General features: G+C 45.6%; 1 protein-coding gene across 4 annotated transcripts; it reads left to right on the top strand.

Annotated features, from left to right (window-relative positions):
* The first annotated feature begins 12,322 nt into the window (after positions 1-12,322).
* TP53BP2 (tumor protein p53 binding protein 2) lies at positions 12,323-71,593 on the top strand. 4 transcript variants are annotated; one of them, XM_073671851.1, is made up of 19 exons: positions 12,323-12,473; positions 15,239-15,329; positions 28,743-28,890; positions 33,716-33,829; positions 35,045-35,124; positions 35,286-35,387; positions 36,212-36,386; positions 36,494-36,675; positions 40,246-40,410; positions 42,168-42,399; positions 42,670-42,780; positions 43,204-43,352; positions 43,882-44,293; positions 47,536-48,323; positions 48,839-48,976; positions 49,618-49,751; positions 50,039-50,205; positions 70,784-70,983; positions 71,069-71,593. In XM_073671851.1, the coding sequence occupies exons 2-19, from the start codon at positions 15,303-15,305 to the stop codon at positions 71,108-71,110; spliced, it is 3,366 nt and encodes a 1,121-aa protein (XP_073527952.1). In that variant the 5' UTR covers positions 12,323-12,473; positions 15,239-15,302; the 3' UTR covers positions 71,111-71,593. The 4 variants fall into 4 exon arrangements, with proteins under 4 accessions (XP_073527952.1, XP_073527953.1, XP_073527951.1 ...); XM_073671852.1 differs by lacking the exon at positions 12,323-12,473 and adding an exon at positions 12,483-12,629 and having other exon boundaries at positions 42,195-42,399; XM_073671850.1 differs by lacking the exon at positions 12,323-12,473 and adding an exon at positions 12,483-12,629.
* The last annotated feature ends 496 nt before the right edge of the window (positions 71,594-72,089 follow it).

Below are 72,089 nucleotides of genomic sequence, written 5' to 3'. Positions count from 1 at the left end.
CTAAAATTACGGGGAAGCCCACACCAATTTTTTTTTTAATAAATCCTTTATTTTAACACTAAATGACAAGTACAGTAATCAACACTATCACTGTACTTCATATATATGTGACTGACATGTTTCTATCTATCTAATCTATGTGTGAAGCTCTATTCTGTCTGTTATAAATTGTCGGGTACCGCTGCTGAATTGCTGGCCGGCTTTTTTAAAGAGACGGTGCACGAAAACACTAATATTTTTTTTTAATAAATCCTTTACACTAAATGACAAGTACAGTAAGCAACACTGTCACTGTACTTCTTATATATGTGACTGACATGTTTCTATCTATCTAATCTATGTGTGATGCTCTATTCTTTCTGTTCTAAATTGTCGGGTACCGGTGTATGCCGCTGCTGAATTGCCGGCTTTTCATGTTTCACTGTGAGCACTGTTCCATCGATTTGGGCAACCACCTCCCCCAATACATTCTACATTATTGTTAGTTGTTTTCCTTCATGTAGAATTAACCTACAAGGAAAGAAAGGGTTTATTTTCATTCCGATATTTCTGTCCCATTGACTTGCATTGGTTTCCGGTATCGGAATCGGCGATATCCGATACTTTTTGGGTATCGGCCCGATCCAATCCGATACGATATTTCCTGATATCGGAAGGTATCGCTCAACACTACTTATGACCATGTGATATTTCAGTTTTTCTTTTTTAATAAATTTGCACAAATTTCTACATTTCTGTTTTTTTTTCAGTCAAGATGGGGTGCAGAGTGTACTTTAATGAGAATTTACCAAATGGCTGCAATGAAACAAAGAGTGAAAAATTTAAAGGGGTCTGAATATTTTCCGTACCCACTGTATATAATCTGTTGAATCTGTAGCTTTGTCGCCATAAAAGGAGGGGGGCCCAAACACATTTCTTGCACAGGGGCCCCAACCTGTCAGTGTCCGACCCTGGACCAGACCCCTAAATAGCTACAGAGATCAGACTGCTAAATAAGTACAGACTCCCGACCAGACCCCTAAATAACTAAAGACCCCAAAACGGACCCTCAAATAAGTACAGACCCCAGGCCGGGCACCTAAATAACAACAGACCCCAGACCAGACTCCTAAATAACTAAAGACCCGAGACTGGACCCTCAAATAAGTACAGATCCCAGATTGGACCCCTAAATAAGTACAGGCGCCTAAATAACTATAGACCCCTGAATAACTAAAGACTCCAAGATAGGTAAAGACCCCAGACCAGGCCCCTTTATATACACTGGGAGTTACCAACAGACGTGATGTGATGAGACAACCCCCATCACTGGGAATTCCCTTGTTGGGCGTCTGAAGATACATAGTTTTCTGCAGACACATTTCTGATGTCAGACATGAAGCTGATTAGGAGGATGACACCCGTCCCACCCGCCCCCGGGGGCTGTGACACCCCAGTAATATTCTATAAATAAGGGGGGGGGGTCTGTATATGCAAATCTGCGCTAAATATAAATGCATTGCAAAAACAAACAAGATATTTCTCAATACACATTCCTGCTCAGATGACGGGATGATTCATGATGAGCGACGGCAGACACCAGCGAGAGGGGGAAACAGCAGAGAGAATCCTGGACTGTGTCCGGCTCCCGGGCCATATACAGTACATTGTTTTTGAAGTTTTTGAAACTTTTTTGCAAACTTTTCCTGACTGTAGCCATGAACGCACCGGACACCATTTCTTCCAAAACGTGAAGGTGTCATCGTCAGGAGCTGCATTTACTGTGGATAGACCTTTAAGGGATGGTCTGTGATAAAAAAAAAAAACTGGCTAATAAGAAGTCAAGTCCATCAACGCTGCAGCCAGTCGCTGCCAAGGAGCAGCTGTCACATGAACGATAGATATGAGTGAAAATCCCCTTTAACCCCCTATGATGCTTGACATCCAAGTAAAAAGTTAAAATGAAAAAAACATGTGAATCACATAAATTATTACTAAAGGAAAATTAAATAAATTAAAAATAAAATATATTTGATATCGTGTCCTCAAAGGTCGGAGCGATCAAATTATACTCATTAAACACCGTAAATGAAAACAATCTAAACACCAGAATTTCCTATTTTTGGTCTCCACACCTGTACCCCCAAATGATACCAATACAGTTCAGGGCACACAAAAAAAAGAGCCCTCGCTCGGCTCCACCAATGCAAAAACAAGAAAGTTACAGGTGTCAGGAAATGGCGACACAAACCAAAATTATTATTATTATTTTATTTTTTTCACAAAGTTTTGATTTTTTTATTACAATATATATACGGTATATATATATATATATGAATAATATATATATATATATATATATATATATATATATATATATATATATAAAAATCAAAAAATAGGAAACAGCACAAAAAATTATGTTTTTGGTGCAAAAAAAAGCCCCCTCAGGTACATACCAGTCCTTTAGATATCCATGCAAAAATGGAGGCAGCACACAGAGTAGAATAAAGTGATAAGGTTTAATAGCCCATATGGCAACGTTTCAGTCCAAAATTGTGGACCTTTCTCAAGCCTTGAGAAAGGTCCACAATTTTGGACCGAAACGTTGCCATATGGGCTATTAAACCTTATCACTTTATTCTACTCTGTGTGCGGCCTCCATTTTTGCATGGATATATAAATATATATATATATATATATATATATACACAGTACAGACCAAAAGTTTGGACACACCTCATTTAAACATTTTTCTGTATTTTCTTGACTATGAAAATTGTACATTCACACTGAAGGTATCAAAACTATGAATTAACACATGTGGAATTATATATTTAACAAAAAAGTGTGAAACAACTGAAAATATGTCTTATATTCTAGGTTCTTCAAAGTAGCCACCTTTTGCTTTGATGACTGCTTTGCACACTCTTGGCATTCTCTTGATGAGCTTCAAGAGGTAGTCACCGGAAATGGTTTTCACTTCACAGGTGTGCCCTGTCAGGTTTAATAAGTGGGATTTCTTGCCTTATAAATGGGGTTGGGACCATCAGTTGTGTTGTGCAGAAGTCAGGTGGATACACAGCTGATAGTCCTACTGAATAGACTGTTAGAATTTGTATTATGGCAAGAAAAAAGCAGCTAAGTAAAGAAAAACGAGTGGCTATCATTACTTTAAGAAATAAAGGTCAGTCAGTCTGAAAAATTGTGAAAACTTTGAACGTGTCCCCAAGTGCAGCTGCAAAAACCATCAAGCGCTACAAAGAAACTGGCTCACATGAGGACCGCCCCAGGAAAGGTAGACCAAGAGTCACCTCTGCTTCTGAGGATAAGTTTATCTGAGTCACCAGCCTCAGAAATCGCAGGTTAACAGCAGCTCAGATTAGAGACCAGGTCAATGCCACACAGAGTTCTAGCAGCAGACACATCTCTACAACAACTGTTAAGAGGAGACTTTGTGCAGCAGGCCTTCATGGTAAAATAGCTGCTAGGAAACCACTGCTAAGGACAGGCAACAAGCAGAAGAGACTTGTTTGGGCTAAAGAACACAAGGAATGGACATTAGACCAGTGGAAATCTGTGCTTTGGTCTGAGGAGTCCAAATTTTTGGTTCCAACCACCGTGTCTTTGTGTGACGCAGAAAAGGTGAACGGATGGACTCTACATGCCTGGTTCCCACCGTGAAGCATGGAGGAAGAGGTGTGATGGTGTGGGGGGGCTTTTCTGGTGACACTGTTTGGGATTTATTCAAAATTGAAGGCATACTGAACCAGTATGGCTACCACAGCATCTTGCAGCGGCATGCTATTCCATCCGGTTTTCGTTTAGTTGGACCATCATTTTTCAACAGGACAATGACCCCAAACACACCTTCAGGCTGTGTAAGGGCTATTTGACCAAGAGAGTGATGGGGTGCTACGCCAGATGACCTGGCCTCCACAGTCACCAGACCTGAACACAATCGAGATGGTTTGAGGTGAGCTGGACCGCAGAGTGAAGGCAAAAGGGCCAACAAGTGCTAAGCATCTCTGGGAACTCCTTCAAGATTGTTGGAAGACCATTTCCGGTGACTACCTCTTGAAGCTCATCAAGAGAATGCCAAGAGTGTGCAAAGCAGTCATCAAAGCAAAAGGTGGCTACTTTGAAGAACCTAGAATATAAGACATATTTTCAGTTGTTTCATACTTTTTTGTTAAGTATATAATTCCACATGTGTTAATTCATAGTTTTGATGTCTTCAGTGTGAATGTACAATTTTCATAGTCATGAAAATACAGAAAAATCTTTAAATGAGAAGGTGTGTCCAAACTTTTGGTCTGTACTGTATACCTAAATATAAATAAAAGTTTTATATCACCGATAACGTTCTGACCTGTATAAACACATCGCGAGGTCATTATTACAATGATCGCTGTAGAAACAAAAGCCAAAAATAACAAAGGTGGAATTGGGTTTCACCACACATTGTTTGATAACTTATACTGTAAAATGTACGGTGTCTTTCAAAACTACAACTCGTCCTGCAAAAAAAAAAAAAAAAGCCATGCAAAAATAAAAGTTTTGATTTTTTTCAAGAAGCACAAAAACAAAAATTTGAGGCAGCTTAAAAATGATTTTTTTTTTTACTTAAATGAATGTATTTGCAGCTAAAAATAAACTTTTGTAATTGGTTTTAATTTAAAAAATTGCCCCATTTGCCTTCTATAGTCTCTGTGTTGCTCTGTTTATTCCTGGCTGCAGAATGAATTAACTGAGAATCCATCAGTGAGCTCATTCTTGTTTGTAAGTCTTTTTTTTCAAAGCTCCTCTCAGCTGATTGATGACCACAGACCACGTCAAAGGTGAATGTGCAGAATAAAAAAAGAGCTTATAAAACCCAAAAGGTGCAAAATTTTTAATGAAACCCAATTGCAAAAATTAGTTTTAACCCCAATTATATGCATTTAAGAGAAACTAAAAAATATCCTCAAAGGTGGGCGACCCCTTTAAGAGCTGATTATACATTGAGCTCACTAATAACACAGTGCGCTGTGAGCTCCCTCTAGTGGTGACAACAGTTACGCAGAATTTTATCAATGGTGAACATTCACTTTAAAGGGGTACAACAAGCAAAATTTAGAAACAGAGAAGGGGGCTGGCTTAGCACCTGAAATTAGTAGTCAGACAGGTCCCTTCATATGGCAATGGTCTGTCTTATATCAAATACAAAGAGGAAAAGGACTTGTCAGGGCCGGAGGTTGCAGTTGAAGAACTTTATTAGTAAGTTTCATGAAACTGAAGAATGTTTTCCTTTAGCTGGACCCCCTCCCCTTTAAGTGGTTGAACAGGTTGTAAATCATATTCTTCAGGTGTCACTTTAGTTTCACAGATATTGATGTATAAATGACTGGATCATTATAGAATCAGGTTTCTCCGGTGTAATCACTGACTGATCCGGGAGTCATCCCCCTGCCTGGAGGGATCTTTCCAAGGGAGGCGGCGTACAGGAGTCTCATATCGTAAAATGCCCCCACCGCCTCCCTATTTGTCCTTCATACACCTGCGCTGAATATCTGATGCCCCTTCCAGGCTGTACAGATGCAGATTTCTCCTTCAGGCTGATCCCGTCCTGGACAACTCATCATGGTGACAGGAGACGGCTACTATGCTCCATGGAGAAGCTCAGGTTTCGCCACTATCTTCAGGGGACGTTCCCACAACATGTTTTTTGCTGCCGCAGTAATTTATTTTGTCAGCCGAACACCATATTTATTACGTCCATGTGCCATTTTACTGGAAAAAAAAAGGTTTGGCATATCACAAACTTCCAAAGATAAGAATTTAGTAAATACGTATTAAGCCATAAAATGCTCAATATATAAGACATTTGACAGTAGAACAAACAATCTATGCTGGGAAGTGAAGGGAAAGAAAGTTCCAGTACCTATAGTGCTGGCAGAAAGATGATCAAGAAGAACTGTTCTTTTGATGGTAAGGTATAGAGGAAAGAGCAATGAATGCTGTGAAGTGAGGGAAATAACATTTCAGCACCCATCGTGCTGGCACATGCTGATCAAGAAGAACTGCCCTTTTGATGGTTAGTTATAGAAGAAAGAAAAATGTATGCTGGGAAGTGAGGGAACACAAGGCCCAGCACCTACAGTTCTGGCAGAATTCTGATCAAGAGGAACTACTCTTTTGATGGTAAGCTATAGAAGAAACAGCAATGTATGCTGGGAAGTGAGGGAACACAATTCACAGTAACTACAGTGCTGGCAGAATGCTGATCAAGAGAAACTGCCCTTTTCATGGTAAGTTATAGAGGAAACAGCAATGTATGCAGGAAAGTGAGGGAACACAAGGCCCAGCACCTACAGTTCTGGCCGAATACTGATGAAAAGAAACTGCCCTTTTGATGGTAAGTTATAGAGGAAAAATAAATGTATGCTGTGAAGTGAGGGAAAAGAAGTTCCATCACCTACAGTGATGGCAGAATGTTAAGCAAGAGGAACCATGCTCTTGATGGAACATTACAAAGCATGAGAATCAGTCTTACCTTGACTGACAGGAGCGAGGAGCAGACAAAGAACCGCCCCCAGGCAGCAACCAGGATGGATGCTGACTGGCTGACGGAGGGGGTTTCCTTTTTCAACCTCTTTAGGTGCCAAAGTCACTACGGGCTGCAGCATCTAAAGGGTTAAACAGCCAGGATTGGAGCTCCTGACCATTGCAGTGGAAGCGCTGCTGTCAATCACTGCCAGACTTTCACGGTGATGTCATGCTTCTTGATCACCATAATGTAAACGACGTAGTTGTGCATTAAGGCCTCATTCAGACGCCCATTGTTTTTTTGGGGGGGGGGGAAATCATTTCAGAACTTTTACCACCTTTAATGTCAGCCAAAATCTGCACAAATCCATTAAAAACATAAACTGAAATCTTTTTGGGTGGAAAAATAAAAAACTAAAATAATGTGATTAATTAATTAATAAAAATTAATCTGCCCACCTTTACACTAATACTTTGTTGCGGTCTCCTGTGAATTTCCGGCAGCACTCAGTCTTTTTGGCATTGGAGTCTATCAGAGCAGCACATCTAGAATTAGGGGTCTTTGCCGGCTCCTCTTTGCAGCAGCTCCACATCTGTCAGATTGTGGGGGCATCTCCTGTGTACAGCGCCCTCTTCAGATCACCCACAGATTGCCACTTGGATTCAGGTCTGAGCCTTTCCCAAAGTTTGACCCCCTTCTGGAGAAGCCATTCTTTTACTGATTTGGATGCCGTTTTCATGCTGAAAGGTGAAATTCCTCTTCAGCTTTTTAGCACAGTCCTGAAGGTTTTGTTGCAGAATTGACTGATATTTGGAACTGTTCATAATTTCCTCCACCTTGACTAAAGCCTCATTTCTAGCTGCTGAAAAAAAGCCCCAAAGCACAATGCTGCCTCCACCATGCCTCACTGTGGGTAGAGTGATCCTTTGGTGATGTGCAGTGCTGGTTTTGGACCTTTTGGGATTATAGTCAAAAGGTTTCACCTTGGTCTCATCAGACATAATATGTTCCCCACGTGCTTTTGGAAGACTTGATATGGATTTTGGCAAAACATAGCCAGGCTTGGATGTTTTTCTTTGTAAGAAAAGGCTTCCGTCTTACCACCTGATCACACAGACAGGACATATGAAGAATATGGGAGATTGTTGTCTCATGCAGGACACAACCAGCACTTGCTAGAAATTCCTGCAGCTCCTTTAATGTTGATGTCGGCCTCTTGGGGCCAATATTCTTGTCTTTTCATCACTTTTTGAGGTACATCCAGTTCCAGTTACTGTCAAAGTTGGGCCAGATTAAAGCCATTTCTCGATTACGTCTTCAGTGTGCTCCATGATAGATCTAATGCTTTGGAAATGTTTTTCTCCCCTTCTTCTGACTGATAACTTGCCACAATGAGATCCCTTTGCTGTGTTGTCAGCTGTTTAAGGACCATGGCTTATAGTGTAAAATCCAGCTAAGAAAATGTCAAGAAAATCCTCCTAGAACAGCGAAACTTTCTATGGGATTAATGAGAATCCCTGAAAATGACGGCGGCCGAGCACTGACTACTATGTAACATGAGAGTAAAGGTGACTGGCCAATTCTGAACACAACCACATCCCCAATTATAAGAGGGTATTCAACTTATGAAACAACATTATTTTAGTTATGTCATTTTTTTCATACCCGTCAAAATTATTTCTGCAGATTATGGGCGACATTGAAGGTAGAAAAAGTTCTGAAATGATTCTTCTTGGTAGGATTTTTTTTACATAATATAAACGTGGAATTTTAGCAGGGGCGTGAAGACTTTTTACATCCACTATAAGTAGTGATTAAATAATCACACAGTCAAAAGAAAAAAATGTTTTAGGGAGTTAAAAAAAAATATCCTTGTAAAAGAAACCAGAAGAAATGAAATTGTCAAAAAAAGATGGTTTAATATTTGGGAATAAAAAAAAAACAAAAGTCTATGCGCCTTCGCGAGTTCACTGAGGAGGAGAATAGTGAGAGACATAGGAGAGCAGCCTCAGGCCTCATCCACACTGTGCATCACTGTGACTGATACTGTGGGATATACGGTTCTCGCCTCAAGGAACAAGGAAACGTCTCACTGTGAGGAGCGGAGAACGTTCCCGCGTCCTGTCATTCTCACTGCAATTATGTAATGAGACACCAGACAGAAGCAGGAGCTGTGAGGTAAGGATCACTGAAAGATCAGGATCCACCGCCCGGAAGGGACAGTTACCAGGTGTACCGCCCGCCACCGGGGGAGCAGATATCAGGTGTACCGCCCGCCACCGGGGGAGCAGATATCAGGTGTACCGCCCGCCACTGGGGGAGCAGACACCAGATGTACCGCTAGCTACCGGGGGAGCAGACACCAGGTATACCGCCCGCCACCGGGGGAGCAGATACCAGGTGTACCGCCCGCCACCGGGGGAGCAGATATCAGGTGTACCGCCCGCCACCGGGGGAGCAGATACCAGGAGTACCGCCCGCCACCGGGGGAGCAGATACCAGGTGTACCGCCCGCCACCGGGGGGGGGGGGCAGACACCAGGAGTACCGCCCACCACTGGGGGGCAGATACCAGGAGTACCGCCCGCCACCGGGGGGGGGAGCAGACACCAGGTATACCGCCCGCCACCGGGGGAGCAGATACCAGGTGTACCGCCCGCCACTGGGGGAGCAGATACCAGGTGTACCGCTAGCTACCGGGGGAGCAGACACCAGGTATACCGCCCGCCACCGGGGGAGCAGATACCAGGTGTTCCGCCCGCCACCGGGGGAGCAGATACCAGGTGTATACCGCCCGCCACCGGGGGGGGGCAGACACCAGGAGTACCGCCCGCCACCGGGGGGGGGGGAGCAGACACCAGGTATACCGCCCGCCACCTGGGGGGGGAGCAGACACCAGGTATACCGCCCGCCACCGGGGGGGCAGACACCAGGAGTACCGCCCGCCACCGGGGGGGGCAGACACCAGGAGTACCGCCCGCCACCGGGGGGGCAGACACCAGGAGTACCGCCCGCCACCGGGGGAGCAGATACCAGGTGTACCGCCCGCCACTGGGGGAGCAGACACCAGATGTACCGCTAGCTACCGGGGGAGCAGACACCAGGTATACCGCCCGCCACCGGGGGAGCAGATACCAGGTGTACCGCCCGCCACTGGGGGAGCAGATACCAGATGTACCGCTAGCTACCGGGGGAGCAGACACCAGGTATACCGCCCGCCACCGGGGGAGCAGATACCAGGTGTACCGCTCGCTACCGGGGGAACAGATACCAGGAGTACCGCCCGCCACCGGGAGGAGCAGACAACAGGTATACCGCCCGCCACCGGGGGCGGGGCAGACACCAGGAGCACCGCCCGCCACCGGGGGGGGCAGATACCAGGAGTACCGCCCGCCACCGGGGGAGCAGATACCAGGTGTACCGCCCGCCATCGGGGGAGCAGATACCAGGTGTACCGCCCGCCATTGGGGGAGCAGATACCAGGTGTACCGCCCACCACCGGGGGAGCAGATACCAGGAGTACCGTGTGCCACCGGGGGAGCAGATACCAGGAGTACCGCCCGCCACCGGGGGAGCAGATACCAGGTGTACCGCCCGCCACCGGGGGAGCAGATACCAGGTGTACCCCTGACCACCAGGGGGCAGATACCAGATGTACCGCCAACCACCGGGGGGCAGATACGAGGAGTACCGCCCGCCACCGGATGAGCAAATACCAGGAGTACCGCCCGCCACCAGATGAGCAGATACCAGGAGTACCGCCCGCCACAGGGGGAGCAGATACCAGGAGTACCGCCCGCCACCGGGGGAGCAGATGCCAGGCATACCGCCCGCCACCGGGGGAGCAGATACCAGGAGTACCACCCGCCACCGGGGAGCAGATATCAGGTGTACCACCCGCCTCCGGGGGAGCAGATACCAGGAGTACCAGGGGAGCAGATACCAGGCGTACCGCCCGCCACCGGGGGAGCAGATACCAGGAGTACCGCCCGCCACAGGGGGAGCAGATACCAGGAGTACCGCCCGCCACCGGGGGAGCAGATGCCAGGCATACCGCCCGCCACCGGGGGAGCAGATACCAGGAGTACCGCCCGCCACCGGGGAGCAGATATCAGGTGTACCGCCCGCCACCAGGGGAGCAGATACCAGGAGTACCGGGAGAGCAGATACCAGGTGTACCGCCCGCCACAGGGGAAGCAGATACCAGGAGTACCGCCCGCCACCGGGGAGCAGATATCAGGTGTACCACCCGCCTCCGGGGGAGCAGATACCAGGCGTACCGGGAGAGCAGATACCAGGAGTCCTGCCCGCCACCGGGGAGCAGATATCAGGTGTACCACCCGCCTCCGGGGGAGCAGATATCAGGTGTACCACCCGCCTCCGGGGGAGCAGATACCAGGCGTACCGGGAGAGCAGATACCAGGAGTCCTGCCCGCCACCGGGGGAGCAGATACCAGGAGTACCGGGAGAGCAGATACCAGGAGTCCTGCCCGCCACCGGGGAGCAGATATCAGGTGTACCACCCGCCTCCGGGGGAGCAGATATCAGGTGTACCACCCGCCTCCGGGGGAGCAGATACCAGGAGTACCGCCCGCCACCGGGGAGCAGATATCAGGTGTACCGCCCGCCACCAGGGGAGCAGATACCAGGAGTACCGGGAGAGCAGATACCAGGTGTACCGCCCGCCACAGGGGGAGCAGATACCAGGAGTACCGCCCGCCACCGGGGAGCAGATATCAGGTGTACCACCCGCCTCCGGGGGAGCAGATACCAGGCGTACCGGGAGAGCAGATACCAGGAGTCCTGCCCGCCACCGGGGAGCAGATATCAGGTGTACCGGGAGAGCAGATACCAGGAGTCCTGCCCGCCACCGGGGAGCAGATATCAGGTGTACCACCCGCCTCCGGGGGAGCAGATATCAGGTGTACCACCCGCCTCCGGGGGAGCAGATACCAGGCGTACCGGGAGAGCAGATACCAGGAGTCCTGCCCGCCACCGGGGGAGCAGATACCAGGAGTACCACCCGCCTCCGGGGGAGCAGATACCAGGAGTACCGCCCGCCACCGGGGAGCAGATATCAGGTGTACCACCCGCCTCCGGGGGAGCAGATACCAGGCGTACCGGGAGAGCAGATACCAGGAGTCCTGCCCGCCACCGGGGAGCAGATATCAGGTGTACCGGGAGAGCAGATACCAGGAGTCCTGCCCGCCACCGGGGAGCAGATATCAGGTGTACCACCCGCCTCCGGGGGAGCAGATATCAGGTGTACCACCCGCCTCCGGGGGAGCAGATACCAGGCGTACCGGGAGAGCAGATACCAGGAGTCCTGCCCGCCACCGGGGGAGCAGATACCAGGAGTACCGGGAGAGCAGATACCAGGAGTCCTGCCCACCACCGGGGAGCAGATATCAGGTGTACCACCCGCCTCCGGGGGAGCAGATATCAGGTGTACCACCCGCCTCCGGGGGAGCAGATACCAGGAGTCCTGCCCGCCACCGGGGAGCAGATATCAGGTGTACCACCCTCCTCCGGGGGAGCAGATACCAGGAGTACCGCCGACCACCAGGAGGCACAGACCAGACATTTTGGAATAGTTGTCCAGCATGTAATAACCGCACAGTTCCCTGCTGCCTGGTGTCCCCGGTCACTGACAGGCAGCAGCGCTCCTGACCTGCGTGTGACAGATGGAGTCAGATGGAGTGTCGGGGACACTGCGGGTGCGCGGCTGAACACTAGAGGGCGCCCTCAGCAGAGGAGACGCTGCTCCGCGGCCCCGGCCTGTCACCATGACAACACATGTTTGTGTCCCTGTAGAGGGCGGCGGCCATTTTAACTTTACACAAACTGCCGCAAAAGTCGTCGATAGTAACCGCGCCTGTTACCACCCGGAGCCGTCGGTATCGCCGCATGTCGCCGATATTAGAAAAAGAGTTAAGTAACCTGAGAGGCGAGTCACGTGACGGAAGGTAAGTAGGAGTGACGTCACCCGGGGGCGGGGCTGTGCTGTGCGTCACGGGGTCGGGCGGCGCAGTGGCGGCCTCTCAGGCAGCGGACAGACGACTCTATTCTCCTCTGCAGGACAAAGCTGGGGATCCAGGGAGGAGAGGCTGAGGCGGCCACAGGTGGGTCCGGGGACGGGTCCTGGAAGCCACCATGTCTGTGGGAGAGATAGGGTGTATGTTACTTGTATGTGAGGGGGGGGGTCCCCTTATGTTGCGTGTATGGGGGAGGGGTCCCCCGTATGTTACGTGTATGTGTGTGGGGGTCCCCGTGTATGTATACAGATCCGTCAGGTTAGGGGGGGGAGGGGTGCTGGGGGGTCCCCGTGTGTTACGTGTATGTGGGGGGTGTCCCGTGTGTTACGTGTATGTGGCGGGGGGTCCCCGTGTGTTACGTGTATGTGGCGGGGGGTCCCCGTGTGTTACGTGTATGTGGCGGGGGGTCCCCGTGTGTTACGTGTATGTGGGGGGTGTCCCCGTGTGTTACGTGTATGTGGCGGGGTGTCCCGTGTGTTACGTGTATGTGGCGGGGGGTCCCCGTATGTTGCGTGTATGTGGAGGGGGGTCCCCGTATGTTGCGTGTATGTGGAGGGGGGTCCCCGTATGTTGCGTGTATGTGGAGGGGGGTCCCCGTGTGTTACGTGTATGTGGCGGGGTGTCCCGTGTGTTACGTGTATGTGGAGGGGGGTCCCCGTGTGTTGCGTGTATGTGGAGGGGGGTCCCCGTGTGTTGCGTGTATGTGGAGGGGGGTCCCCGTGTGTTGCGTGTATGTGGAGGGGGGGTCCCCGTGTGTTGCGTGTATGTGGAGGGGGGGTCCCCTTATGTTGCGTGTATGTGGAGGGGGGGTCCCCTTATGTTGCGTGTATGTGGAGGGGGGGTCCCCTTATGTTGCGTGTATGTGGAGGGGGGGTCCCCTTATGTTGCGTGTATGTGGAGGGGGGGTCCCCGTGTGTTACGTGTATGTGGGGGGTGTCCCGTGTGTTACGTGTATGGGTACAGGTCCGTCAGGATAGGGGGGAAGTGGTGCTGGGGTACAGGTCCGTCAGGATAGGGGGGGTGCCGGGGTACAGGTCCATCAGGATAGGGGGGATGGGGCAAACGTAGTTCTGAGCCGGGGTGTTAGTGTGTGATCAGTGGTGTTGGGTGATATGTCCATGACTAGGGGGACCCCGACCTGTTCTGTGATTACAGCTGCCGTGGTCTCTCATGTATGGGGGTGTTTCACCACTTGAACCCACTACAACTGGCAGAACGGGGAGGGGCTGTTTGAGACAGGTGGGCGCTATTCCCACAGTCCCATACATAATGAATCCAACCTCTGCTTTTTGGCACTTGTCAGGGGACATTCTGCTAATCCTGCATGTTTTATGTCCCCTGATGACTTCTTATACCCATAATACCCCTTTAAGGGCCTTGTGTGATGGTACAGAGGGTGTGTGAGGGGGGTCTGCATCACTGATATGTAGGCATTTGGCGGGGTGCTATGTCTTCCCCCTTATACTAATGAGACTCTTGAGATTCGATCCATTATTGCATTTGGGCTTTTTTTCTTCACGTTTTTGGTGCGTTTCACTTTTTTTGTGCCTTATCTTTCTAATTTGCGCCTTTTTTTAAATTAGTTTTTATGTGTTCGCCTGTTTTTTATTTATTATATTTTATGTTCCCTGCTGTGAGGCGTTTGTGGTTCCCAGATATTTTTGACCAAATCATCAATTGCAGCTTTTTTTTTAAAAAGAAAAAAAAAATTCTTAGCAAATATCTTCCAGTCCTCTCCCCGTGGAGTCATTTTATACACATCTGGAATCTTTGCACAAATTTTGCTTTGTTTCAGTGGAACATGTTTTTTGTGTTTTTTTTTTTTTTTTGCTATGAAAGGTCTAAAAAAAATAAAGTAAAAAGAAATTTTTTTTTTTTGCATAAAATTCATAAATCCCGGGATATATATATATATATATATATATATTATGAAAAATTTGCCACAACAAATATTAAGTACCACATCGGCCGCAGCAGAGAACACGCAGTGGTAGAACGGCAGTCGCAGATCAATTGTGCAGTGATTATTATGGATTGTGATTTATTACTGGCCGGGCGGATTATTCTGTGTTCACACCACCCATCACGCAGTGCCGGATCTGTTGCATGACGGACCCCCGGTTTGGCGGGATGGGTAGCACCGCCTGCTGCACTCCTTCCTCTTCGCTGTGATGGTATCTGCAATGGACGATCCTGATGGAGCCTCTAATGAAGCCGTGAACAGGGCAGATGTATGGAATAAATACGGTTTCTTGTGGGAGCGCTATATGGCGGCACACATTCCCTAATACTGATGTATAGGGGCTCAATGTGCTGCTTTGTGGGGTCCGTGCCATGTATGGGGATATAATGGCACTGCCTGAATACTGGACGGAGATCAGCAGCGTCAGGTTAATAGATAAGCTGATGTCACCGACGTGTGTATTAGGGTCAACACCCAAATACAAATGGCCACCAGACCCACGGATGTAAAATTCCTAACGTACTTTTCATATCAATTCTTCACCATTTTCAATATCTCTGCTATCTGTCAGTGAATGGGGATTTGTATAGATCTAATCAGGATCCACAATTTTTCTCTAGCAGTAAAAATAGACCATAAAGGTGAGGAGTCTCCTCATCCCTGGTGATTCTCAGTGGCTGGGCTGGTGTGGTGATGGGGTGGCGCACTCACTTATACCTTTCCTCCTCCGCAGGTCCTGAATGATCGTGGTCCTATCATTACTTCTCCATAGCTGACGTTGCTTTCGGCTTCTATAAATGCGGTACGGAGCCAAGATGATGCCGGTGAGTACATGGGGGGCTGCTCGGATACGGCTGTGGGGAGTGTGCTACCTGCGGATACGCTGTGGTCGGCTATCTGTATATATGATGTGGGTGGTTCTGCCCAGTGACCCTGTGACTACACGAGTAGAGCCACGGTCAGCCACGCGTAGCTTGTAATAGACGGTCACATTCGTTCAGTCCTTGTCGGACCCCCTCTGTGACCTCCATACCCCCTATAAGACCCTTGTTTGTCTGTATAGGTGTCTCTGTAGTATCAGGTGAGACCCCCCCCACTCTTCATTCTCCAGTCGCTTGCTCTCTGTGATGGTGTATTGTGTTGTATCTGGTTGCATGCTTTGTAATGTAAATGGTTGGGGGCTGTAAGGTAAGAATCTAAATGCTACTGCGGTACTACAAATTCCAGCATGCATTGCCCTTTATTGCTATGGCAGCTGCCGACTTGGTCCCATACGGCTCTGGATCGGAGGTTCAGGAACTTTTATGAACAGCAGAAGAAAGAGATTCCTATAAATCCATCTTGGTGGGTGCGGCCGAGGTTATCTGCAGGTTACCGTCATGTCTGCTCAGTGGGGGGAGGCGCAGTACATGTGCGGGAGGAATAGGTAGATATTATCTGACAGATCCCAGCTGAAAAATATCAGGGGTTGGTTCTTTTGCCCCTGACCCTGCGCTGGTACACTGTGAGACCACCCACTGATGTGAATGATCACTGTAATGCTTCCTTTCACCTCTGGGGGCAGTTCTGCAAGGAAATTGAACACTTGCCAGGTTTCGCTGATCGCTGGGGAGGGGGCTCAGCGGTGAGACCCCCTGTGATCAGTTATTGTCGGGGACCCTTGCACCAAAATGATTGTCTAAAAAGGAGGACTGTTAATTTGCAGTCGTTCTGATGAAAGCCGGATCGCAACAGATCGCCGGACATAGATCTCTTGTTGTTTTTGAGCAGAAAAGTTACGAGATCGCCAAGATCATTTTGAAAGATGCAGTGCATTGTGGGAGAGTAAAGTTCACTCCAGCAGTGACTGAGATAATGCCGCAGCGGAGATTACACGTTGTATAACGGTAGTCTCCAAAATGTCCCTCTCCGTCTCTTGCAAAACTACAATTCCCAGCATGCCCTGACAGCTGCAGGCTCTTGGCATGCTGGGAGTTTGTTTCACCACTGCTGGATATCACTGTTGTATATTCTTCTTCTGCAGCTTTCTGATGCTCTTTATTCTTCAGTTCCTCATAACTAGAAATTCTTCTTACTGTCGGTGAAAGATGAAACTGTCGTCTTTGCAATGTTTTGCATTTTGGATTCTCCTCTTTTTTATTTTTTTTTAAGATCTCTGCTTGCTGTCAGTGAAAAGGAACTCCTCTGTAGCTCCAGAATCTGTTCGTCACATCAAGTAGAATCAGACATGATCCGGTGTTCAGACTCTGAATGCAAAGAAGACAGTTTTGTTTTTCAATGACAGCAAGCAGAGATCTTAAAGATGGGGAATTGAAGAACAAAGCTGATCAGAAAAATGCAGAACTGTTGACTACTGGCAGATCTGGCCCAATATAAGGTACCAAGATTTTTCAGATCGCCCATATTCTCTCTGGGGGTGAACTGTAGATCCCCCCCCCCCCCAATATATTTCACTGGTCACCTGTGTATTATAATCAGGATTATTGGTTCTTTTATACAGATGGGGGAGCTTGCGCCCATAGAACCGGTTATCTCCCTCCGTGTGGGATAATTACAGATGTCTCCTGTTCTCAGTCCAGTGATCAGTAAATTGCTGCATTGGATCAGTGGATTGTCAATAGGAGGCTCAGAGGCACTTTACATAACGAGTCATTGTGTGCTATGTCCTGTGTAATGGAGCAAGTGCCACTGTGTGCTGATCCCAGGAGAAACAGGAACATGATGGGGGCAGAACTACACCTGCAACACCCAGCATCCATTACAGGAGAAGTGACTGCACCAGCAGAATAGTGAGTGCAGCTCTGGGGTATAAAACAGGATTTAACTCGGTATCAGTAATGTAATGTATGTACACAGTGACTGCACCAGCAGAACAGTGAGTGCAGCTCTGGGGTATAAAACAGGCTATAACTCAGGATCAGTACAGGATAAGTAATGTAATGTATGTACACAGTGACTGCACCAGCAGAATAGTGAGTGCAGCTCTGGAGTATAATACAGGATGTAACTCAGGATCAGTACAGAATCAGTAATGTAATGTATGTACACAGTGACTGCACCAGCAGAATAGTGAGTGCAGCTCTGGAGTATAATACAGGAGGTAACTCAGGATCAGTAATGTAATGTATGTACACAGTGACTGCACCAGCAGAATAGTGAGTGCAGCACTGGAGTATAATACAGGATGTAACTCAGGATCAGTAATGTAATGTATGTACACAGTGACTGCACCAGCAGAATAGTGAGTGTAGCTCTGGAGTATAATACAGGCTGTAACTCAGGATCAGTAATGTAATGTATGTACACAGTGACTGCACCAGCAGAACAGTGAGTGCAGCTCTGGGGTATAAAACAGGATGTAACTCAGTATCAGTACAGGATCAGTAATGTAATGTATGTACACAGTGACTGCACCAGCAGAATAGTGAGTGCAGCTCTGGAGTATAATACAGGAGGTAACTCAGGATCAGTAATGTAATGTATGTACACAGTGACTGCACCAGCAGAATAGTGAGTGCAGCACTGGAGTATAATACAGGATGTAACTCAGGATCAGTAATGTAATGTATGTACACAGTGACTGCACCAGCAGAATAGTGAGTGTAGCTCTGGAGTATAATACAGGATGTAACTCAGTATCCGTACAGGATCAGTAATGTAATGTATGTGCACAGTGACTGCACCAGCAGAATAGTGAGTGCAGCTCTGGAGTATAATACAGGATGTAACTCAGTATCAGTACAGGATCAGTAATGTAATGTATGTACACAGTGACTGCACCAGCAGAATAGTGAGTGCAGCACTGGAGTATAATACAGGAGGTAACTCAGGATCAGTAATATAATGTATGTACACAGTGACTGCACCAGCAGAATAGTGAGTGCAGCTCTGGAGTATAATACAGGATGTAACTCAGGATCAGTAATGTAATGTATGTACACAGTGACTGCACCAGCAGAATAGTAAGTGCAGCTCTGGAGTATACTACAGGATGTAACTCAGGATCAGTAATGTAATGTATGTACACAGTGACTCCACCTGCAGAATAGTGAGTGCAGCTCTGGATTATAATACAGGATGTAACTCAGGATCAGTACAGGATAAGTAATGTAATGTATGTGCACAGTGCTTGCACCAGCAGAATAGTGAGTGCAGCTCTGGAGTATGCAGTCACTGTGTACATACATTACATTACTGATCCTGAGTTACATCCTGTATTATACTCCGGAGCTGCACTCACTATTCTGCTGGCGCAGTCACTGTATACATACATACATTACTGATCCTGAGTTACATCCTGTATTATACTCCAGAGCTGCACTCACTATTCTGCTGGTGCAGTCACTGTGTACATACATTACTGATCCTGAGTTACATCCTGTATTATACTCCAGAGCTGCACTCACTATTCTGCTGGTGCAGTCACTGTGTACATACATTACATTACTGATCCTGTACTGATCCTGAGTTACATCCTGTATTATACCCCAGAGCTGTACTCACTATTCTGCTGGTGCAGTCACTGTGTACATACATTACATTACTGATCCGGAGTTACATCCTGTATTATACTCCAGAGCTGCACTCACTGTTCTGCTGGTGCAGTCACTGTGTACATACATTACTGATCCCGAGTTACATCCTGTATTATACTCCAGAGCTGCACTCACTATTCTGCTGGTGCAGTCACTGTGTACATGCATTACATTACTGATCCTGAGTTACATTACTGATCCTGAGTTACATCCTGTATTATACTCCAGAGCTGCACTCACTATTCTGCTGGTGCATTCACTGTGTACGTACATTACATTACTGATCCTGAGTTACATCCTGTATTATGCTCCAGAGCTGCACTCACTATTCTGCTGGTGCAGTCACTGTGTACATACATTACATTACTGATCCTGAGTTACCTCCTGTATTATACTCCAGAGCTGCACTCACTATTCTGCTGGTGCAGTCACTGTGTACATACATTACATTACTGATCCTGAGTTACATCCTGTATTATACTCCAGAGCTGCACTCACTATTCTGCTGGTGCAGTCACTGTGTACATACATTACATTACTGATCCTGTACTGATCCTGAGTTACATCCTGTATTATACCCCAGAGCTGTACTCACTATTCTGCTGGTGCAGTCACTTTGTACATACATTACTGATCCTGTATTGATCCTGAGTTACATCCTGTATTATACCCCTGAGCTGTACTCACTATTCTGCTGGTGCAGTCACTGTGTACATACATTACATTACTGATCCTGAGTTACATCCTGTATTATACTCCAGAGCTGCACTCACTGTTCTGCTGGTGCAGTCACTGTGTACATACATTACTGATCCCGAGTTACATCCTGTATTATACTCCAGAGCTGCACTCACTATTCTGCTGGTGCAGTCACTGTGTACATGCATTACATTACTGATCCTGAGTTACATCCTGTATTATACTCCAGAGCTGCACTCACTATTCTGCTGGTGCAGTCACTGTGTACATACATTACATTACTGATCCTGAGTTACATCCTGTATTATACTCCAGAGCTGCACTCACTATTCTGCTGGTGCAGTCACTGTGTACATACATTACATTACTGATCCTGAGTTACATCCTGTATTATACTCCAGAGCTGCACTCACTATTCTGCTGGTGCAGTCACTGTGTACATACATTACATTACTTATCGTACACAGTGACATCACCAGCAGAATAGTGAGTGCAGCTCTGGAGTATAATACAGGTTAAGTAACATGTGTGTATATATACATAAAGACTCTGCTTTCTATGTAAGTTACTTCTATATGAGGACTGGCATGTAAAAGTGTCCTCAGATTCGGTGGTGCCTCGGTGGTGGTGTCGCTCTGTATGATTTGTATCCAGTTGCATTTGATAATCTTGTGTCTTTAGACCACAGATAAGTGCCTTTGTGCAGGGCTCCTACAGATTATGGCTTTGTGCTGTCAGTGTTTGTGTAGCAGAGCTGTGTACATAATATGAGCCCCTCTTATCTATAGTAGGAGATGGGTCCTGACACTTTGGGATTTCTGTGTACACAAGTAATGGGCCAGTGACTACCTGAGTCTTTGTGACCTCCAGGGCTGGTGCAGAGCAGGTCAGGGGCCACCTCCACCTCCAGCAGATAAGAGCAGGATGGCTTATAAACCTGACATAAACCAGAGGCCTGAGGAGGGGTCCGGGTTAGAAAGGGGGGATGGGGACACATCACTCCCACCTCCTCCATACACGGCCTCTTGGCTGAGCGTTCATGTGTTTTCAGATGGGAGAGCGGAGAAAGCTGTTGGCCGGACTCCTCTGGTGGAGACTTGTCAACTGAACAGCAAAAGTATTGGGCGTCAAAATACAAAGTGTTTGTCCCCTTTTCTCCCCCAACAGATACTGTCTGGAGACCCCCATACATATTCGGATGAGCTTTGTCTAATATGTATGGGGACCTTTATGCTGGGCCTCACATTGTGCATGTCTAGGGCAGGGTTACAGGTGTCAATTCTTGTCTAGTACTGGCCTCTTAAATGTCATTGACTTAAAGGGATAATCTTAAGTTAGAAGTTTCCCGGCCCCCATCAATCCCAAGAAGAGCCCTGGCTGAAGTGAGCACAAGTCAATCCTGTGCTCTACTGCTCCATTTGTTTCTAATGTTACTGCCCGAGCTTGCGAGCGCTGCGCTCAGCTGATCTTCAGCACTCCCATGTGAATGAATGGAGCTGCTGTCCTGACGGTCGACCTTTGCTCCTGCCTCAGTTTTTGCGATTGGTTGGGCCCCCATTGATCAGGAAGTTATCCCTCATTCAATGGGTTATGGTCGGTTCATGATGCAAAAGCGGGTACTTTGACCCCATGGGCCCCAATGGTCCCCACATGGTCATAGGGCTTGTATGTCCCTGTTTCCATTCATTGTACTATAAAGAGCCGTGGAAGCGCCGCAGCTGGTAGCCCCGATCGCTTTACGTCCCTGATAGTTTGTTACAATGTATCAATCTGGATTCCGATCATTTACCATTGTGGATACGGCTGTAACAACCCGTCATCTGCCATAGGTGTCCGGTCTGTGCTGGTTCTTACCACCTGGATGTCAATGTTATCGAGCAAATTCACTGACAGCAAGCATCACCAAGATCGGGCAAAACAAATTGCGTGTTTTTTTTTGTCTCCTGTCGAAATGATGAATCAACCACAAGCCTCTGGATACTAAAAACCCAAATTGTCGTGAAAATGTGAAAAATGGCGAGGACAGAAACAAAGTGTGGGGGAAAAAAAAGCACAATAATGGTGTAAAATTAAAAATGCCTGAAAACCAAAGTTTTACTAAGAAAAAAATGGGGGGAGGGATAAAAAAAAAAGAAAAAGCTGAATCAGGGACAAAGTACAAGTCTATTAGAAAATTGCAAATTTGGTGTGAATAAGTGATTGTATAGGATGTATTTGTGCCGTACATCCGTGGTTATGGTGGCATTGGGGGAGGGCAAGGAAGGGTTTTTGTGTCTGCCCTTCTGCGGGGTATTAACCTTCATGGACTATATACGGAGCCGGAGAAGACGTCCCCACCTTTGGAGCTGTTTGATCTTCTCCACGTTTTATGGCTTTTCCTCCTGTGAACTCTGTGCTGCTCCTCAGTTTTCTTTGTGCTGACCTATAATTGATCTTGCCGGAGGCTGATTCATCCCTTTGATTTATGGGGGAGGGAATAAAAAGCATTTCCTAGGACACAATACCCTTCTTTATATGGGGGCATCAGTCATGTGGGACCACAAATAGAAGGTGCTTCTACAAAAGTCAACAGATCTGATGGAGGTCGGTAATGCGCTGCAAAATCAGCAGATCCGATGGGGGTCGGTAATGCGCTGCAAAATCAACAGATCCGATGGGGGTCGGTAATGCGCTGCAAAATCAGCAGATCCGATGGGGGTCGGTAATGCGCTTCTAAATCAGCAGACCCGATGGGGGTCGGTAATGCGCTGCAAAATCAGCAGACCCGATGGGGGTCGGTAATGCGCTGCAAAATCAGCAGATCCGATGGGGGTCGGTAATGCGCTGCAAAATCAACAGATCCGATGGGGGTCGGTAATGCGCTGCAAAATCAGCAGATCCGATGGGGGTCGGTAATGCTCTGCAAAATCAGCAGATCCGATGGGGGTCGGTAATGCGCTGCAAAATCAGCAGATCCGATGGGGTCGGTAATGCGCTGCAAAATCAGCAGATCCGATGGGGGTCGGTAATGCGCTGCAAAATCAGCAGATCCGATGGGGGTCGGTAATGCGCTGCAAAATCAGCAGATCCGATGGGGGTCGGTAATGCGCTGCAAAATCAGCAGATCCGATGGGGGTCGGTAATGCGCTGCAAAATCAACAGATCCGATGGGGGTCGGTAATGCGCTGCAAAATCAACAGATCCGATGGGGGTCGGTAATGCGCTGCAAAATCAGCAGATCCGATGGGGGTCGGTAATGCGCTGCAAAATCAGCAGATCCGATGGGGGTCGGTAATGCGCTGCAAAATCAACTGATCCGATGGGGGTCGGTAATGCGCTGCAAAATCAACAGATCTGATGGGGGTCGGTAATGTGCTGCAAAATCAACTGATCCGATGGGGGTCGGTAATGTGCTGCAAAATCAACTGATCCGATGGGGGTCGGTAATGCGCTGCAAAATCAGCAGATCTGATGGGGGTCGGTAATGCGCTGCAAAATCAGCAGATCTGATGGGGGTCGGTAATGTGCTGCAAAATCAACTGATCCGATGGGGGTCGCTAATGCGCTGCAAAATCAACAGATCTGATGGGGGTCGCTAATGCGCTGCAAAATCAACTGATCCGATTGGGGTCGGTAATGTGCTGCAAAATCAACTGATCCGATGGGGGTCGGTAATGCGCTGCAAAATCAGCAGATCCGATGGGGGTCGGTAATGCGCTGCAAAATCAGCAGATCTGATGGGGGTCGGTAATGCGCTGCAAAATCAGCAGATCTGATGGGGGTCGGTAATGTGCTGCAAAATCAACTGATCCGATGGGGGTCGCTAATGCGCTGCAAAATCAACAGATCTGATGGGGGTCGCTAATGCGCTGCAAAATCAACTGATCCGATTGGGGTCGGTAATGCGCTGCAAAATCAACTGATCCGATGGGGGTCGGTAATGCGCTGCAAAATCAACAGATCCGATGGGGGTCGGTAATGCGCTGCAAAATCAGCAGATCCGATGGGGGTCGGTAATGCGCTGCAAAATCAGCAGATCCGATGGGGGTCGGTAATGCGCTGCAAAATCAACAGATCTGATGGGGGTCGGTAATGCGCTGCAAAATCAACTGATCCGATTGGGGTCGGTAATGCGCTGCAAAATCAACTGATCCGATGGGGGTCGGTAATGCGCTGCAAAATCAACAGATCCGATGGGGGTCGGTAATGCGCTGCAAAATCAGCAGATCCGATGGGGGTCGGTAATGCGCTGCAAAATCAACTGATCCGATGGGGGTCGGTAATGCGCTGCAAAATCAACTGATCCGATGGGGGTCGGTAATGCGCTGCAAAATCAACTGATCCGATTGGGGTCGGTAATGCGCTGCAAAATCAACAGATCTGATGGAGGTCGGTAATGCGCTGCAAAATCAACTGATCCGATGGGGGTCGGTAATGCGCTGCAAAATCAACTGATCCGATTGGGGTCGGTAATGCGCTGCAAAATCAACAGATCTGATGGAGGTCGGTAATGCGCTGCAAAATCAACAGATCTGATGGAGGTCGGTAATGCGCTGCAAAATCACCAGATCTGATGGGGGTCGGTAATGCGCTGCAAAATCACCAGATCTGATGGGGGTCGGTAATGCGCTGCAAAGTGTTTCCATCGGGGTCGCTGAGGGATATCTCTAATTGCCGCCATCTTGGTTGTCATTTAGCCTTTTAATAGTCTTGCAGTTTGTTTCCACTCCTTGCCGGATCTCTGCTACCTGTGAGTGAAGGGAAGTGTGGATATTACGTTTAGAGGCTGATAGTTGGTTGCTTCTCACAGCTGAGATTTGCAGCCATTTTGTGTCGTTTCTCCAGCTGCAGTTACTTTCTTGTGTTTTTTTTTTTTTTTTTTGTATTTTTTTCCAAGCGCCATTGTTTTCCTTAGTAAACACGATCAGGCGCACACAATGGGTTTTTCCTTAAGTACAATTGAAAGGAAAAACCTGTCATTTCTAAAGGAGCTGCAAACAATTCACCCGGTTTTACTGGCTGTCTTCCTGCGCTCCGCCTAGCTGAGCCGAGCTAGCGCTGGTATGACCAGGCACTGGACCCCGTGTGCGGCTGCTATGCAGAACTAACACGATCCTTATACTTTCCTGATCTCCAGACCCAGCAGCCGCTGTCACCGGAGACGCACAACACAGCAAAGAAATTCTAGTCCGTCCTGTTAGTGTCAGTTCCTCTCCGCAACTTCTCCCCTCACCCACATCTGTAAATACCTGGGACACGTCTGATCATTTTGCCTGCGCTCGTGTCATATGAATCTGGGATCTAGTTACTCTTCCTCAGGATCTATTCAGTTATGACTTTTCTGATATCTTCTTGCAGGGGTAATTCTCGTTTTATAAAGTGGGGCTACAGCCTCTGGGAATGAAGGGGTTATAGGGCTGCCAGGCTCCCGGCTCCTTGGCTTTGCATGAGAGTGCAGTGCATCCCAACTAAAGTGAATGGAGCAGTTCTCTGGGGAACTCGCTGTACAGGGAGAAATTATTGGGGACGCAACATTGTACCAGTGCCTCAACCCATCTCATTCTCAATATCGTGGGAGGCTCAGAGGTTACCCCTCCGCTGACCATAATCATCTGTATCCTAGCAATATGTTATTCCTTTATAAGATAAAAATCATATAGAATTAATGCATGCAATTAAAAATTATTATTTTTAGAATTTGGTTTTCTAAAAAATTTAGCACCATTTGCCTTCTATAGCCTGCGTGCTGCACTGTCTTTTGGTGGCTGCAGAATAAGTTAAAGGGAATCAGTCAGCAGGTTTTTGTTTTGGAAACAGAGAGCATCACAATGTAGGGGCCGAGACCCTGATTCCAGGGATGTGTCACTTACTGCGCTGTGTGCTGCTGTTTGAATACAGTCAGTGTTATATTATCAGGAGATTATTACTAGAGGACTAGATGTCTCGTGCCTCTTAGTCAAGTGCTGTGTATGCTCACACCAATGCCCCATAGATTTTCATTATTGAGGTGCGTGTGATTTCCCAGACCGGACCCCCTCAAGCCTGAATCTCCTCTGGTGCTTCCGGGGACATCTGATGGTGGTGCATGAATCCCGTGTTGCAGCATGTACCTCCCTCCTGCACACAGCTATTCCTGGAATGTCTGACACGTAGATAAGGCCGTAATGTGTACACAGCACACGGTGCTGCTGCTGCTGTGACCGGTCCCCCATCCGCCCAGAACTGCATGTACTATCAGCAGAAAACCTGCTGCCTTATTCTAATGAGTCCCGCTCCGAGGACGTGGACCGGTCCCATTAAAATGACCCTTTTATGGTCGGCTTTGTCGGTATACCCTCCCTCATGGTGCAGTGGAGACATTTGCAACTTGCTCTTATAATCTAAGATCTGTGGATGACAATGGTGGCGCCTCCTCCTCTGTGAGAAGGTTGTGGACATGTTTTCAGCCTGGACAGAAAACAGAGATCTTGATAATAGTGAGGAATAGAAACATAATATAACAATGTTGCAGGTCCTTCATTGTACTGTGATTAAAGACACATCTTAGTTATTGGAACCCCCTCTTTGTGATGATCGGTGGGGATCCGATTTCTGGGATCCCTGAGAATGAAGGGGCCGCAGTGCTGCTTTAGAGAAGTGAATGGAGCCAGCTGCAGTTCCTTGGACGGCCAGCGGAGGTGTTGTGCAGGGAGAAGTTCACCAGTTCTGCACTCCCTTCATTGACAGGATTATTGGGGTCTGAGGTTAAACACACACCCCCCCCCCAATCATAAAGAGAGGATATATCACGGCACAGGAGTACTTTTTGTTGTTGTTTTTTTTTTATTGGGGGTGGGGGGCATCAATTGGACCCTCCCTATATTTTTTATGCTCAGGTAGCCCGCCGCCCTTTACTTCTGTCCATCCTTGACTACTGACAAAGCAGTTTGATGCTGCCAGTATTGTCCGTCTTCATATCTGTGTCCCCCATTGTTATCTCCGAGATGGCCAGAAGAGGAAGAGGGTTTTTCAGGGTCCAAATAATATTAGGCTTACTGTTGTAAAGACCCCGACCTTGTAAATAGGGGGATCTCCAACTTTGGGGGCCGGAGGGTGCAGAGAGATTGTAAGGACTCGGTGGGGGAGAGCCATCCACCTGGATGCAGGAGTTGTTGGCTCTGCTGGCTTTGGCCGTGTGTGGCTATCCCGTAGCCCATTTTCCCCATGTTTATATATTACTGCGTTATCTTCCGGATGAGGCTTTTTCCTAGTAGAATAGGGCAGTGATCCCGATACACAGGACGGGAAGAACCAGTTATCGGGAGGAGGTGCCCGGTCTGTGACTCATGCCGGCACCGCTGTTTCCTTGTTACTGGTTACATCATTGCCTGTAGGAAGATACAATGTGTTACTTTGTGCCACACCGCTTGTTACTGTGTGTACAGCCGCCCTACAACGTGCACCAAATCTGGGCTCCGGAAATAATACGGAGCTGAAATCGCTGCTCAGCAACGGGCGCCACATGTAATGCCGCTACACTCCGACCCACGCTCCTCTGTGTATGGAAGAAGGCTGCGGAAAACAATATACGGTGCCACATCCTCTGTAGTTCTCTGATCATCAGGAGTCAGACCCCACCGATCGGATATTAGGCCATCAATATTAGTATTTGAAAATTTCTTTAAGTAGATGCCGTCGGCTGGCATGTCACCAAGGATCACCCTGCTAGCTGGGGAATAGCTGTACATGTGTGTGTTTGCCACAGGTGGTGGGTGGTTCAAGTCCCTTTGCCTTGGTATATAGATACAAGACCTGGGCAACAAACTGAATTGGTGCCCATTTACCAGCTGAGCTGCCATCTAGACCTTGGCACATGGTTCCCGTCGGCACTTTTTTCCATTGCACGTCTTAGCCACACCGTGTCACGTTTCAGCTCGGCTGGAGCCTCGGTCAAATGCAAGTTTGAGACACTCGCTGCTTGTTCACACGTTGCAGACTCAGCTGATTACAGCAGCAGCAAAGTGAACGTGCTTTTAAAAATCCAATCTCCGTGCAGAAACTGAACTGCGCTGCATAGTTCTAGATCCGCACCTTGTCAATTGATTGTACTGATTTTCATTCAGTATCTTTTCCTTTGCAACAAAGAGTGAAATCCATTTTGTTTTCCTTCACATGTGAACAAGCCCTAAAGACGAACTAGAAAGCAATGTGAAGGCTGGTGGTATGAGACTAAAATTCCTGCCACGTGCACCTTGAACCTACTGAGTACTGCGCCGCTTTCACATGGATGTGGCGGTAAAGGGTAATTCTATAGGGTTTCATCTATCCGGCCTCCTCAGAATGTGAATCTTCTCCCTGCCTAACGTGTTGGAGTAATATCTGCCGGGTGCCGCTCCCTGTCGGCGCCAGCCTGCCGCCCCTCACTGCCAGCGCCTGTAGCGCCTACTGGCTGCTAATTTGTGCGATACTTTTTTATTTTTTTATTTCTTCCATTGTTGCATAACCCGCACCCCCCCCACCAAGCATAGGCCAAAGAGACCCTTCATCACTTGTATGGTGGCCAACGACTACGGTTGCTGTTTACACTGGACAATGTCCCGGTGCCAAACACAGAGCAAAAGCCAAATGTGTCCAGATCCTGCTGCACATCCGGGTGCCATCCCGCTGCCGCTTCCTCGCGTGGGTCACTTCTCTGCTGACGATGTCTTGTTTGCTTACAGCGTTCCGCTGATATTTCCATACAGCCGGGATCTGTGTATGTTATCAGCTGGTTTACATGAGAAGACAAGCTGGAGGGAAAACAAAATTGTAGTAAATTTCTACTCCTCCTGCTCCAGGGATTCCTCCTTCCTTGGTCCTCTTCAGGTTGGAGATGGGAGCAGGGGGAGACATTGGGGCCCCATACGGTCCCCGTTCACCTGTAGCTCCAGCACTGGGAGACGACTTATAAACCAGTATGGCCGCCGGTGACTGTGCTCCATATTTGTAGTATATTCATGGCTCTTCTGTCACCTTATTGTTTTTTTTTTTTTTGTTTTGTTCTAGATGTTTCTCACGGTGTACCTGAGTAACAATGAGCAGCATTTTAGTGAGGTGCCCGTCACCCCCGAAACCACCTGTCGAGATGTGGTAGAGTTGTGCAAGGAGCCCGGAGAGACGGACTGCCACTTGTCTGAAGTCTGGCGGGGTACAGGTATGTATGATCTATGTATGACTGGTCTGAGAACAAAGCATTCATGGACAATAGAGATTATATAGGGCATGGAAATGCTGAAATACAGTCATGGCAAAAAGTGTTGGCACCCATGAAATTGTTCCAGAAAATGAAGTATTTCTCCCAGAAAATTTTTGCCATTAAACATGTTTTGTTATACACATGTTGATTTCCTTTGTGAGTATTGGAACAAGACATAAAAAAACAGAAAAATGGCAAATTGGACATAATTTCACACACAACCCCAAAAATGGGCCTAACAAAATTGGCACCTTTCCAAAATTGTGGGTAAACCACTGTTTCAAGCATGTGATGCTCGTTCAAACTCACCCGTGGCAAGTAACAGGTGTGGGCAATATGGAAATCACACCTGAAACCAGTTAAAAAGTGAAGAAGTTGGCTCAATCTTTGCATTGCGTGTCTGTATGCCACACTAAGCATGAAGAACAGAAAGAGAAGAGAACAGTCTGACGACTTGAGAACCAAAATTGTTGAAAAATACCAACAATCTCAAGGTTACAAGTCCATCTCCAGAGATCTTGATGTTCCTTTATTCACTGTGCGCAACATAAGCAACAAGTTTACAACCCATGGCACTGTAGCTAATCTCCCTGGACATGAATGGCAGAGAAAAATTGATGAGAGGTTGCAACGCAGGATAGTCCGGGTGGTGGATAAGCAGCCGCAATCAAGTTCCAAATAAATTCAAGCTGTCCAGGGGGCTTAGGGTGCATCCGTGTCAGCGCAAACTATCTATCCACATGTGAATGAAATGAAAAGCTATGGGTGGACACAGGAGGACCCCACTGCTGACACAGAGACATAAAAAGTTTTACTGCAATTTGCCAAAATATACGTGAGTAAGTCAAAATCTTTATGTGAAAGCGTCTTGTGTACCGATGAGACCAAGATAGAGCTTTTTGGTAAAGCACATCATTCTACTGTTTACTGAAAACAGAATGAGGCCTACAAAGAAAATAACACAGTACCTACAGTCAAATGTGGTGGAGGATCACAGATGTTTTGGTTGTTTTGCTGCCTCTGGCACTGGGTGCCTTGACTGTGTGCAAGGCATCATGAAATCTGAAGATTATCAAAGGATTTTGGGTGGCAGTGTAGTGGTCAGTGTCAGAAGGCTGGGTTTGCATCCTAGGTCATGTGTCTTCCAGCAGGACAATGACCCCAAACATATATCAAGGAGCCCCCAGAAATGGATGGAAACAAAGTGCTGGAGAGTTCTGAAGTGGCAGCAATGAGTCTGGATCTAAATCCGATTGATCACCTGTGGAGAGATCTTACAATTGCTGTTGGGAGAAGACGCCTTCACATATGAGAGACCTGGAGCGGATTGTAAGAAGAGTCGAAGATTCCAGGTGAGAGGTGGAAGAAGCTGATGGTTAGAGGAAGCGATTGATTGAAGATATTAACTTGAGGGGGACAACAATTTTGCCTGGCCCATTTTTGTGGTATTGTGTGAAATTCTGTCCAATTTGTATTCTTTTTTTGTGTTTCAACATGTGTATAACAAAACGCGTGTAATTGCAATAATTTTCTGGGAGAAATACTTCATTTTCTGGGACAATTTCAAGGGTGCCAACACTTTCGGCCATGGCTGCGTATCCTGAGAGCTGCAGCCATAAATTTCATTGGAAGTTTATAGAAGATTGCCAACTGTTTCTTTAATGATCAGGCTGAGCGCAAACAAATGAATTGCTCTGCCCAGTAGCATCACACAGTTCTCTACACCTGCTCTACATTGATCTCTGAACAGATGGCATTTAGCGATTAGTCAGGAGACCAAGCAGGGACCTGAGAGCATGAGTAAACCACCGGACACCAGGGTTCAAGTCCTGGGAGCCTAGATTACCCTACAGCTATCCTACAACATTAGAACTGGTAATAAGTCCTGCACTACCTAGACTACCAGAGAAGCAGGCATTCAACCCCTCCACTACTCTAGACCACCAGGGAAGCTGTTGTATAACCCTCCATTACCCTAAACCACTATGGAAGCTGGCACTAACTTCTTGCACCACTCTCAACCACCAGGGAAGCTGCCAGTGAATGCCTGCAGTACTGTAGATTTCCAGGGAAGCTGCAACTGAACCCTTCCACTACACTAGACCACCAGGGAAGCTGACAGTGAACCCTTCCACCAAAATAACGTGCATTAAACACCTCCTGTACCCTAGACAACCAGGAAAGTGTGCGTTAACTTCTTCACTAGCCTTGATCACCTGGGAAGCTGGCGGTGAACCCCTCCACTATAATAGACCACCAGTGATTGTGACACTACACTTCAGCTACCCTTGACCACCAGGATCTAATCCACTACACTAGAAAACGAGAGAAACCGGTATTCTATCCTCCTCTGCCAACCTCAACTGTCACTGTTGATCTAAGATACTGATTAATCCCAGTACACCAGGGAAGTGTCTATTAACCCCACTAGGGTCCCAGTACACCTGGGAAGTGTGCATTAACCCCACTAGTTTCCCAGTACACCTGGGAAGTGTGCATTAACCCCACTAGTGTCCCAGTACACCTGGAAAGTGTGTGTTAACCCCACTAGCGCCCCAGTACACCTGGGAAGTGTGTGTTAACCCCACTAGCGCCCCAGTACACCTGGGAAGTGTGCGTTAACCCCACTAGCGCCCCAGTACACCTGGGAAGTGTGCGTTAACCCCACTAGCGCCCCAGTACACCTGGGAAGTGTGCGTTAACCCCACTAGCGCCCCAGTACACCAGGGAAGTGTGCGTTAACCCCACTAGTGCCCCAGTACACCAGGGAAGTGTGCGTTAACCCCACTAGTGCCCCAGTACACCAGGGAAGTGTGCTTTAACCCCACTAGTGCCCCAGTACACCAGGGAAGTGTGCGTTAACCCCACTAGTGCCCCAGTACCCCAGGGAAGTGTGCGTTAACCCCACTAGTGCCCCAGTACCCCAGGGAAGTGTGCGTTAACCCCACTAGTGCCCCAGTACCCCAGGGAAGTGTGCGTTAACCCCACTAGTGCCCCAGTACCCCAGGGAAGTGTGCGTTAACCCCACTAGTGCCCCAGTACACCAGGGAAGTGTGCGTTAACCCCACTAGTGCCCCAGTACACCGGGGAAGGGTGCGTTAACCCCACTAGTGTCCCAGTACACCGGGGAAGGGTGCGTTAACCCCACTAGTGTCCCAGTACACCGGGGAAGGGTGCGTTAACCCCACTAGTGTCCCAGTACACCGGGGAAGTGTGCGTTAACCCCACTAGTGGCCCAGTACCCCAGGGAAGTGTGCGTTAACCCCACTAGTGGCCCAGTACCCCAGGGAAGTGTGCGTTAACCCCACTAGTGGCCCAGTACCCCGGGGAAGGGTGCGTTAACCCCACTAGTGTCCCAGTACACCGGGGAAGTGTGCGTTAACCCCACTAGTGGCCCAGTACCCCAGGGAAGTGTGCGTTAACCCCACTAGCGCCCCAGTACACCGGGGAAGTGTGCGTTAACCCCACTAGCGCCCCAGTACACCGGGGAAGTGTTCGTTAACCCCACTAGTGTCCCAGTACACCAGGGAAGTGTTCGTTAACCCCACTAGCGCCCCAGTACACCGGGGAAGTGTTCGTTAACCCCACTAGCGCCCCAGTACACCGGGGAAGTGTTCGTTAACCCCACTAGTGTCCCAGTACACCGGGGAAGTGTGCGTTAACCCCACTAGTGCCCCAGTACACCGGGGAAGTGTTCGTTAACCCCACTAGTGTCCCAGTACACCGGGGAAGTATAATATTGTTCTGGAAGCCTTTTGTCTGTTGCATCACTGTGGCTGCGTCCTGTAGTTCTGGGATTGCAGTGATGTGACGGGTACATGGTGGTCGCCTACAGATGACCATGCACAGTCAGTGGAGCGGGGGCCATACTTACAGAGAGGTCGGGGATGTGTCGGCATGTGACATTGGTCTCTGATCGCTTCCTGGCTATTTTCGGTCTCGTATGATTGAGCACTTTGTATACACCCCATAAATCCGCATTGTGCAGAGACCCGGACGGGAGGGGGAGTAATGTGCAGATGATAACTGGGAAATACTGCGCGTCCTGTTCTGTGGATCCAGCGGAGAAGAAAGGGGCTTTGTGTTGGCAGGTTTAGCTTTTGGCAGGATAAAGTGCATTGCTGCGTGCCAGTAAGTCTCTTTATTCATGGGAAGAATGTGAGGGCTGTGCTGGTGGAGCAGCCTGTAGTGTAATTCTGCTCTTCTGACATCCACAGCTGATAAGTAACGATCTGTATGATTTATGACGCCATACATAATGTATAGCTATGAGGAAGCCTATAAATAAACGCTGCGACACTCTGCAGGAAACACATGCTGGGCAGTGCCACATACTGATCACCAGCGGTCGCCCAGTTATTCCAGAACCTGTAAGACATATAAGTCTGCATTTATCTCAGTCACACACCCGGCTCACACGGTGAGGACAGGTGGCACCGCTGCTGCTTCAGGGTCTCCTCTGACATTTTGGAAGTCGTCAATCTCTCGGCTCTTCTGTAGCTTTTAACTATTTTTCTTTTTTGAAAAATATTTTAAATTTTTCATTTTTTGTTTTGCGAGTAAAAGCTTTTCCCTAAAGCCCATGACGTGTTGTATCTGGTGGAAAAAGACATTTTAGAAATGCTGGGAGGGAAATGCCCTTTGCCACCATTATTTTGAGCGCTGTATTGTTGGTGTGTACAGTATGAAGTGTGTATCCCCTGCCCCGCCAGGACAGGAAAGACATTTGTGCTGTTCGTGTACAAGTTCTTCCTTTGAACGTGCCAATAACTTTGTGTTCCAGAACGCCCCGTGGCCGACAACGAGCGCATGCTGGATGTTCTGCAGAAGTACGGCATGCAGAGGAATGAGGTCCGCTTCTACCTGCGCCACGAGCGCCCCTCGTCTAGAGAATCCGGTGAGTGATCCTAAATATTTTGCTTTTCTTTTTTTTCCCTTTCTTGAGCTCTTCTGCTTTTGTTTTTGCACTTGCTCCCTTTTCTTTTTGCGCGTGTTTGCTCGCTTTTTTCTATTTTAATCTTGCAATCCCCCCTTTTTTAGTTTTTTAGATTTTGCAATCTGACTCTTGTTTTTGCTTATGCTCTTTTTGATTTTGCAATCCTGTTTCTATGTTTTTGCTCATGCTTTTTTTTAGATTTTGCGATCCTGTCTGTTTTTGCACGTGCACTTTGAGTCTGTGATCCCGCCTGTTTTTCCACGTGCACTTTTTGAGTTCGTGATCCCGCCTGTTTTTGCGCGTGCGCTTTTTGATTTTGCGATCCCACCTCTTTGTTTTTGCACGTGTGTCTTTGATTTTGCTACTCTGCCTTTGTTTTTGCGCCTGCGCTTTTTGATTTTGCGATCCTGCCTTTTTGGTTTTGTGCGTTTGCTTTTTGATTTCGCAGTCCCGCTCTTGTTTTTGTGTGTGGTTTTTAGTTTTGCCTTCCTGTTTATTTTTTTTTAAATCTTTCCTATTTTACATAAAACGTAACGTCCTTCTCTTCCAGCTGCCTTGCGTTCCCCTTCTTCTGTCTGTATTTTCTTTCTTCTCACTAATGATTAATCCACATTAATTAATACAGTATGTAGGATGGGTATAGGAGGGGGATGCAACTTTAGTTTTTTTTTTTTTGGTGCCTTTCTGTGAGACTGATGCTATAAGAGGGGAGACAGAGACTGCAAAGCTCCGAACTAGTAGGATATCCAGAAGATCTCACCCCATGTACCGGGATAGAGAAAATGGCTTTTAAAAAGGCCAAAGTTGAACTTTCCTCTTAAATATTGCACCTCTATTCAGTGCCACCCAATAGACCCCTGCGAGTGCTCAGTACTGCCCCCTATATTTCGTTGTGTGCAGCGCTTTGCTGTTTGTGCAGGTGGGTGTGCATTGATTGTACAGAAACCTCTGTGTCAGTGATCACCTGCCCTGTGAAGCCGAGCTGAAATTTACTAGACCTGGAAATAAAGGAGTCAAAAGTTGCCCTGTTAGATCCTCTTAATCCGGCATTCGATAATCCGATAACCTCCCTGCTGCAGTGCTATTAGTGTGATACATTTTTGGGGTCTTATTTATGCACTTGGATAACATTTCCTTGCATTAATGATCTTAAATTTTTTTTTTTATTCCTCTTAGGAAATCTGCAGAGAGGCCACGATCCCAATGTGAAGCGAAATGGGGTGAAGGCTCCATCTGACCGGAGGATTGAAAATGGGGTAAGTATAAAAGACGTCACCTCTGTGTTTGTTTCCCCCCGTATGCAGTGCTACACAGTGAGTCGTATGAGACTCTACATGGAGGGTACATTAAGCTGGTAGTGGCGGGTCTGCAGATGGGAAGAGCGCAGCAGTGACTGTGATATCCTTGCCTTAAATAGGTGAACGGCCCCAGAATGGACATGACTCTGGCCGAACTGCAGGAGATGGCAGCGAGACAACAGCAGCAGATCGAGGCCCAGCAGCTAATGCTGGCCACAAAGGTACGTGACTGCACCAGCAGAATAATGAGCGCAGCTCTGGAGTATAATACAGGATGTAACTCAGGATCAGTAATGTAATGTATGTACACAGTGACTCCACCAGCAGAATAGTGAGTGCAGCTCTGGAGTATAATACAGGATGTAACTCAGGAACAGTAATGTAATGTATGTACACAGTGACTGCACCAGCAGAATAGTGAGTGCAGCTCTGGAGTATAATACAGGATGTAACTCAGGATCAGTAGTGTAATGTATGTACACAGTGACTGCACTAGCAGCATAGTGAGTGCAGCTCTGGAGTATAATACAGGATGTAACTCAGGATCAGTAATGTAATGTATGTACACAGTGACTGCACTAGCAGCATAGTGAGTGCAGCTCTGGAGTATAATACAGGATGTAACTCAGGATCAGTAATGTAATGTATGTACACAGTGACTGCACTAGCAGTATAGTGAGTGCAGCTGTGGAGTATAATACAGGATGTAACTCAGGATCAGTAATGTAATGTATGTACACAGTGACTGCACCAGCAGAATAGTGAGTGCAGCTCTGGAGTATAATACAGGATGTAACTCAGGATCAGTAATGTAATATATGTACACAGTGACTGCACTAGCAGCATAGTGAGTGCAGCTCTGGAGTATAATACAGGATGTAACTCAGGATCAGTACAGGATCAGTAATGTATGTACACAGTGACTGCACCAGCAGAATAGTGAGTGCAGCTCTGGGGTATAATACAGGATTAGTAATGCAATGCTTATGCTGCTCAGTGTTATGGGGGTTTTGCTAATAACTTGCTCCATTTTTGATAACTGTAGGAGCAGCGTTTGAAGTACCTGAAGCAGCAGGATCAGCGCCAGCAGCAGCAGGTCAGTGAGCAGGAAAAGCTGAAACGTCTTCGGGAGATTGCAGAAAACCAGGAGGCCAAGCTGAAGAAAGTGCGGGCATTGAAGGGTCACGTGGAGCAGAAGAGGCTCAGCAATGGCAGACTAGGTGCGGACATGTATGGATTCATTGCTCCCTACTTTTTTTTTACATCTTTTAAAAAGTGGAGAAATTACACAAAATATACTAATTTTCTTTATCTCATGTTCTTGCAGTGGAGGAAATCGAACAGATGAATAACATGTTCCAGCAGAAGCAGAAGGAGCTCATGGTGGCAGTGTCTAAGGTTGAAGAAATGAGCCGCCAGCTAGAAATGCTGAAGAATGGACGGATTGAGGGTTATCACGACAACCAGTCTGCCGTGGCAGAGCTCGATCGTCTCTACAAAGAGCTTCAGGTAAGTGATGGAGATGGCGTTAATGTCCCATGGAAGGGAGCTGCTGGTTCACTAACGCTTCTAGCCCAAATTATTCACTGCTGTCATTAATGGCTTATACTTTGTGATTGGTGGGGATCCAAATTCCGGGACCCTCACAGACCCTGCTTTAGTGTTGCATGCCCTTTGTTTTTGTTTTTAGCAGAAATCACAGGCTTTCTGTATGAGTGGGAGGGGAGAAACAGGACTCACAGGCTTTCTGTATGAGTGGGAGGGGGTAGCAGGCCTCACAGGCTTTCTGTGGGAGGGGGTAGCAGGACTCAACCCCTCCCAGTCAGAGAAAACCTTTATCAAGACTCTCAGGCTTTTGTGAGTGGAAGGGGGTAGCAGGACTCGCAGGCTTTCTCTATGAGTGGGAGGGAGGAGCAGGGCTCACTGGCTTCTGAATGAGTGGGAGGAGCAGGATTCGCAGGTTCCTCTGGGTGGAAGAAGCAGGACTCGCTGGCTTTCGCTATGAGTGGGAGGGAGGAACTGGACTCCTCTGAGTGGGAGGGGGTAGCCGGACTCACAGGCTTCTCAATTAGTGAGTGGAAGGAGCAGGACTCGTAGGTTTTCTGAGTGTGTGCAAGGAGCAAGACTCGTAGGCTTTCTCTATCAGTGTGAGGGTGTAGCAGGATTCACAGGCTTCTCTGAGTGGGAGGAGCAGGACTCGAAGGCTTTGTCTAAATGGGTGAAAGAAGCAGGACTCGCAGGCTTCAGTGAGTGAGTGGGAGGAACAGGACTTGCAGGCTTTCTCTAGTAGTGGGCGATGAAATAAGGATTCACCGTATTTATTAGTGTGAGGGGGGAGCAGGACTTGCAGGCTTCTCTGAGTGGGAGGGGATAACAGGATTCACAGGCTTTTCTATGAGTGAGTTTGAGGAGCAGGACTCTCAGGCTTTTGCTATGAGTGGGTGGGAGTAGCAGGACTCACAGGCTTTCTCTGTGAGTCGGGAGGAGCAGGACTCGCAGGCTTTCTCTGAGTCTGGAGGAGCAGGATTCGCAGGCTTTCTCTGAGTGGGTGGGAGGAGCAGGACTTGCAGTCTGTCTCTGTAAGATGGTGGAAGGAGCAGGACTTGCAGTCTTTCTCTGTAAGACGGTGGGAGGAGCAGGATTCGCAGGTTTTCTCTGTGAGTCGGTGGGAGGAGCAGGACTTGCAGGCTTTCTCTGTGAGTCAGGAGGAGCAGGACTCGCAGGCTTTCTCTGTGAGACAGTGGGACTCGCAGGCTTTCTCTGTGAGTCAGGAGGAGCAGGACTCGCAGGCCTTCTCTGTGAGACGGTGGGAGGAGCAGGACTCGCAGGCTTTCTCTGTGAGTCAGGAGGAGCAGGACTCGCAGGCTTTCTCTGTGAGACAGTGGGACTCGCAGGCTTTCTCTGTGAGTCAGGAGGAGCAGGACTCGCAGGCTTTCTCTGTGAGACGGTGGGAGGAGCAGGACTCGCAGGCTTTCTCTGTGAGACGGTGGGAGGAGCAGGACTCGCAGGCTTTATGAGACGGTGGGAGGAGCAGGACTCGCAGGCTTTCTCTGTGAGACGGTGGGAGGAGCAGGACTCACAGGCTTTCTCTGTGGGATGGTGGGAGGAGCAGGACTCGCAGGCTTTCTCTGAGACGGTGGGAGGAGCAGGGCTCGCAGGCTTTCTCTGTGAGACGGTGGGAGGAGCAGGACTCGCAGGCTTTATGAGACGGTGGGAGGAGCAGGACTCGCAGGCTTTCTCTGTGAGACGGTGGGAGGAGCAGGACTCGCAGGCTTTCTCTGTGGGATGGTGGGAGGAGCAGGACTCGCAGGCTTTCTCTGAGATGGTGGGAGGAGCAGGGCTCGCAGGCTTTCTCTGTGAGACGGTGGGAGGAGCAGGACTCGCAGGCTTTCTCTGTGAGACGGTGGGAGGAGCAGGACTCGCAGGCTTTCTCTTTGAGTGGGTGGGAGGAGTAGGACTCGCAGACTTTCTCTGTGAGACAGTGGGACTCGCAGGCTTTCTCTGTGAGTCAGGAGGAGCAGGACTCGCAGGCTTTCTCTGTGAGACGGTGGGAGGAGCAGGACTCGCAGGCTTTCTCTGTGAGACGGTGGGAGGAGCAGGACTCGCAGGCTTTCTCTGAGACGGTGGGAGGAGCAGGACTCGCAGGCTTTCTCTGTGAGACGGTGGGAGGAGCAGGACTCGCAGGCTTTCTCTGTGAGACGGTGGGAGGAGCAGGACTCGCAGGCTTTCTCTGTGAGACGGTGGGAGGAGCAGGGCTCGCAGGCTTTCTCTGTGAGACGGTGGGAGGAGCAGGACTCGTAGGCTTTCTCTGTGAGACGGTGGGAGGAGCAGGACTCGCAGGCTTTCTATGTGGGACGGTGGGAGGAGCAGGACTCGCAGGCTTTCTCTGAGACGGTGGGAGGAGCAGGGCTCGCAGGCTTTCTCTGTGAGACGGTGGGAGGAGCAGGGCTCGCAGGCTTTCTCTGTGAGACGGTGGGAGGAGCAGGGCTCGCAGGCTTTCTCTGTGAGACGGTGGGAGGAGCAGGGCTCGCAGGCTTTCTCTGTGAGACGGTGGGAGGAGCAGGGCTCGCAGGCTTTCTCTGTGAGACGGTGGGAGGAGCAGGGCTCGCAGGCTTTCTCTGTGAGACGGTGGGAGGAGCAGGGCTCGCAGGCTTTCTCTGTGAGACGGTGGGAGGAGCAGGGCTCGCAGGCTTTCTCTGTGAGACGGTGGGAGGAGCAGGGCTCGCAGGCTTTCTCTGTGAGACGGTGGGAGGAGCAGGGCTCGCAGGCTTTCTCTGTGAGACGGTGGGAGGAGCAGGACTCGCAGGCTTTCTCTGTGAGACGGTGGGAGGAGCAGGACTCCGGTTTCCCCTTGTGTCCTAGCATCTGGTAAACAACTTTATTTCATGAAAATATTGACTCAAACTCTTGATAATTGTGGTCTCCGCGCTCGGTGCCAGCCCTTTTTTTTTCGATAGTGTCCTCATATAGAGAATAAAGGAAATTCCATAATAAAGGGACATGTGACTATTATACCCCTCCGACAGCTATAACAAGTCACGCACAGTCATATAACTAGCAAGGTTCCTATTGAACGACAGCAGAGATCTTGAGAAATGTAAGGAATTAAGTGACTATAGGAAAATGGGATAAAGGTTCATTCATAAAAAGATCAGGAGACTTTGGGGTAATGTTGGGGTGACTCGTTCTGTCTTTTATGACTGCTACCTCCAGGTGTGGGTCCGGCACGTGTCTGCACTATATGGGCCGGCTATTGATGTAATGTCTCCTGCAGATAAGGTTTCTATTTGGACCCCCCAGCTCCTACCATGATCAGATCAGACAACCTTTGCCACAAAAAAAAGGCTATATCTGTCCGGTAGATGGCTGGCTTTATTCCTAGCCCTGTAATTGTTAGGTGCCTGTCCCTCTGTGGTTTGGCGGTCTCATAATATCCCCCTGTATAGGTAGATTCAGGCTTTTTCAGGAAATGAAGCGGCGCTGTGCTCGGCCTGTACAATTAGCATGCAGGGCTTTGCTTCGCCCGTCTTTTTAGAGCTCCTCCGTCTTAAGTGTTTGTCGTTGTGTGACTCCATTCAGTTGAGGAACAAGCTGAATCAGGAGCAGAATGCCAAACTGCAGCAGCAGCGGGAGAGCCTGAACAAGCGCAACTCCGAGGTGGCCGCCATGGACAAGCGTGTGACCGAGCTGCGGGACCGACTGTGGAAGAAGAAGGTGGCTCTGCAGCAGAAGGAGAACGTACCAGTAAGTGCCGGCGCCGCAGCGCGCAGAGCGTCTCGTGTTAACCCCCCGCCCTGCGCTGCCTCCTGCTAACAAATTAAAGGGACACTAAACCTGTAACGCAGCTCGCCTCCTATTAATAACCTGCCCGGAATAGATCCTGAGCAGGTTCCCATGCCTTCATTTACATAAGCCCTAGTTAATAATATAAGTCAGCCTAAGTGTGGGGCGTGTGGCCCTGGGGATAATGTATTCGGCTATTTACAGCCGTCCTGATATACAGCGGAGGCTTCACATGTCGGCTAGGTGCTTGTGTTTTGCCGGCTATTCCTTGGCGCAATGTGTATTTGTTTTTCATGCCCTGTGAACGGGCGTAGAAAACGCTGCTGTGAATCACATCACATGCACAGAAGGCCACTGCATCTGCGGCGTGGTGTACGGGGCACCTCCTTATACACCTGCTCAGTTTTCATCCTTCTTTCATGTTTTTAAAGGGATTTATTAAATCTTTAAGGGGGTATCCAGCGCCATCCAGAGCCTCTTGCTTCCGGTGTGGGGTCGTATCCTCATCGTCACAGCTCGCTCTCGCTGTGGACGGCTCTGGTTAACCCCTAATAATCCTTCTTTTTAGTTCCCGTACATTGTGCTTCAGTTTCTCACCATTTTCAAGATATCCGCTTGCTTTCAATTAATTTGTGTAGACTGCTTTTATTATTCGTCCAGTGGAAAAGTGATAATTGTTCTATCGATGTGGATCCCAATGATGGGATTCACTACTTTTGCTGGGACAGAAATCCCCCCTATTCTATTCTGGACACAAGACTTTGCCAGGTGAGGATCGGGAGGCCCCCCATACACATTAGACTGTCGTCCGATCCCCCTGACATCAGTGAGAGGAGTTTGGCCGACTTTAGTCTGTGTATTAAGGGCCAAGCACCGCACTGCACTCTAAGCATGGTGCAGCAGGTCGCACGTGCAACCAGATGCTAAACCTACAAAAGACAAAAAATATCTCATACCCTACCATCATTTATATATAAATGTAAAGCAAAGTTGCATATGAAATATAGGGTACTTAGTGAACTATTTTTGATCAAAAAAAGTATACAAGCCGTCCCACCAGCGACAAGGTGACCCTAAATTGGGACGGTCCTGTCTGTGTATTAAGGGCCAAGCACCGCGCTGCACTCTAAGAATGGTGCAGCAGGTCGCACGTGCAACCAGATGCTTCAGAAGGGAGTCAACTGAACGGCCTCAGTGCATAAGACCCCTGTTCAGGAAATCCATTACTTGTCCAGTGAATAGGTGGTCTACATGATCAGAAGTTATCTGCCTGCAATGCAGGTTGTGTGTAGCTCATGATCTAGGCCATATACAATTGCAACAAACCCTCAGATGCTGTTTTTCACTGACTGCAAGCAGAAATCTTTGAAAATGATGATTATTTTGGATAACAAAGTCTATTAGAAACTTAACGTAATCTTGGATTACGCAATGATTTCTCTGTACTGAGGCCATGCTGAGAGGGACGAGGGCCGCCCAGCGGGTCGGATGTGCGTTGTGCTTCCACCTGCAGATGTACAGGCAGGGTCACATACATTACACCGGGCTGTCTGCCAATCCTCTGCGAGTGATGTGTAATCTGCTTCTGATCGGTTATATTGGCCGGGCATTTGCCTGCTTTGCCGTCCCTTGCCCATCATGCATGCCCGCCTTTTTCTGCTTCTTTGCCGTGTGTGGTTTTTTTGGGTTGAATAGCTTGCCACCTCTCTTCAATTTAGATTTCATCTGACGGGAATGTACCTCAGCAGGTAGCGAGCGGCTCCAGCAGAGTGGCGGCCGTCGGCCCTTACATCCAGTCCGCCACCATGCCGCGTCTGCCCTCCAGGCCCGACCTGCTGGTGAAGCCTTCATACACCGAGGGCCCCGCAACCACACAAGTGCCCGACGTGCCGCTGAAGTCACAGACCTTGCCCAACATGAAGACCGCGTCCCAGGGCAAAACGCCATCTGGTAACTATTCATCCTACTGCAAATAAGCCGCCCCGATGTTAAAGAGACTGGATCAGTAAAGTGACACTATCCTGAGCTAGTCCTGCAGAGGCCACGCCGCAGCTACTAGATCGTGACCCTGTCCCTTTAATAATACCCGCTCGGCCGTGCCCACCCTGTGACTATAGATCACATCCATCCAGATGCACAATGGATCCAGTGTTCGTCTCGAGGCCCCTGACAGCTGCAGTGCGCTTTGTGCTGATGATCTCCTCTCCTTGTTTTTGCCAGGGACGGGAATTCACAACATCAAACCTCAGCTGCAGCCTGGCACCGATTGGAGTGCTGCGAACGGCAACAGCCAGGGACCGGCGAAGGGCGCCCCGAATACCACCGCACCAGGTGAGTGCCCAGAGCAAAGCATTGTAGCCCGTACACCGCTCACAGTGGGGGCATTTAGTGTAGGGGCTTGTGTTATGGCTCCGAATGTCGGTGTCTGGACAGGGGCGCAGCATGTAGTATGCACTGATTGCTTCCTACTGATTACACCGAGCATAGATCTAAGAGTGACGGGGGCAAAAATCACAGCTTTAGGGTTTTTGCACCCCCTATTAACTATATATAATGGCTGGTAACCATAGGATGGTGAGAGCCTGCGCCCAGGTCCCCCCGCCGCCTGCGCCCAGGTCCCCCCGCCGCCTGCGCCCAGGTCCCCCCGCCGCCTGCGCCCAGGTCCCCCCGCCGCCTGCGCCCAGGTCCCCCCGCCGCCTGCGCCCAGGTCCCCCCGCCGCCTGCTCATCTGTACCTGATCTCTGCACTTTCCAGCTCCAGACATTGACCCGTCCGTGAGGGATAAAGACAAGAAGACCAGACCCAACTCTATGTTTGACTCCGTCCAACTGCTGCCGACACCACACAATTTTGGGACGTTGAGGAAGAATCAGAGCAGCGAAGACCTCCTGCGAGACGCCCAGGTGGGTTTTCGATAATCATCCAGAAAGCTCCCTTAAAGGGGGATCCCACCAACAACATTTATATATAGGTTATAGGGACTCCAACCACTGATCCCAAGAAAGGGATGTGTTAGAGCAGTAGTTCCCACCGCTTGCACGTGTCTTACTGATCCATTCACATGGGAGAGACACAGGATCCCCAACTTTGAATCTTAAGAGTCCCAAATGTGGGACACACACAGATGATACATTTATCAGATGGGTAAACGGCATATCCTAGCGATACAGTATTACAAGTAGAAGACCCCTTTAATTGGATAAACTGTTATTGCTCAGAGCATATTGCTCCGTCCTATGATTATAAAAGCCCCCTCCAGTCCCTTTCAGAAAACAGCGCCACTCCTGTCCACAGGTCGTGTGCAGTATTGCAGCGGAGTTGTCACACTGAACACAATGTACGGACGAGAGCGATGGATGAAAGCAGCCATTGTATATTCTTGTTTTATATGATTATATCGCTCTAAATAATTGAAATGTTTGTAACCTACAGAGTAATAAAAATGTGACCAAGGTGCCACCGCCGGTCCCTTCCAAACCCAAGCAGATAAACCTGCCTTATTATGGCCAAGCCGCTCCGCCACCTCCCGCCAACGAATCAAAGACTGACATTGTCCCAAGTAAGACCAAGCAAAAGGGAACCGCTCCGCAGAGGGTCCCTGCGCCTCCTAGGGAAGAGACCCCTCCTCCAGCCAAGACTGAGAATCCACCTGCGTTGGCAGTGCGTCCGTTCACACCACAACCTGTAAAGGAGCCGCCTCCGCCTCCGTTCCGCAAGCCTCAGACGGTGGCCGCCAGCTCTATCTATTCCATGTACACCCAGCATCAGAAGCCGGGCAAGAACTACAGTGTCAGTGTGCACGGTGCCCTGAGCCGAGCCCAGACCCGGCCGCACTACCCCAGCGGTAAGTAACTCTGCTTTAACGCTTCTGTTTCAAGATCTCTGCTTGCTTTTAGGGAATAAAACAGTTCACAATTTTAGTGGTTAAACAAAAAAATCAGAATTTTTTTTAAACACCCCAAATCAAAAGAACTTCTTTTTATGTGCGCACACGTTGTGTTTTTTTCTGCACGTTTTCTGCACCAAAATTTGCATGAAATCTGCTGATAACTTTTCTCTGCGTCAAAAATGCAGGTTTAGCTGCGTTTTTTGTTGCGTTTTGCTGCATATTTGCAGCGTTTTTTTCACTGTCCTTCTGTCTCTATTTAGTAATGCACATAAAGTTCTGTGAAAAAAAGGACTCCCATTCTATTTTGCCATCAAATACGCTGCAAATACGCAGCTGCGTTTTTTGCTGCATATTTGTAGCGTTTTTTCACCCCTCTCCCCATTACTTCCTATGGGTGAAAAAATGCTGAAAGATGTGACATGTCTAATCACTGAAAATACGCAGCAAACCAAAAAGCAACACGTGGGAACAGTGAATTCTGGTTTCTCACACTTTGCTGCTACTCCTAGACGCTGCTGAAAATTTACATAAAAATCTGCTGCAAATACGCAGCAAAACACAATGTGTGTGCACATAACCTTTGTGTCGCCATTTTCCCAGACCCATAATTGTTTAATTTTTCAGTCAATGGAGCTGTGTGAGGCCTTGGTTTTATTTCAGTGCAATCAAACACTTTTATTAATACCACTTTGGGATAAATATGGCATTTTGATAGCTTCCGATTGAATTTTTTTTGTTTTGTTTACCGATTTTGTTTTAATTTTTATACACTGCTCAAAAAAAATAAAGGGAACGCTGAAATACCACATCCTAGATCTGAATGAATGAAATATTCTCATTGAATACTTTGTTCTGTACAAAGCTGAATGTGCGGACAACAAAATCACACAAAAATCATCAATGGAAATCACATTTATTAACCAATGGCGGCCTGGATTTAGAGTCACCTCCAAAATTAAAGTGGAAAAACTCACTACAGGCTGATCCAACTTTGATGTAATGTCCTTAAAACAAGTCAAAATGAGGCTCAGTATTGTGTGTGGCCTCCACGTGCCTGTATGACCTCCCTACAACGCCTGGGCATGCTCCTGATGAGGCTCAGTATTGTGTGTGGCCTCCACGTGCCTGTATGACCTCCCTACAACGCCTGGGCATGCTCCTGATGAGGCTCAGTATTGTGTGTGGCCTCCACGTGCCTGTATGACCTCCCTACAACGCCTGGGCATGCTCCTGATGAGGTTGCGGATGGTCTCCTGTGGGATCTCCTCCCAGACCTGGACTAAAGCATCCGCCAACTCCTGGACAGTCTGTGGTGCAACGTGACGTTGGTGGATGGAGCGAGACATGATGTCCCAGATGTGCTCAATCGGATTCAGGTCTGGGGAACGGGCGGGCCAGTCCATAGCTTCAATGCCTTCATCTTGCAGGAACTGCTGACACACTCCAGCCACATGAGGTCTGGCATTGTCCTGCATTAGGAGGAACCCAGGGCCAACCGCACCAGCATATGGTCTCACAAGGGGTCTGAGGATCTCATCTCGGTACCTAATGGCAGTCAGGCTACCTCTGGCGAGCACATGGAGGGCTGTGCGGCCCTCCAAAGAAATGCCACCCCACACCATTACTGACCCACTGCCAAACCGGTCATGCTGAAGGATGTTGCAGGCAGCAGATCGCTCTCCACGGCGTCTCCAGACTCTGTCACGTCTGTCACATGTGCTCAGTGTGAACCTGCTTTCATCTGTGAGGAGCACAGGGCGCCAGTGGTGACTTTGCCAATCCTGGTGTTCTGTGGCAAATGCCAAGCATCCTGCACGGTGTTGGGCTCTGAGCACAACCCCCATCTGTGGACGTCGGGCCCTCATACCACCCTCATGGAGTCGGTTTCTAACCGTTTGTGCAGACACATGCACATTTGTGGCCTGCTGGAGGTCATTTTGCAGGGCTCTGGCAGTGCTCCTCCTGTTCCTCCTTACACAAAGGCGGAGGTAGCGGTCCTGCTGCTGGGTTGTTGCCCTCCTATGGCCCCCTCCACATCTCCTTGTATCTGCTCCATGCTCTGGACATTGTGCTGACAGACACGGCTACCCTTCTTGCCACAGCTCGCACTGATGTGCCATCTTGCATGAACTACACTACCTGAGCAACTTCTGTGGGTTGTAGACACCACCTTATGCTACTGTACCTCTAGGGGTGAGAGCAATGGCAAAATGAAAAAGTGACCAAAACAATAGCCAAAAAGGATGATAACAGAGAAATGGTCTGTGGTCACCACCTGCAGAACCGCTCCTTTATAAGGGGTATCTTGCTATTTGCCGATCATTTCTACCAGTTGTCTGTTCCATTTGCACAACAGCAGGAGAAATGGATTCACAATCAGTGTTGCTTCATAACTGGACAGGTAGATTTCACAGAAGTGTCATTGACTCGGAGTTATATTGTGCTGTTTAAGTGTTCCCTTTATGTTTTTGAGCAGTGTATTTTGATTGGACTTTTACAGGCGCGGTGATTTGAATTCTAAATTTTTTGATACATTTTTTTTTTTTTTACTTTGTAGCATATTTCTTAGTCCCTTTAGGGGACTTGAACTTGAAGTATTTTGATCACTTGTCCTATATACAGCAATATCTCCGTATTCCTGTGCATAGTAACAATCATGGTCTTCGTTGAAGCTCAGACACAGGCTTGGGTTTCAACGGAGCTCTGTGATTGTAGACACGGGGTCTACTACAGACCCTCGGCTTCTATAGCACCCTGTTGGCGCCCTGTGATCACGTCACGAGGTGGCTGATAGGCGCACTGCCGCACCCCCTGCCGGTGCATTTTACAGGATAGTGGTTGTGGGCGGAGCTCAGGTCCACCAAGGGCGGTCAGAGGTAGTTCCTGCTGTGGCACACAGCCAGTATCTGCCACATATGCCCACTCCATACATGTATGGCCAATATTGGGAAGGGGTTAAAGGGGTTTTGCATCGCAGTTTCTCATTTCTGATACTAGATTAACTCTGCTGAGGTGCTGACCACTGGAGGTGAAGCTGTGAAACCGCCGAGTGCGACTGAGCTCTGCTGTTTTCATAACTCTCATAGGAATGAATGGAGGTTTGGGAAACAGCAGAGCTCAGTCGCACCCGGCAGTTTATGCAGCTGCAGCGCCTTGGTGGACCTGCTGAATCTAATGGCACATTATCTTTTATTCAGTGTACGGTAAACCAGTGATCGGCGGAGGAGTCGCTCAGAACCAGCAGAACGGCAGCCTGACCACAGACAGCACCCAGGTAGATAGTAAATCGGGCAGTCCAGAACCCGAGGCAGAGGTCCCCGCATCTGGCAACGAGACCCAGGAGAATGAAAGGATCCCACGTCCGCTGAGTCCGACCAAACTCCTTCCATTCCTATCCAACCCGTACCGCAACCAGAGTGACGCAGACCTGGAGGCCCTCAGGAAGAAGCTCTACAATGCCCCCCGGCCTCTCAAGAAACGGAGCTCCATCACCGAACCCGAGGGACCAAACGGCCCAAACATTCAGAAGCTCCTGTACCAGAGGACAACTCTGGCCGCCATGGAGACCATCTCTGCCCCTAAACAGACTACAGTCACCTCCATCTCGGAGAGTTCTGCAGAAGCGAGCCAGGTATCGGCAGACATAGATACTGAGGTCTCCTCGGACACCTCTTCTACCCTACACGTTATGGACATCGCTCCTCTGGAGGAGGATGCGATGATGTTTCCTGAGGACATTGAGCTCCCGTCACCAGAGCTAGGTCCTGACAGTATACCCGAGGGCATTCCCTTTGAGGCTATACCACCTCCTCCTGTGGAAATAGAGCTGATCCCAGAGCTGCCACCACCCCCTGAAGTCTACGCAGAGGAATACCCGCCTTATCCTCCACCTCCGTATCCCACTGCCGGAGACCAGGACATTGTGGCGGAGGATAGCAGTAGCCTGAGCCCCCCGGAGATCACTGGGCAGTTCTCCCTCCCGCCAGTAAGTATTGGATGTGTGCAAATTAGATTCGAGTTAAATGATTCTCAGGACCCTGGTCCAGTGGCCACGTTGGTAGTCAGTGATCGCCAGACCAGAACCCTGCCGACATCCCGGGACTCTCTTCTGATCATGCTTCTAATCAGAAGAGGTGCAGGAGATGCTTCCTGGTCTGGTGGCCGCGGCACCAATGTGACCACTGATCCAGGCTCACATTGCTCCGCTTTTTGTGTTTACAGCTTCTATGCAGATCTGTGTCTCCATGGTTACAGACTACAAACAAACCTTGTGTAGTCAGATCCTGCAGTTATACTCCCCTACTTTTTATTAAAGGGTATTTCAAACTTGGGCACAGTCACGTTGACACCACTGTAGACATAGGTGCGACCTCTATCTACCAGACCATTATATCATACGGGGCAGTCGGGAATACCCTCTTTTTTAGGTTGGGCGTAGGTAACGGGTGACGATGGGCAATGGTGTCTTAGGGTGTTTACATGTCACTTCTTTGTTTATAGGGTAAAAGGACCAACCTGAGGAAGAACGGCTCGGAGAGGATCAATCACGGCATGAGGGTGAGGTTTAACCCCTTGGCTCTGCTCCTCGATTCATCACTGGAAGGAGAGTTTGACCTCGTCCAGAGAATAATCTATGAAGTAAGTGACGAGACTGCCTTACCCTAAATCTGACTATTTATTTACAATGATCACACCTTCTATGGGAGACGTAGGGGAGCAATGGATCCTCCCGCCATTACCTGAGATGAAGTCTGCATCAAAATCCACATCACAATTGTCACGTGATGCCTGTGGATTCAGCCACGGACTTGTGACGTTCGCAGTGTGGAGGAGGGAAGCAATGTGTGGATTGTCACTGCGAATTTCACTTAATGCTTTGCAAAGAGTGAAATCCGTGGCCAAATCTGCACTAAAATCTACAGTTAAGTTTTGCAGATTTTGGTGCAGATTTTCTGTACCATTTACACCGGCTTTATGACAGTTATTGCTTCAGTTATAAACTGTGGACACAGCTCAGGTGTGAACAGAGGGCAATGTGATGAGAGCTGATGGCCGGTTATGTCATTCCTGTCCTGCAGCCAGATATTATCCGCCTCTGATTGGTAGAATTAGAAGCCCCCCTGATTCCTTTCCTCTGCTGAATGCGGCCCTTGTCCCCCTCATTACCGCGCTCGTCACCCCGGCCCGTCCCGCTCCTTCGCTTATTGTGTTGATGACTCCCGCGCTCTGGATTTCTGCCAGCACTAATGTTGTATCTCCTCCATCCTCCTCATCTGCAGGTGGAAGACCCCAGCCAGCCCAACGACGAGGGGATCACAGCCCTCCACAACGCCGTGTGCGCCGGCCACACCGAGATCGTCAAGTTCCTCGTACAGTTCGGAGTGAACGTAAACGCAGCAGACAGCGACGGCTGGTACGTCCGAATATCGGCTCGCATTACAGGGGTCGGTAGAAAACCCCCCATCCCTTGTTAGAGGCCTGAGAGCACTTATTAAGCACTACCCCGCCCCCCCGGCCAGCACGTGACTCAGCCCCCGGCCAGATTGCATCAATGGTAGAAAAAGAAAAAAAATTGTTGGCCCAAGAAATAGAAAAGTTGAACCACCAAGGGTCTGGGTGATTTAGGACAGACCGGTCTAGTTTTTGAGGGGGGTTTCTGTGGCGGTTTCTGTAGTTTTCTCCGCTTTGTGTCTCTGTCAGGACCCCGCTGCACTGCGCCGCCTCCTGCAACAATGTCCAGGTGTGTAAGTTCCTGGTGGAGTCCGGAGCCGCCGTGTTTGCCATGACCTACAGCGACCGACAGACGGCGGCAGATAAGTGCGAGGAGATGGAGGAGGGATACAGCCAGTGCTCCCAGTTCCTGTACGGTAAGTACAGACAATCCGCCTGGCCACGTAGAAGACATCGTTCACACTTACGTGGCATTTTTTACATTTTCTTAAATGCATATATTTTGATTTTATTAAAAATGGGATTTATTAAATTTTTTGCATCTGACTGCTGCGCAATGAGTTAACTGAGAATTCATCAGTGAGCTTGCAACTTTTTTTTTTAAGCTGTCATTTTACTGAGCCTACATGAAAGCTGAGCAGAACTTTGTGTCAGTGAGAGGAGCTCACTGACAGGTCCTCAGTTGACTCATTCCACAGCCACTTAAAAAGCCTGTAAAAGCCAAACCATGAAAAATTTTTAATGGAACCAAATTGCAAAAAATATTTGGCTCAAAAATAAATGCATTTACCGTATATTCTGGCGTATAAGACGACCTGGTGTATAAGACGACCCCCCTACTTTCCTGTTAAAATATAGAGTTTAGGATATATTCACCGTATAAGACTACCCCTTTTCCAACGCATACCAAACACCGGTAAAAATTAAAAAAAAACAGATTTGAATTTAACATGGTCCTTTTTTAATTTAAATTCTTATGACATGCAGGTATATAGCAGGAAAACTGTCACTCATAAACATATTAAAATAGGGGGGACCCCACGTCATTTTTTGGGGGGGGTCCCCCATTCTAATAGCTAGTAAAGGCTAGGTATTCAGCTGGGGGCTGATATTAGTAGCCTGGGAAGCTCCGTGGGTATTACCCCCTTCCCAGACTTCAAACATCTGCCCCAGCCATCTGCTTAACCTCCGCTAGAGACTATAATGATGGTGGATCCCACGCCAATTTTCTTTTTAAAAAATCCTTTATTTTAACACTAAATGACAATTGAGGGGTTAATAAAGATGCAGTCCCTAAATTATTAATTTTGTAATTAATTTTTCCCAAAAATGTTGACGTGGGGCTTCGCCATATTTTTGTGTCCAGCCAGATACAGCAGGCAGGAACGGGCTGCCCCCAACCACCAGCTGCCTATTTGTACCTGGCCGGACACAACAATATAGGGAAGCCCTTTTTTTTTTAATTATTTCATGAAATAATAAAAAAAAAAAATACGTGGGGCTTCGCCCTATTTTTGTGTCCAGCCAGGTACAACTAGGCAGCTGGGGGCTGGAATCTGCAGCGCAGGGAGGCCCAAGCTTTCTGGGCCCCCCCTGCTGCAAATTGCAGTCCGCAGCCACCCCGGAAAATGGCGCGTTCATAGAAGCGCCATCTTCTGGCGCTGTACCCAACTCATCCAGGGCCCTGGTGCGGTGGCTCACTGGGTAATAAAGGGGTTAGGGCCAGCTTGGCATTATCAGCTGGCCCTAAGCCCGAAATTCATGGGGTCACGCCAATATATTAGACATGACCGCCATGAATTTCTAGTAAAGTAATTAAAAAAAACACAACACCCAGAATAAAGTCCTTTAATTGAAATAAAGACACAATTTTTTAATGTTCTAAATTAAACCATACTTACCATCACGCCCATTCCAGCTGAAGCCAACGATCTCCTGCAATAAAAGTAAAATAATAAAGCAACCTCATCCTTACCTCTCCATGGTTCCCAGGACCGGTCCAGCTCTGCTACATTCACATGACAGGCTGGACCGCAGCAGAACGCTGCCGTTCAGCTTGCCATGCGGCAGACACTGAGAAGCGCAGGCATACTTGTGCTCCTCAGTGTCTGACTGTGACGGCATCCAGATGAGCCGAGATCATGTCCAATGAACTCGGCTCACCTCATGCACGTCACTGACAGCGTGGGAAAATTCTCCTGCTCCCCGCATGCGCAGTAGAAGTTTCCCACGCTGTCAGTGACGGACGTCCAGGAGGTGAGCTGAGTTCATTGTCGGCTCATCTGGATGCCGTCACAGAGAGACACTGAGGAGCGCAAGCATGCCTGCGCTTCTCAGTGTCTGCGGGATGAGAGGCTGGATGGCAGCGTTCTGCTGCGGTCCAGCCTGTCATCTCGATGTAGCAGAGCTGGAGCCGTCCTGGGAACCATGGAGAGGTAAGGATGAGGTTGCTTTATTATTTTTCTTTTATTGCAGGAGATCGTTGGCTTCAGCTGGAATGGGCGTGATGGTAAGTATGGTTTAATTTAGAACAATAAAGAATTGTGTCTTTATTTCAATTAAAGGACTTTATTCTGGGTGTTTGTGTTTTTTTTAACTTTGACTATGGGGTTAGTAATGGGGGTGTCTTATAGACGCCTCTCCATTACTAACCTGGGCTTGATGTCAGCTGGCATTATAAGCTGACATCAACCCCAACCCTATTACCCCCTGCCACCGCACCAGGGCAGCGTGGAAGAGCGAGGCTAAGTGCCAGAATTGGCGCATCCTATGGATGCGCCATTTCTGGGGCGGCTGACGGCTGGTGTTTCTAGCCTGGGAGGGGGCCAATATTCATGGCTCCCTTCCTGGGCTATTAATATCAGCCCCCAGCTGTCTGCCTAGCCTTTGCTAGCTATTAAATTAGGGGGGACCCCACGTCATTTTTTTGGGGGGGTTCCCCATTTTAATAGCTAGTAAAGACTAGGTATTCAGCTGGGGGCTGATATTAGTAGCCTGGGAAGCTCTGTGGGTATTACCCCCTTCCCAGGCTTCAAACATCTGCCCCAGTCGTCTGCTTAACCTCCGCTAGAGCCTAAAATTAAGGGGAACCCCACGCCAATTTTTTTAATAATAAATCCTTTATTTTAATACTAAATGACAAGTACAGTAATCAACACTGTCACTGTACTTCATATATATGTGACTGACATGTTTCTATCTATCTAATCTATGTGTGAAGCTCTATTCTGTCTGTTATAAATTGTCGGGTACCGCTGCTGAATTGCCGGCCGGCTTTTTTAAAGAGACGGTGCATGAAAACACTATTATTTGTTTTAATAAATCCTTTACACTAAATGACAAGTACAGTAAGCAATACTGTCACTGTACTTCATATATATGTGACTGACATGTTTCTATCTATCTAATCTATGTGTGATGCTCTATTCTTTCTATTCTAAATTGTCGGGTGCCGGCTTATGCCGCTGCTGAATTGCCGGCTTTTCATATATTGTCACAGAAGCGATGCGAACTTCCCTGCTCCGGACACAGCGCAGCGCTTCTGTGACAAGTGAAAGCTGTCGGCACAGAAGTCCTGCCCTGTGTCCGGAGCTGGGAATACGCAGCGATGTGTCAGTTTCAGCACAGAAGCGCTGACTGTCTGGACCTACCGCCGCCGTATTTTAACTCCCTCCACCTTATATTAACTCCGACATGGCAGGGATACGGCCACGGCAGCTTATTAACACCCCCAGAGTATCCCCGCATGTCAATTTCTGAAAGTTCAAAAGCATTACCGGCGTATAAGACGACCCCAGACTAGACAGAAGATTTTTCAGTCTTCAAAAGTCGTCTTATACGCCGGAATATACGGTAAATACAAAAGAAAGTCCCCAAAGGTGACCATAACATTTAAAGGGGAAATGCCCGCTCCAACCAGATCCCTATGGTTAGAGATTTCCTGGACACAGCCCTGCTCAGAGTGGAAAAACATGGCTGCTGTGGTACAGAAACAGCGCCACATCTGCTCACAGGCGGTATTGCAGGACCCTGAGCTGTAATACCAAATACAACCCATGGGTCAGGGTGGCGCTGTTTTCCGTAACAATTGTTTCTGCAGAATTAAGAAAAAATTAAATGTTTTTATTCCCTGACGAAGTAAATGGTGAAGAATAAAAACGCAAGGTATATAAGAAAGCGCCTCAGTTTATTCCGGCGGGCGGGATGCTGAAGCTTCGATCCCCATGGTGCGAGCCTCCATGTGAGGCCGGTGTGGGGACTCGCCTCCTCTCCTGCCTGGAGGGCACACATTAACGGCCGCTGTAGGCGGATTAGGATGAACGCCTGGAATGTGCCGGATTATAGGGCCCCGGCTCTCACCGCTCCGGGCTGAGACAATAATCGTCTGCGCGCTGATTCCATCACTCAGAGGCGAACGCCCAGTAACCCTGTACGGCCGGGTCTGCCAGTCACTATAGCGGCAGGATGGGCCCTGAACACTGTCAGGAGTCAGTCATAGCAGGGGTCCTCCAAGTCACAGCTGCTGCCTACAGGGCACCAGGTCCAAGCCCAGAGTCCGGTAACTGACCTCCTCCCAGCGAGTGAGGCCGCACCCAGCGGAGGCCATACAGGAACAGAAGGGAGGCCATTGTAGAGCAAGTGCCCGGAAATGTGGCATCCAGAGAAGTCACCGCATACAAGCGCCCAGAGCTGAGCCCTCATCTAAGCCCAAAACAGGTTTAAGACGAGGAGGGGTTAATGCAGGACAAAAACAGCGCAAATAATGATGGCAATACCGCCACTCATACCAGTATCATAGCAGTTATATTCTTATACAGGGGCAGTATTATAGCAGTTATATTCTTATACAGGGGCAGTATTATAGCAGTTATATTCTTATACAGGGGCAGTATTATAGCAGTTATATTCTTATACAGGGGCAGTATTATAGCAGTTATATTCTTATACAGGGGCAGTATTATAGCAGTTATATTCTTATACAGGGGCAGTATATAGCAGTTATATTATTATACAGGGGCAGTATCATAGCAGTTATATTCTTATACAGGGGCAGTATTATAGCAGTTATATTCTTATACAGAGGCAGTATTATAGCAGTTATATTCTTATACAGGGGCAGTATCATAGCATTGATATTCTTGTACATAGAAGGCAGTATTATAGTTGTTATAGTCTTGTACATAGGGAGCAGTATTATAGTAGTTATATTCTTGTACATAGGAGCAGTATTATAGTAGTTATATTCTTGTACATAGGGAGCAGTATTATAGTAGTTATATTCTTGTACATGGGGAGCAGTATTATAGTAGTTATATTCTTGTACATAGGGGCAGTATTATAGTAGTTATAGTCTTGTACATAGGGAGCAGTATTATAGTAGTTATAGTCTTGTACATAGGGAGCAGTATTATAGTAGTTATATTCTTATACATAGGGAGCAGTATTATAGTAGTTATATTCTTGTACATAGGGAGCTGTATTATAGTAGTTATATTCTTGTACATAGGAGCAGTATTATAGCAGTTATATTCTTGTACATAGGAGCGGTATTATAGTAGTTATATTCTTGTACATAGGGGGCAGTATTATAGTAGTTATATTCTTGCACATAGGAGTAGTATTATAGTAGTTATATTCTTGTACATAGGGAGCAGTATTATAGTAGTTATATTCTTGTACATAGGGAGCAGTATTATAGTAGTTATATTCTTGTACATAGGAGCGGTATTATAGTAGTTATATTCTTGTACATAGGGGGCAGTATTATAGTAGTTATATTCTTGCACATATGAGCAGTATTATAGTAGTTATATTCTTGTACATAAGGAGCAGTATTATAGTAGTTATATTCTTGTACATAAGGAGCAGTATTATAGTAGTTATATTCTTGTACATAGGAGCAGTATTATAGCAGTTATATTCTTGTACATAGGAGCAGTATTATAGTACGTATATTCTTGTACATAGGGGGCAGTATTATAGTAGTTATATTCTTGTTCATAGGGGGCAGTATTATAGCAGTTATATTCTTGTACATAGGGGGCAGTATTATAGGAGTTATATTCTTGTACATAGGAGCAGTATTATAGTAGTTATATTCTTGTACATAGGGGGCAGTATTATAGTAGTTATATTCTTGTACATAGGAGCAGTATTGTAGTAGGTATATTCTTGTACATAGGAGCAGTATTGTAGTAGGTATATTCTTGTACATGGGAGCAGTATTATAGTAGTTATATTCTTGTACATAGGAGCAGTATTATAGTAGTTATATTCTTGTACATAGGGGCAGTATTATAGTAGTTATATTCTTGTACATAGGGGGCAGTATTATAGTAGTTATATTCTTGTACATAGGAGCAGTATTATAGTAGGTATATTCTTGTACATAGGGGGCAGTATTATAGTAGGTATATTCTTGTACATAGGGGGCAGTATTATAGTAGTTATATTCTTGTACATAGGGGGCAGTATTATAGTAGTTATATTCTTGTACATAGGAGCAGTATTATAGTAGTTATAGTCTTGTACATAGGAGCAGTACTATAGTAGTTATAGTCTTGTACATAGGAGCAGTATTATAGTAGTTATATTCTTGTACATAGGGGGCAGTATTATAGTAGTTATATTCTTGTACATAGGGGGCAGTATTATAGTAGTTATATTCTTGTACATAGGGGGCAGTATTATAGTAGTTATATTCTTGTACATAGGGGGCAGTATTATAGTAGTTATATTCTTGTACATAGGAGCTGTATTATAGTAGTTATATTCTTGTACATAGGAGCAGTACTATAGTAGTTATATTCTTGTACATAGGAGCAGTACTATAGTAGTTATATTCTTGTACATAGGAGCAGTATTATAGTAGTTATATTCTTGTACATAGGAGCAGTATTATAGTAGTTATATTCTTGTACATAGGGAGCAGTATTATAGTAGGTATATTCTTGTACATAGGGGGCAGTATTATAGTAAGTATATTCTTGTACATAGGGGGCAGTATTATAGTAGGTATATTCTTGTACATAGGGGGCAGTATTATAGTAGGTATATTCTTGTACATAGGAGCAGTATTATAGTAGGTATATTCTTGTACATAGGGAGCAGTATTATAGTAGGTATATTCTTGTACATAGGGGGCAGTATTATAGTAGGTATATTCTTGTACATAGGGGGCAGTATTATAGTAGGTATATTCTTGTACATAGGGGGCAGTATTATAGTAGGTATATTCTTGTACATAGGGGGCAGTATTATAGTAGGTATATTCTTGTACATAGGAGCAGTATTATAGTAGGTATATTCTTGTACATAGGGGGCAGTATTATAGTAGGTATATTCTTGTACATAGGAGCAGTATTGCAGTAGTTATTTTCTTATACATAGGAGCAGTATTGCAGTAGTTATATTCTTGTACATAGGGGGCAGTATTATAGTAGGTATATTCTTGTACATAGGGGGCAGTATTATAGTAGTTATATTCTTGTACATAGGAGCAGTATTATAGTAGGTATATTCTTGTACATAGGGAGCAGTATTATAGTAGGTATATTCTTGTACATAGGGGGCAGTATTATAGTAGGTATATTCTTGTACATAGGGGGCAGTATTATAGTAGGTATATTCTTGTACATAGGGGGCAGTATTATAGTAGGTATATTCTTGTACATAGGAGCAGTATTATAGTAGGTATATTCTTGTACATAGGAGCAGTATTATAGTAGGTATATTCTTGTACATAGGGGGCAGTATTATAGTAGGTATATTCTTGTACATAGGAGCAGTATTGCAGTAGTTATTTTCTTATACATAGGAGCAGTATTGCAGTAGTTATATTCTTGTACATAGGGGCAGTATTATAGTAGTTATATTCTTGTGCATAGGAACATTATTATAGTAGTTATATTCTTGTACATAGGGGGCAGTATTATAGTAGTTATATTCTTGTACATAGGGAGCAGTATTATAGTAGTTATATTCTTGTACATAGGGAGCAGTATTATAGTAGTTATATTCTTGTACATAGAGGGCAGTATTATAGTAGTTATATTCTTGCACATAGGGGGCAGTATTATAGTAGTTATATTCTTGCACATAGGGGGCAGTATTATAGTAGTTATATTCTTGCACATAGGAGCAGTATTATAGTAGTTATACTCTTTTACATAGGGGCAGTATTATAGTAGTTATATTCTTGTACATAGGAGCAGTATTATAGTAGTAATATTCTAGTACATAGGAGCAGTATTATAGTAGTTATATTCTGGTACATAGGAGCAGTATTATAGTAGTTATATTCTTGTACATAGGGGCAGTATTATAGTAGTTATATTCTTGTACATAGGGGGCAGTATTATAGTAGTTATATTCTTGTACATAGGGAGCAGCATTATAGTAGTTATATTCTTGTACATAGGGGGCAGTATTATAGTAGTTATATTCTTGTACATAGGAGGCAGTATTATAGTAGTTATATTCCTGTACATAGGAGCAGTATTATAGTAGTAATATACTTGTACATAGGAGCAGTATTATAGCAGTTATATTCCTGTACATAGGAGCAGTATTATAGCAGTTATATTCTTCTACATAGGAGCAGTATTATAGCAGTTATATTCTTGTACACAGGGGGCAGTATTATAGTAGTTATATTCTTGTACATAGGGGGCAGTATTATAGCAGTTATATTCTTGTACATAGAGGGCAGTATTATAGCAGTTATATTCTTGTACATAGAGGGCAGTATTATAGCAGATATATTCCTGTACATAGGGGCAGTATTATAGTAGTTATATTCTTGTACATAGGGAGCAGTATTATAGTAGTTATATTCTTGTACATAGGAGCAGTATTATAGTAGTTATATTCTTGTATATGGGGCAGTATTATAGTAGTTATATTCTTGTACATAGGAGCAGTATTATAGTAGTTATATTCTTGTACATAGGAGCGGTATTATAGTAGTTATATTCTTGTACATAGGAGCGGTATTATAGTAGTTATATTCTTGTACATAGGGGGCAGTATTATAGTAGTTATATTCTTGCACATAGGAGCAGTATTATAGTAGTTATATTCTTGTGCATAGGGAGCAGTATTATAGCAGTTATATTCTTGTACATAGGGGGCAGTATTATAGTAGTTATATTCTTGTACATAGGAGCAGTATTATAGCAGTTATATTCTTGTACATAGGAGCTGTATTATAGTAGTTATATTCTTGTACATAGGAGCAGTATTATAGCAGTTATATTCTTGTACATAGGGAGCAGTATTATAGTAGTTATATTCTTGTACATAGGGGCAGTATTATAGTAGTTATATTCTTGTACATAGGGGCAGTATTATAGTAGTTATATTCTTGTACATAGGAGCAGTATTATAGTAGTTATATTCCTGTACATAGGGGCAGTATTATAGTAGTTATATTCTTATACAGGGGCAGTATTATAGCAGTTATATCCTTGTACATAGGGGGCAGTATTATAGCAGTTATATTCTTATACATAGGGGGCAGTATTATACCAGTTATATTCTTGTACATAGGAGCAGTATTATAGTAGTTATATTCTTGTACATAGGGAGCAGTATTATAGCATTTATATTCTTGTACATAGAGGGCAGTATTATAGCAGTTATATTCCTGTACATAGGAGCAGTATTATAGCATTTATATTCTTGTACATAGAGGGCAGTATTATAGCAGTTATATTCCTGTACATAGGAGCAGTATTATAGCAGTTATATTCTTGTACATAGTAGCAGTATTATAGTAGTTATATTCTTGTACATAGGAGCAGTTTTATAGTAGTTATATTCTTGTACACAGGGGGCAGTATTATAGCAGTTATATTCCTGTACATAGGAGCATTATTATAGTAGTTATATTCCTGTACATAGGAGCATTATTATAGTAGTTATATTCTGGTACATAGGAGCAGTATTATAGCATTTATATTCTTGTACATAGGGGCAGTATTATAGTAGTTATATTCTTGTACATAGGGGGCAGTATTATAGTAGTTATATTCTTGTACATAGGGGGCAGTATTATAGTAGTTATATTCCTGTACATAGGAGCAGTATTATAGTAGTAATATTCTAGTACATAGGAGCAGTATTATAATAGTTATATTCTTGTACATAGGGGGCTGTATTATAGTAGTTATATTCATGTACATAGGAGCAGTATTATAGTAGTTATATTCCTGTACATAGGAGCAGTATTATAGCAGTTATATTCTTGTACATAGGGAGCAGTATTATAGCATTTATATTCTTGTACATAGGGGGCAGTATTATAGCAGATATATTCCTGTACATAGGGGCAGTATTATAGTAGTTATATTCTTGTACATAGGGAGCAGTATTATAGTAGTTATATTCTTGTACATAGGAGCAGTATTATAGTAGTTATATTCTTGTATATGGGGCAGTATTATAGTAGTTATATTCTTGTACATAGGAGCAGTATTATAGTAGTTATATTCTTGTACATAGGAGCAGTATTATAGTAGTTATATTCTTGTACATAGGAGCGGTATTATAGTAGTTATATTCTTGTACATAGGAGCGGTATTATAGTAGTTATATTCTTGTACATAGGGGGCAGTATTATAGTAGTTATATTCTTGCACATAGGAGCAGTATTATAGCAGATATATTCCTGTACATAGGGGCAGTATTATAGTAGTTATATTCTTGTACATAGGAGCAGTTTTATAGTAGTTATATTCTTGTACACAGGGGGCAGTATTATAGCAGTTATATTCCTGTACATAGGAGCAGTATTATAGTAGTTATATTCTGGTACATAGGAGCAGTATTATAGCATTTATATTCTTGTACATAGGGGCAGTATTATAGCATTTATATTCTTGTACATAGGGGGCAGTATTATAGTAGTTATATTCTTGTACATAGGGGGCAGTATTATAGTAGTTATATTCTTGTACATAGGAGGCAGTATTATAGTAGTTATATTCCTGTACATAGGAGCAGTATTATAGTAGTTATATTCTGGTACATAGGAGCAGTATTATAGTAGTTATATTCTTGTACATAGGAGGCAGTATTATAGTAGTTATATTCCTGTACATAGGAGCAGTATTATAGTAGTAATATTCTAGTACATAGGAGCAGTATTATAGTAGTTATATTCTTGTACATAGGGAGCAGTATTATAGTAGCTATATTCTTGTACATAGGGGCAGTATTATAGCATTTATATTCTTGTACATAGGGGCAGTATTATAGTAGTTATATTCTTGTACATAGGGGGCAGTATTATAGTAGTTATATTCTTGTACATAGGAGTAGTATTATAGTAGTTATATTCCTGTACATAGGAGCAGTATTATAGTAGTTATATTCCTGTACATAGGAGCAGTATTATAGCAGTTATATTCTTCTACATAGGAGCAGTATTATAGCAGTTATATTCTTGTACACAGGGGGCAGTATTATAGTAGTTATATTCTTGTACATAGGGGGCAGTATTATAGCAGTTATATTCTTGTACATAGAGGGCCGTATTATAGCAGTTATATTCTTGTACATAGGGAGCAGTATTATAGCATTTATATTCTTGTACATAGAGGGCAGTATTATAGCAGCTATATTCCTGTACATAGGGGCAGTATTATAGTAGTTATATTCTTGTACATAGGGAGCAGTATTATAGTAGTTATATTCTTGTACATAGGAGCAGTATTATAGTAGTTATATTCTTGTATATGGGGCAGTATTATAGTAGTTATATTCTTGTACATAGGAGCAGTATTATAGTAGTTATATTCTTGTACATAGGAGCAGTATTATAGTTGTTATATTCTTGTACATAGGAGCGGTATTATAGTAGTTATATTCTTGTACATAGGAGCGGTATTATAGTAGTTATATTCTTGTACATAGGGAGCAGTATTATAGTAGTTATATTCTTGCACATAGGAGCAGTATTATTGTAGTTATATTCTTGTACATAGGGAGCAGTATTATAGCAGTTATATTCTTGTACATAGGGGGCAGTATTATAGTAGTTATATTCTTGTACATAGGAGCAGTATTATAGCAGTTATATTCTTGTACATAGGAGCTGTATTATAGTAGTTATATTCTTGTACATAGGAGCAGTATTATAGCATTTATATTCTTGTACATAGAGGGCAGTATTATAGCAGTTATATTCCTGTACATAGGAGCAGTATTATAGCATTTATATTCTTGTACATAGAGGGCAGTATTATAGCAGTTATATTCTTGTACATAGTAGCAGTATTATAGTAGTTATATTCTTGTACATAGGAGCAGTTTTATAGTAGTTATATTCTTGTACACAGGGGGCAGTATTATAGCAGTTATATTCCTGTACATAGGAGCATTATTATAGTAGTTATATTCCTGTACATAGGAGCATTATTATAGTAGTTATATTCTGGTACATAGGAGCAGTATTATAGCATTTATATTCTTGTACATAGGGGCAGTATTATAGTAGTTATATTCTTGTACATAGGGGGCAGTATTATAGTAGTTATATTCTTGTACATAGGGGGCAGTATTATAGTAGTTATATTCCTGTACATAGGAGCAGTAGTATAGTAGTAATATTCTAGTACATAGGAGCAGTATTATAGTAGTTATATTCTGGTACATAGGAGCAGTATTATAGTAGTTATATTCTTGTACATAGGGGCAGTATTATAGTAGTTATATTCTTGTACATAGGGGGCAGTATTATAGTAGTTATATTCTTGTACATAGGGAGCAGCATTATAGTAGTTATATTCTTGTACATAGGAGGCAGTATTATAGTAGTTATATTCCTGTACATAGGAGCAGTATTATAGTAGTAATATTCTAGTACATAGAAGCAGTATTATAGTAGTTATATTCTTGTACATAGGGAGCAGTATTATAGTAGTTATATTCTTGTACATAGGGGCAGTATTATAGTAGTTATATTCTTGTACATAGGGGGCTGTATTATAGTAGTTATATTCCTGTACATAGGAGCAGTATTATAGTAGTTATATTCCTGTACATAGGAGCAGTATTATAGCAGTTATATTCTTGTACATAGTAGCAGTATTATAGTAGTTATATTCTTCTACATAGGAGCAGTATTATAGTAGTTATATTCTTGTACACAGGGGGCAGTATTATAGTAGTTATATTCTTGTACATAGGGGGCAGTATTATAGCAGTTATATTCTTGTACATAGAGGGCAGTATTATAGCAGATATATTCCTGTACATAGGGGCAGTATTATAGTAGTTATATTCTTGTACATAGGAGCAGTATTATAGTAGTTATATTCTTGTACATAGGAGCAGTATTATAGTAGTTATATTCTTGTACATAGGAGTGGTATTATAGTAGTTATATTCTTGTACATAGGAGCGGTATTATAGTAGTTATATTCTTGTACATAGGGGGCAGTATTATAGTAGTTATATTCTTGCACATAGGAGCAGTATTATAGTAGTTATATTCTTCTACATAGGAGCAGTATTATAGTAGTTATATTCTTGTACACAGGGGGCAGTATTATAGTAGTTATATTCTTGTACATAGGGGGCAGTATTATAGCAGTTATATTCTTGTACATAGAGGGCAGTATTATAGCAGATATATTCCTGTACATAGGGGCAGTATTATAGTAGTTATATTCTTGTACATAGGAGCAGTATTATAGTAGTTATATTCTTGTACATAGGAGCAGTATTATAGTAGTTATATTCTTGTACATAGGAGTGGTATTATAGTAGTTATATTCTTGTACATAGGAGCGGTATTATAGTAGTTATATTCTTGTACATAGGGGGCAGTATTATAGTAGTTATATTCTTGCACATAGGAGCAGTATTATAGTAGTTATATTCTTGTACATAGGGAGCAGTATTATAGCAGTTATATTCTTGTACATAGGGGGCAGTATTATAGTAGTTATATTCTTGTACATAGGAGCAGTATTATAGCAGTTATATTCTTGTACATAGGAGCTGTATTATAGTAGTTATATTCTTGTACATAGGAGCAGTATTATAGCAGTTATATTCTTGTACATAGGGAGCAGTATTATAGTAGTTATATTCTTGTACATAGGGACAGTATTATAGTAGTTATATTCTTGTATATAGGGGCAGTATTATAGTAGTTATATTCTTGTACATAGGAGTGGTATTATAGTAGTTATATTCTTGTACATAGGAGCGGTATTATAGTAGTTATATTCTTGTACATAGGGGGCAGTATTATAGTAGTTATATTCTTGCACATAGGAGCAGTATTATAGTAGTTATATTCTTGTACATAGGGAGCATTATTATAGTAGTTATATTCTTGTACATAGGGGGCAGTATTATAGTAGTTATATTCTTGTACATAGGGGGCAGTATTATAGTAGTTATATTCTTGTACATAGGAGCAGTATTATAGCAGTTATATTCTTGTACATTGGAGCTGTATTATAGTAGTTATATTCTTGTACATAGGAGCAGTATTATAGCAGTTATATTCTTGTACATAGGGAGCAGTATTATAGTAGTTATATTCTTGTACATAGGGGCAGTATTATAGTAGTTATATTCTTGTATATAGGGGCAGTATTATAGTAGTTATATTCCTGTACATAGGGGCAGTATTATAGTAGTTATATTCTTATACAGGGGCAGTATTATAGCAGTTATATCCTTGTACATAGGGGGCAGTATTATAGTAGTTATATTCTTGTACGTAGGGGGCAGTATTATAGCAGTTATAATAATAATAATAATAATAATAATAATAGTTTATTTTTATAGCGCCAACATATTCCGCAGCACTTTACAAATTTTAGGGGGGACTTATACAGACAATACAGAATAAGCATATCTCATATCGAACGGAGTGAGGGCCCTGCTCGCGAGCTTACAGTCTATGAGGAAGTGGGGGAGACACAAAAGGTAAAAAGTACATATATTGTATAATGCAGCCTTGATATACTGAATAGGATAAATAATACATGGACTGGTCGCCAGCCAGTATGTGTGCAGTCCTGACAGAGGCTTTTATGTGCATGGTTGGTTTGAACCCGAAGTTGAAGAAGATTTTAATATGGGGGAAAGCTGGGATGGACAGAGTGTGTTTAGGTGATACGCCAGTCTAAAGAAATGTGTTTTTAGGGTTCGCTTGAAACTGTGGGTATTGGGAATTAATCGAACTGTCCTGGGTAGTGCATTCCAGAGAATTGGCGCAGCACGCGAGAAATCTTGGAGACGGGAGTGGGAAGTTCGGATTATGGAGGATTTTAGTTTTAAGTCAATTGCAGAACGGAGGGCACGTGTAGGGTGGTAGACTGAGACAAGGGAGGAGATGTAGGGGGGTACTGAAGCATGGAGCGCTTTGTGGGTTCGCGTGATAAGTTTAAAACGAACTCTATATTGGATGGGCAACCAATGCAATGACTGGCACAGGGAAGAGGCATCTGAGTAGCGGTTGGCGAGGAATATGATCCTGGCTGCTGCGTTCAGGACGGATTGGAGAGGGGAGAGTTTAGTAAGAGGGAGACCGATTAGTAGAGCGTTGCAATAGTCAAGACGAGAATGAATAAGAGCGACAGTAAGAGTTTTTGCCGAGTCAAAGGTGAGAAAAGTCCTGATTCTTGAGATGTTTTTGAGGTGTAGATGACATGAACGAGCGAGTGATTTGATGTGAGGAGTGAAAGAAAGATCTGAATCAAAAATGACCCCAAGACAGCGGGCTTGTAGCTGGGGAGTAATGGTTGAGCCACAAACGGAGATGGCAATATCGGGCACAGGTAGATTAATGGAGGGAGGAAAGACGAGTAGTTCAGTTTTTGACAGATTCAGTTTTAGGTAGAGGGAGGACATAATGTTAGACACAGCAGAAAGACAATCACTGGTCTTTTGTAGTAATGCAGGGGTGATGTCCGGAGCAGAGGTGTATAATTGGGTGTCATCAGCATAGAGATGGTACTGAAAACCGAATCTACTGATTGTTTGTCCAATAGGAGCGGTGTATAAGGAGAAAAGAAGGGGGCCTAGGACTGATCCTTGAGGAACCCCGACAGTAAGAGGAAGTAGGGAGGAGGAGGAGCCGGCAAAAGACACAGAGAAGGAGCGGTCAGAGAGATAAGAGGAGAACCAGGAGAGAACCCTGTCCTTGAGGCCAATAGTGCGGAGCATAGTGAGGAGGAGCTGGTGATCCACAGTGTCAAATGCTGCAGAGAGATCCAGGAGAATCAGCTGGGAGCAGTGACCATTAGATTTAGCTGTTAGTAGATCATTAGAGACTTTAGTGAGGGCAGTTTCAGTAGAATGTAAAAAGCGGAAACCAGATTGTAAAGGGTCAAGAAGAGAGTTGTCTGAGAGATAGCGGATTAGACGGGAGTGGACCAGGCGTTCCAGGAGTTTAGAGATAAAGGGAAGATTGGAAACAGGTCTGTAGTTGGCCGTGCAGTTCTGGTCGAGGGATGGTTTTTTAAGTAATGGTTGTATGCTGGCGTGTTTAAAAGAAGAGGGAAAGATACCAGATGAGAGGGAAAGGTTGAAAATTTTAGTTAGGTGAGAGGTGACAGCTGGAGCAAGGGACTGAAGGAGATGTGAGGGAATAGGGTCGCTGGTGCAGGTGGTAGGGCGAGAAGATGCAAGGAGCCTGATCACTTCATCTTCCGTGACTGGTTCGAAGTCCGAAAATGAGCAAGATACAATGTGGTGGGGGGGAGCATGCATAACATTTGGGGATTGGGAGAAAATTTCCTGTCGGATATGGTCAATTTTTTCTTTGAAATAGTTAGCCAGATCGTCAGCGCTGAGGTCGGTGGTCGGGGCCTGTGCTGTTTGATTGAGGAGAGAATGAAACGTGTCAAAGAGTCGTTTAGGATTATTGGAAAGTGAGATGATGAGGTTGTTAAAGTAGGTTTGTTTGGAGAGGTGAAGGGCAGAGTTATGTTTTCAGCATAAATTTATAGTGGAGGAAATCTTCGGGCAGATTTGATTTTCTCCACAGCCGTTCAGCGCACCTGGAGTACCTCTGGAGAAGACGTGTTTGAGGCGTGTGCCAGGGTTGTCGCCGTCTATGCCGAATTGTTCTTTGTGTAGGAGGTGCGGCTTCATCCAGGGCGCATAGCATTATTTTGTTATAATGCTTCAATGCAGATTCGGGACATGAGAGGGAGGAGATTGGGGCCAATGATGATTGCAACCTTTTTATAAATTTCTGGGTGTTAATGGCGCGTAAATTTCTATAAGTGTGGACGGTGGGAGTGTCTTGAGTAGAGTCACAGTTCTTGACAGAGAATGAAAGAAGATTATGGTCAGAGAGTGGAAGGGGAGAGTTAGTAAAGTCATGTACTGAGCAAAGCCGGGAGAAGATCAGGTCCAATGTGTTCCCGTCCTCATGTGTAGGAGAATTAGCAAGCTGTGAAAGGCCGAAGGAGGAGGTTAATGATAAAAGATGCGTGGCAGATGGGGAAAGAGGATCGCCAATTGGGATGTTAAAGTCTCTCATGATTATCGTGGGGATGTCGCAGGATAGAAAATTTGTAAGCCAGGCAGCAAAGTGATCCAGGAATTGACGGAGGGGACCTGGGGGGCGATAGACAACCGCCACTCGCAGGGAGAAGGGCCGGTAGAGTCTGACTGTGTGGGCCTCAAAGGACGGGAAGATAAGGGAGGGTACAGGGGGGATAACCTGAAAAGTACATTTTGTTGAAAGAAGCAGACCAACACCTCCACCTGATCTGTTGTCAGGTCGCGGGGTATGAGAGAAATGTAGGCCACCATAGGAGAGAGCTGCAGCGGTGGTGGTGTCCGACTGCTGGATCCAGGTTTCAGTGAGAGCCAGAAGGTTGAGGGAATTAGAGAGGAAAAAGTCATGGATGTAAGAGAGTTTATTACAAGCTGAGCGTGCATTCCAAAGGGCACAGTTGAATGAGACAGAAGATATGCAGGGAATATTAATGAGATTAGCAGGGTTTCTGAATGTAACAGGGAAAGAGTGTGTTATTATTACTGGAGGGTCCTGGGTTGGGAGAAATATCACCTGCGACTAATAGAAGGAAGATACAGAGAGTGAGCAGATGATTGAGTGATTTGTGAGAGCGTTTCCTGCGTTGTATGGTGGGAATGAATGGATCTGCGTGGTATAACATTGTGAAGAGAGCATGACAACTGTACATAGGAGAAGAGAGGAGTGAGGGATTAATATGGATGAAGTGTGCCGCATTTGTGGGAGAACGGTGAATGTGGATGATTGTAGCAACCAGAGTATAAATGGCACAGATACAAATGGTGAATACTGTTTGCCAAAAAGATGACCTGGAAGCAAGTTTGTTTAATTGTCTTGCATGTCTTACCTGTCTCCTGCCCTGTCCAACTGCCATTTTCTAACTGCCAGGGCACTTTGCTAAATTATGGCACTTCAATAAAGTATGCATAAATGCTATATGCATAAATGCCCCCGCATAAATGCCTCCCCTTAACTAAGTCTCAATATATAGGGACGTATCTGCTTAGATCTGCACAGATTTAACTCATTAACAATCAATCACTAGCTTAAAAGACAACAGGAGACCATAAAGTGCAGGGGAAAAAAAAAAAAAAAAAAAAACAGACTAGTAAACTCGGCATGGATCATAAACTCTTAAAGTAAGTGTGATGACCTTTAAGTATCATGGACTAAAAAAGCTAGAGGAGTGAAGAAATATATACCAGAAATTGATAGGCTGCAGAGCATTGCATGGAGATATAATGCAGTTTTCAGGACAGATCACACAAGCAGTGAAAAATATATACCAGAAATTGATAGGCTGCAGAGCATTGCATGGAGATATAATGCAGTTTTCAGGACAGATCACACAAGCAGTGAAAAATATATACCAGAAATTGATAGGCTGCAGAGCATTGCATGGAGATATAATGCAGTTTTCAGGACAGATCACACAAGCAGTGAAAAATATATACCAGAAATTGATAGGCTGCAGAGCATTGCATGGAGATATAATGCAGTTTTCAGGACAGATCACACAAGGAGTGAAAAATATATACCAGAAATTGATAGGCTGCAGAGCATTGCATGGAGATATAATGCAGTTTTCAGGACAGATCACACAAGCAGTGAAAAATATATACCAGAAATTGATAGGCTGCAGAGCATTGCATGGAGATATAATGCAGTTTTCAGGACAGATCACACAAGCAGTGAAAAATATATACCAGAAATTGATAGGCTGCAGAGCATTGCATGGAAATATAATGCAGTTTTCAGGACAGATCACACAAGCAGTGAAAAATATATACCAGAAATTGATAGGCTGCAGAGCATTGCATGGAGATATAATGCAGTTTTCAGGACAGATCACACAAGCAGTGAAAAATATATACCAGAAATTGATAGGCTGCAGAGCATTGCATGGAGATATAATGCAGTTTTCAGGACAGATCACACAAGCAGTGAAAAATATATACCAGAAATTGATAGGCTGCAGAGCATTGCATGGAGATATAATGCAGTTTTCAGGACAGATCACACAAGCAGTGAAAAATATATACCAGAAATTGATAGGCTGCAGAGCATTGCATGGAGATATAATGCAGTTTTCAGGACAGATCACACAAGCAGTGAAAAATATATACCAGAAATTGATAGGCTGCAGAGCATTGCATGGAGATATAATGCAGTTTTCAGGACAGATCACACAAGCAGTGAAAAATATATACCAGAAATTGATAGGCTGCAGAGCATTGCATGGAGATATAATGCAGTTTTCAGGACAGATCACACAAGCAGTGAAAAATATATACCAGAAATTGATAGGCTGCAGAGCATTGCATGGAGATATAATGCAGTTTTCAGGACAGATCACACAAGCAGTGAAAAATATATACCAGAAATTGATAGGCTGCAGAGCATTGCATGGAGATATAATGCAGTTTTCAGGACAGATCACACAAGCAGTGAAAAATATATACCAGAAATTGATAGGCTGCAGAGCATTGCATGGAGATATAATGCAGTTTTCAGGACAGATCACACAAGCAGTGAAAAATATATACCAGAAATTGATAGGCTGCAGAGCATTGCATGGAGATATAATGCAGTTTTCAGGACAGATCACACAAGCAGTGAAAAATATATACCTGTAAGAAGAGAAGAAAGATGAATATTAGCAATGCCATTTTCTAACTGCCAGGGCACTTTGCTAAATTATGGCACTTCGATAAAGTATGCATAAATGCTATATGCATAAATGCCCCCGTTATATTCTTGTACATAGGGGGCAGTATTATAGCAGTTATATTCTTGTACATAGGGGCAGTATTATAGTAGTTATATTCTTGTACATAGTGGCAGTATTATAGTAGTTATATTCTTGTACATAGGAGCAGTATTATAGTAGTTATATTCTTGCACATAGGAGCAGTATTATAGTGGTTATATTCTTGTACATAGGAGCAGTATTATAGTGGTTATATTCTTGTACATAGGGAGCAGTATTATAGTAGTTATATTCTTGTACATAGGAGCAGTATTATAGTGGTTATATTCTTGTACATAGGGAGCAGTATTATAGTAGTTATATTCTTGTACATAGGAGCAGTATTATAGTGGTTATATTCTTGTACATAAGGGGCAGTATTATAGTAGTTATATTCTTGTACATAGGGGCAGTATTATAGTAGTTATATTCTTGTACATAGGAGCAGTATTATAGTAGTTATATTCTTGTACATAGGGGCAGTATTATAGTAGTTATATTCTTGTACATAGTGGCAGTATTATAGTAGTTATATTCTTGTACATAGGGAGCAGTATTATAGCAGTTATGTTCTTGTATATAGGAGCAGTATTATAGTAGTTATATTCTTGTACATAGGGGCAGTATTATAGTAGTTATATTCTTGTACATAGGGGGCAGTATTATAGTAGTTATATTCTTGTACATAGGGGGCAGTGTAGCACTGACATTGCGTGTCATGGGTTCACAGGTGTCCAGGAGAAGATGGGCATCATGAATCGGGGCGTCATCTACGCTTTATGGGACTATGAAGCTGAAAACGATGATGAGATGACCCTGAAGGAAGGAGACTGTATGACTGTTCTGCACAGGGAGGACGACAATGAGACGGACTGGTGGTGGGCCCGCTTGCAGGAGCAGGATGGATACGTCCCACGTAATCTGCTCGGGGTGAGTAGTTCTCTCGGAGCTCTTCTTCATCTAGAGTAAACCCCATGGCGTCTTTCTAATGTTTATTCCATTTGTGTCATTTCAGCTTTACCCAAGAATTAAACCAAGACAAAGATCTTTAGCGTGAATGTAACGCCGGGCCTTGTTTCTCCATGTTTTGCCTCCTCCAAAAAAAATAATGAAGGATTTCAACTTTTAGACTGAAGTGTTTGTGTGGATTTACAGCATCTGTATCTCCTGGTATTAATGGGACTACAGGCCTCCTGCAAACAAGGGCGCCCCCCGGAGGCCAGCTCTGCTCTGTCACACTCATTCTCAAGGATATCATCCATCTTGGCTGCCATTTCCCCATCTTGGACTTGTCTTGCATCACATAACTGTAGCACATTCAGAAGACGGACTTTATATTTTTTATGGACTTCATGAATTTTATTTTTTTTTTCTTCATTAATATAACATTTTGCAAAGTATAGATTTAGGTATTTTACTAAAACATTGTTATATATTTATTTTACTTGTAGCTTAGACATTGTAAACCGACCAGGAAGAAGAAAAAAAAAGATTTTAATAAAATGTCTCGTTATGATGTGTGAAAACTGGATGAGATGAAGATGAATATTACTCTCTTGTCAGTGATGTTCGGTTTTTCTGATTATATAATGAACCGGCTCATTATATAGAGATTGCAGCCGCTGATTCCTTCACAACTGCTAGAAAAGACTCGTCTGCCATTAAGATGTATTATTTTGTATCTGTCCAGCAGATCAGATAAACCCACCTATGCCTCGAATCCAAAAATGCGGAGACCCCACTCCTTTACCAATGTGTAAAGGGCGTGCCAAATCCTACAAATGCAAGGAAGGCGAAGGGTTTCTTTGACAGGATCCCACCATTTACAAGAGGTGATATCACAGCTCACCACTTCCCCCTCCTCCTCTAGTGACTGATAACACCTCTATAAACATATCTATTGTGAGTGGTGGGTAGATCCTGTGTAATCAGTCATTGTACAGGAGGAGGTGAGCTGTGATAACACAGGGTCCATCATTAACAATAGGTGATGTCACAGCTCACCTCCCCCTCACATTCACAAAAGGTTATCTCCT

The sequence above is a fragment of the Phyllobates terribilis genome, unplaced genomic scaffold (assembly GCF_046119375.1).
Source record: "Phyllobates terribilis strain yellow unplaced genomic scaffold, ASM4611937v1 Scaffold_3__8_contigs__length_932513732, whole genome shotgun sequence".
Taxonomy (NCBI): domain Eukaryota; kingdom Metazoa; phylum Chordata; class Amphibia; order Anura; family Dendrobatidae; genus Phyllobates; species Phyllobates terribilis.
The sequence above is the reverse complement of the archived record's forward strand: the minus strand, read 5'-3'. Positions and strand labels throughout refer to the sequence as shown.

Coding starts and splice junctions, on each gene's coding strand:
- TP53BP2 (XM_073671851.1), top strand. CDS start 15,303: ATGCGGTACGGAGCCAAGATGATGCCG. Junction 36,387..36,493: donor GCTCAGCAATGGCAGACTAG/GTGCGGACATGT, acceptor ATGTTCTTGCAG/TGGAGGAAATCGAACAGATG. Junction 48,977..49,617: donor TCCAGAGAATAATCTATGAA/GTAAGTGACGAG, acceptor CCTCATCTGCAG/GTGGAAGACCCCAGCCAGCC.